This window comes from Eucyclogobius newberryi, unplaced genomic scaffold (assembly GCF_026437365.1).
Source record: "Eucyclogobius newberryi isolate DKJ021-1_F unplaced genomic scaffold, fEucNew1.0.hap1 SCAF_14, whole genome shotgun sequence".
Taxonomy (NCBI): domain Eukaryota; kingdom Metazoa; phylum Chordata; class Actinopteri; order Gobiiformes; family Gobiidae; genus Eucyclogobius; species Eucyclogobius newberryi.
Genome location: NW_027315768.1, coordinates 33,580,745 through 33,643,160, shown reverse-complemented (window position 1 = coordinate 33,643,160; position 62,416 = coordinate 33,580,745). Strand labels below are relative to the sequence as shown.

The window sequence follows — 62,416 nt, the reverse complement described above, 5'->3', positions numbered from 1 at the left end:
ACCTGCCAGTGTTTTATGTTCTGCAGAAATGAACCACTTCTTCCACTTTTACACTTTATTCTTCCACTTTTACACTTTATTTTTCCACTTCTGCACGTTATTATCATTCCGTTTTCTCATTCATCTCTTCCCTTTCTAGTCGACGTACCTGGAGTGAGGAATGTGGCTGACTTTATTTACTGTTTGTGGTGAATATTGCTAAAGTTGTGGTGATTTAGGCCATAAAACAGTCAAATATCCTCGTTTGTGACGTATGGAGTTTGTCCTTAGGTGATTTAGTGGTAATTTAATCAATGTTTAACTGTCGCCCAAATGTTTTATTTGTTTATTATTATTTAATTTGGATAATAAGAGTTTAAATGGAACATATAAGGACGGAGTAAAGCATGGAGTGAGTCACGTTTGGGGAGTGACAGGACAGTCCCTAGTTCTGTCCTGAGATGCAGTGAATTAAAGTCCACGTGACGATCTCATGTTTCACTGATTATGACGTCGTTCGGCGAGTTTGTCCCGCGCTAAATAATGATCAAAGTTTTACATCTGACAAGCTGCAGTTTGTGAAGAAAAAATGACAAATAAAAGTTGAAAAAACAGAATCTCTCTGTGAGAGATGCAGATAAACTTTGTGCGCAACTTACACCTTTTTTATGAGCATTCAAACAAATAATTTACAAAATAAATGTGTTTTCAGGTGTTATTATGTGACAAATCATAACTATTGTATGATTTCAATGGACTTTGGCCCTTGTTTACACTCTGGTTGCTAAGTAACAGTTGTGGAATGACCTCTATTTATTATGAATATCTCCAAAATTGCCAAATTGGAGAAAAAAGGTAAATATTTGGCAGAATCTTATATATAATCATATTCTCTTTGTTTTACTGAAAAGTGTTGTTTAATGTGTCACATCGACATTAACATTTCAGCGATTTTTAAAACGTAAACGGACCTTTTATTTAAAGTGAATCTTTATACGATACAAATGTAGGTTTATCATATAAAAGTGCATGAGATGTGAGACGATAGTTTTACAGTAACACTATTCTTATTCTTTTTCTATTACACACATTTGAACACGGTTTTGCTGTTGTTATAGTCGATATTCGGATCGGGCTTTACACATAACGTCAAAAGCAGAAGACAAACAAATGCAATACCAAATTTATTCCACCAGAGGGCACCAAACTCTGTCTTTCATAATCATATTCCAGTGTATTTCAAACTGTAAACAAACAAACTGGCAGTATTTTAAAAAGGAATCACATTTATTTATGCAGAATGGAGTTTTCAGAGCTTTTGCACAAGTTATAATTGTTTCCACTCAGAACCCTCAGAAGTTGTATTTAGTGATTCATGACGTTTGGGTCGACCCTAAAATCAGCACATTTGTTTATCATAAGTCGTTTTAGACATTTAAATATAGCAACGATCCAGCGGCAGAGATTAGAACTGTACAATATGTCTCTTATATTACATTATCCCTGATTCTCTCCTGTGATTGGCCGGTGTGATTCTCTCCTGTGATTGGCCGGTGTGATTCTCTCCCGTGATTGGCTGTTGTGATTCTCTCCCGTGATTGGCTGTTGTGATTCTCTCCCGTGATTGGCTGTTGTGATTCTCTCCCGTGATTGGCTGTTGTGATTCTCTCCCGTGATTGGCTGTTGTGATTCTCTCCCGTGATTGGCTGTTGTGATTCTCTCCCGTGATTGGCTGTTGTGATCCTCTCCCGCGATTAGCTGTTGTGATCCTCTCCCGCGATTGGCCGGTGTGATTCTCTCCCGTGATTGGCCGGTGTGATTCTCTCCTGTGATTGGCCGGTGTGATTCTCTCCTGTGATTGGTCAGCATGTGTCTGTCAGCAGAAAGCTCAGGTCACTGTCGGGTTCAAACTCCTCACACGGTTTTCCTCTGAAACAGAAAAGTTGAGTGAAATTCAGAAGAAAACATACCGTATTTTTTGGGCTAAAGACGCTCCTGAATAAAAGCCGCGCCAACCAAATTTACAAATCGTGTCGTGTGTTTTACCGGGCGAAGAGGCGGGCGTGTCGTGCGTTTTACCGGGTGAAGAGGCGGGCGTGTCGTGTGTTTTACAGGGCGAAGAGGCGGGCGTGTCGTGTGTTTTACCGGGCGAAGAGGCGGGCGTGTGTTTTACAGGGCGAAGAGGCGGGCGTGTCGTGCGTTTTATCGGGTGAAGAGGCGGGCGTGTCGTGCGTTTTACCGGGCGAAGAGGCGGGCGTGTCGTGTGTTTTACCGGGCGAAGAGGCGGGCGTGTCGTGTGTTTTACAGGGCGAAGAGGCGGGCGTGTCGTGCGTTTTATCGGGTGAAGAGGCGGGCGTGTCGTGCGTTTTACCGGGCGAAGAGGCGGGCGTGTCGTGTGTTTTACCGGGCGAAGAGGCGGGCGTGTCGTGCGTTTTACAGGGCGAAGAGGCGGGCGTGTCGTGCGTTTTATCGGGTGAAGAGGCGGGCGTGTCGTGCGTTTTACCGGGCGAAGAGGCGGGCGTGTCGTGTGTTTTACCGGGCGAAGAGGCGGGCGTGTCGTGCGTTTTACAGGGCGAAGAGGCGGGCGTGTCGTGCGTTTTATCGGGTGAAGAGGCGGGCGTGTCGTGCGTTTTACCGGGCGAAGAGGCGGGCGTGTCGTGTGTTTTACCGGGCGAAGAGGCGGGCGTGTCGTGTGTTTTACCGGGCGAAGAGGCGGGCGTGTCGTGCGTTTTACCGGGCGAAGAGGCGGGCGTGTCGTGCGTTTTACAGGGCGAAGAGGCGGGCGTGTCGTGCGTTTTATCGGGTGAAGAGGCGGGCGTGTCGTGCGTTTTACCGGGGCAAAGAGGCGGGCGTGTCGTGCGTTTTACAGGGCGAAGAGGCGGGCGTGTCGTGCGTTTTATCGGGTGAAGAGGCGGGCGTGTCGTGCGTTTTATCGGGCGAAGAGGCGGGCGTGTCGTGCGTTTTACCGGGCGAAGAGGCGGGCGTGTCGTGCGTTTTACCGGGTGAAGAGGCGGGCGTGTCGTGCGTTTTATCGGGCGAAGAGGCGGGCGTGTCGTGCGTTTTACCGGGCGAAGAGGCGGGCGTGTCGTGCGTTTTATCGGGCAAAGAGGCGGGCGTGTCGTGCGTTTTACCGGGCGAAGAGGTGGGCGTGTCGTGCGTTTTACCGGGTGAAGAGGCGGGCGTGTCGTGTGTTTTACCGGGCGAAGAGGCGGGCGTGTCGTGCGTTTTACCGGGCGAAGAGGCGGTCGTGTCGTGCGTTTTACCGGGGCAAAGAGGCGGGCGTGTCGTGCGTTGTGCGTTTTACCGGGTGAAGAGGCGGGCGTGTCGTGCGTTTTACCGGGTGAAGCGGCGGGCGTGTGGACCGTTTTACCGGGCGAAGAGGCGGGCGTGTCGTGCGTTTTACCGAGCGAAGAGGCGGGCGTGTCGTGCGTTTTACCGGGCGAAGAGGCGGGCGTGTCGTGCGTTTTACCGGGGCAAAGAGGCGGGCGTGTCGTGCGTTTTACCGGGCGAAGAGGCGGGCGTGTCGTGCGTTTTACCGGGCGAAGAGGCGGGCGTTGGTGGAGCCCAGCAGCGTGGCTCGGTTGCCCTCCACCAGCAGCATGCAGCCCTCTCTCAGACCCAGAACACAAGTGTGGACCTCCTCGTGGAACTGGGAGATCCTCTGCTCCCTCGTCTCCTGCAAAAAGACATAACTGAAGATATGACGACAATATTTACAGGAAAACGCTCTTTCAAGACCCTGAAATATTGACATTACTGAAGATCTAGATATTTTTTAACAATTGTCAGACGATTTTATGTCAATTTAACTTGAAACGTGTCGAAATGTGTCACAGTCGTCTTCATCAATCATTTGAAAAACTGAAAGGAACGTGATTATTTATGAAAGACTGATGTATTTTGTAGTTTCAGGACATGCAGTAATGCATGGAGAGGAAGAAGAAGAAGAAGCAAGAAGAAGAAGAAGGAAGAGGATGAAGAAGGAAGAGAAAGAGGAAGAAGAGGGAAGAGGAAGAAGAAGCAAAAAGAAGAAGAGGAAGAAGGAAGAGGAAGAAGAAGGAAGAGGGAAGATGGAAGAGGAAGAAGATTCAAGAAGAGGAAGAAGAAGGAACCACAAGGTAAATTCACTAAATAAATGAGTTTTAGGGACTTGTAATAAAGCAAAAATGTCAATAAAAATGGAATAACTGTGGTACGATCCCAAAGCGCGAGGGGCTATAACTGTGAGACCCGCTGTGATTGTGTCGGCCCCAAACCCACAGCATTTCTTCTCCGTCTTTAGTCTCCTCAGATTCATTTGTCGTTACAAAGAAGTTATACTCGTTAAAACGTTCTTTTCTGGAGAAATCTGAGACAAACAAAGGACTGAAGTGCAGAGCCTAAAAACACATCTGCCGTTTCCGATCAAACGCTCCAAACATCCACAGCGTTTGTATTCAGAGAGAGTGACACCCGAGGGCCCCTGGCGTCCGCTCACCCCCATGTGTCGGCTGCCGGGGTCCGGGTCCAGGTAGTGCGGGTTGATGTTGAAGGGCACGAGGCCGATGGCGGCGAAGGACGGCGGGTAAACGATGGGCATGTCGTTGGTGGTGCTGATGCTGACCGTGGCCACGTTGGTGCCGGCGCTGGAGCCCATGTACGGGACGCCATCCTGGAGGGACAAACACACCGCTTGACCTTTGAGCGCTTGACCTTAGAGCGCTTGACCTTTGAGCTTCTTTAATGGGCTCGCGCGCCTCACCTCCAGAACTCTCGTCCGGATCTCAGACACCACCCGAGTGTCGTAGAGGCTCTTCAGCAGACGAAATGTGTTTCCACCTCCTGCAGGAAACACAAGGTGCACAGGACTTCAGGAAGATATAAGAGATGGAGGAAGAAGAAGAGGGAGAAGAGGAAGAAGAGGAAGAAGAGGAGGAAGAAGAAGAAGAAGAAGAAGAAGAAGAAGAAGAAGAAGAAGAGGAGGAAGAAGAAGAGGAGGAGGAGGAGGAGGAGGAGGAGGAGGAGGAGGAGGAGGAAGAAGAAGAAGAAGAAGAAGAAGAAGAAGAAGAAGAGGAAGAAGAAGAAGAGGAAGAAGAAGAAGAAGAAGAAGAAGAAGAAGAAGAAGAAGAAGAAGAAGAAGAAGAAGAAGAAGAAGAAGAAGAAGAAGAAGAAGAAGAAGAAGAAGAAGAAGAAGAAGAAGAAGAAGAAGAAGAAGAAGAAGAAGAAGAAGAAGAAGAAGAAGAAGAAGAAGAAGAAGAAGAAGAAGAAGAAGAAGAAGAAGAAGAAGAAGAAGAAGAAGAAGAAGAAGAAGAAGAAGAAGAAGAAGAAGAAGAAGAAGAAGAAGAAGAAGAGGAAGAAGAGGAAGGAAGAGAAAGAGAAAGAGAAAGAGGAAGAAGGAGATCCTGGTTTTAAAATACTGCTGTTAAAATATATTTGGTTCTTAAAAGATAGTGAAGTATGGCAGAACATCATGTACAATGTGTATCTCGTATCCATGGTGACGGACCCCGTGATGACATGACTCTTACGGACAAGGGACGGTCAACAACACCTTTCATAACGCCATCAGAAAAGTGGCCAATAACCCTTCATTTTGTATAATCACGATAATCGCCAACAAAGTTCAACGCTAACAAAGATCAACGCCAACAAAGATCAACGCCAACAAAGATCATCGTCAACAAAGATCATCGCCAACAAAGATCATTGCCAACAAAGATCATCGCCAACAAAGATCATCGCCAACAAAGATCATCGCCAACAAAGATCATTGCCAACAAAGATCATCGCCAACAAAGATCATCGCCAACAAAGATCATCGCCAACAAAGATCAACGCCAACAAAGATCGTCGTCAACAGAGATCATCACCAATGGATTGTTGTCGTTTTCGCTTCTAATAAAGTTCTACAATAGTTGTTTGAACACGGAAGTACAAACCTGAGGGAAAACCACAGACGGCCATAATATTGTGGATACAGATATGAATATCCAGAACACGTCTAACCACTCTGCCACAGAAGTGTCTCACCAATGAAAATGGCTTCTGCTTTCCGGACGGCCTCCACCGGGTCGGCCGCCTCGTGGATGCTCTCCACCTCGTACCCTGAAGAGGAACAAGTAAACCCAGATATGAAAGGCAGATATGGATAGAAAACGACAAGTTACAATGAGAGAAATCGATGGACGAGGTGGATTCAATGAAATATATTTATAATGTCTGTGTTTCCAGGTGAAAATGTATATTCTGAAACCCAAATGACAAAGAAAGAAAAATAAATGAATAATAATGATAATAATAGTAATGAATTGAATAAATAAAAAAAATCTGAAAATAAATAAATATTGAATAATTATAATAAATTGAATAAATAAAAAATAAAGCATCATAAAAAATATATAATGATAATAAATAAAATAATGGATAAATAATAAATAACAATAATGAATAAATGAATAAAATACTAATAAAATGAATAAAATGAATAAAATGAATAAAATGAATAAAATGAATAAAATGAATAAAATAAAATAATGAATAAATGTTGCATTTAGTGTCTCCCCTTAACTGAATGTCTTGCTCAAAAACACAGACATGATGCAATATTAGCAGCAGTGATCGCACCCCAAAACAAACCAATCTTCTCTTTTAAATGCATTTCTTTATATTTTCATCTATGTACACTTTTATCCCATCTGAAGTCAATAGAGATAAACACACATCACATCGCATCAGCACCGACAAACCTTTCCACCGAACCCGTCAACAAACCTGTCACCGAACCTGTCACCGAACCCGTCACCGAACCCGTCACCGAACCCGTCACCGAACCTGTCACCGAACCCGTCAGCGAACCCGTCACCGAACCCGTCACCGAACCCGTCAGCGAACCCGTCAGCGAACCCGTCACCGAACCCGTCACCGAACCCGTCACCGAACCCGTCACAGAACCCGTCACCGAACCCGTCAGCGAACCCGTCACCGAACCCGTCACCGAACCCGTCAGCGAACCCGTCAGCGAACCCGTCACCGAACCCGTCACCGAACCCGTCACCGAACCCGTCAGCGAACCCGTCAGCGAACCCGTCAGCGAACCCGTCACCGAACCCGTCAGCGAACCCGTCACCGAACCCGTCAGCGAACCCGTCAGCGAACCCGTCACCGAACCCGTCACCGAACCCGTCACCGAACCCGTCACCGAACCCGTCAGCGAACCCGTCAGCGAACCCGTCACCGAACCCGTCACCGAACCCGTCACCGAACCCGTCAGCGAACCCGTCACCGAACCCGTCACCGAACCCGTCACCGAACCCGTCAGCGAACCCGTCAGCGAACCCGTCACCGAACCCGTCACCGAACCCGTCACCGAACCCGTCAGCGAACCCGTCAGCGAACCCGTCACCGAACCCGTCAGCGAACCCGTCACCGAACCCGTCAGCGAACCCGTCACCGAACCCGTCACCGAACCCGTCAGCGAACCCGTCAGCGAACCCGTCACCGAACCCGTCACCGAACCCGTCACCGAACCCGTCACCGAACCCGTCAGCGAACCCGTCAGCGAACCCGTCACCGAACCCGTCACCGAACCCGTCACCGAACCCGTCAGCGAACCCGTCACCGAACCCGTCACCGAACCCGTCACCGAACCCGTCACAGAACCCGTCACCGAACCCGTCAGCGAACCCGTCACCGAACCCGTCACCGAACCCGTCAGCGAACCCGTCAGCGAACCCGTCACCGAACCCGTCACCGAACCCGTCACCGAACCCGTCACCGAACCCGTCAGCGAACCCGTCACCGAACCCGTCACCGAACCCGTCACCGAACCCGTCACCGAACCCGTCAGCGAACCCGTCAGCGAACCCGTCACCGAACCCGTCAGCGAACCCGTCACCGAACCCGTCAGCGAACCCGTCACCGAACCCGTCAGCGAACCCGTCAGCGAACCCGTCAGCGAACCCGTCAGCGAACCCGTCACCGAACCCGTCACCGAACCCGTCACCGAACCCGTCACCGAACCCGTCAGCGAACCCGTCACCGAACCCGTCACCGAACCCGTCACCGAACCCGTCAGCGAACCCGTCAGCGAACCCGTCAGCGAACCCGTCACCGAACCCGTCAGCGAACCCGTCACCGAACCCGTCAGCGAACCCGTCACCGAACCCGTCAGCGAACCCGTCAGCGAACTCGTCACCGAACCCGTCACCGAACCCGTCACCGAACCCGTCACCGAACCCGTCACCGAACCCGTCACCGAACCCGTCAGCGAACCCGTCACCGAACCCGTCACCGAACCCGTCACCGAACCCGTCACCGAACCCGTCAGCGAACCCGTCAGCGAACCCGTCAGCGAACCCGTCAGCGAACCCGTCACCGAACCCGTCACCGAACCCGTCAGCGAACCCGTCAGCGAACTCGTCACCGAACCCGTCACCGAACCCGTCACCGAACCCGTCACCGAACCCGTCACCGAACCCGTCAGCGAACCCGTCACCGAACCCGTCAGCGAACCCGTCACCGAACCCGTCAGCGAACCCGTCACCGAACCCGTACCTAGAGTGCGAAACTTGTCTCGGGCCGTTTTAGTGTAGCCGTCTCTGTCGTGGAGCGCGTACGGGACGAACAGCACCTTTTTCACGTCCCTGGAAATGATGAGCGACAGTCAAAGGCCGATTATGATCACATGCAGTTTAATATTTGACCAGCTCACAGTTTTGAAAGGACATTTAAACAATGTCCACACTGCCTCTTCTGTCTTCCACCAATAACATCATGTCCTCCTTCACTCCTCCTGTTTAACCTCAGCTTCCTTCTTCCTTCTACTTATATTAGTGACTCTAGATCTAGAAAACGTTCTCTAAAAAAATCACCTGACATAAGCTGTTCCGCTGACATTTGAATCCTTACACAGTTTTACTTGATTTTTCTGGCCCGAAATGCTATATTTTTTCCCGTTTTGTCCGTGTTATCAACGCTTTCAAACAAAAACACTTATGAATAGCTATGTATTGTAAATGAATCGTGTAAATACGTGAACCGAAAGCGCAATAAAACAATAAAACGCTTACTTTCCAAAGAAGAGTGTGATTTGCCGCTGGCAGTGGTCCAGGTAACCGCTGCCGTGGAGCGTGGAGTTCGACACCAACAAAAGCCTCCTCATCGTGGACTAAAGGGAAACGACGGGGATCAGTCTATGCCGGATGCCCTTCCTGTCACGATCAAGCACATTTTGGTTGAACCCGGTTTAGACTTTTGCTCTGAAATATATCAAACTTTGCAAAAGGGACATTTTTCTGTTGTTGCTTATGAGTATTTATGTATTCAAAGTACTCATTTAGAGTGTGATTCATAATACATCTACTTTTCTAAACTCAGAGGAACATGCGTGGTATTTGATCGTGAAATTTAGGCTTCAAATTAAAAAAAAAAAAGTAAAGAAAACGCAGCTCTTACAGTGAGAACACGTGTGATTTTAATCATGATGATACAAAGCATCTCGATATGAAAGTATTCTCAGTATTTGCAATACAGTTCTTAAAAGAATATGTTACGAAATACATTCTAAAGCGGGTGTTGAGTATTCTGTGACTAAATAGGTCTTCAAACTGCTTATTCAAAATATTCATTTCAACAAAGCACTTAAATGACTAAAGCGTAAAATGCATATACAACATGAATATAGTTTTGCTTGAATGGTTCTAGGGACAAAACTGTCTTAAAAACAAGTGAATTATATATTTTTTTATGCTGAAATGTCCTTTTTGTCTTTCGCTTTATACAAATGAGTGTTCTCAAATCTACCCTGAAGACGACATACAATAATACACTTCATTATAAGTAAAGAAGTGCTACTCACCTCTGCAGTGGAGGAACCTGGACTTCACCCGAGTCAGAGTTGGGGTCAAAGTTCAGAGGATTCGCTGACACTGGCACTTTTGTGGATCTTATAGAGACTTGAGCTTGTCTTCTTGTGTCACAGCAGCAGTCACGTGTTCCTGTTCGCTCTCATGATCAAGCACGTTTATGTTGTAGAGCTGCATCCTGTTTCCCTTCAAAATAAAACTATATTTATATATACCCTAGTAAAAATCTGCCACAAGGCTAAAACACCATAGGCCCTTTTCCGTTTGCCTTAAAAATGCAGAGATCCACTTCCTGCTCCGTTCATTCTTAAGGAGAATTAGCCGAATCTCACTAAAAATAAATGAATAATTAACGAAGGTAAAGAGAGTTCCAGATTGATAATCACAGCAGCATGTTAAGAGCTTTAGTAGGCAAGGCAAGTTTCTTTGTAGAGCACATTTCATACACAATACAATTCAAAGTGCTTCACACAACAAAATGAAAAAATAAATAAAAAATGCATTCAAATCACGAAGAAATTAAGAAATAAAAGAGAAGAGTGCAAAGAAAAGTCCTTTCAGTCAAATGCACAGCTAAACAAAACTGATTTTAGCTCAGATTTGAACATTGTCAGAGTAGAACCTGTCTCACATCTTCAGGAAGAATGTTCCAGATTTTAGATAAATAAAACTGTAACGTAGATTCCCCATGTTTAGTCCTGACTCTGGCACCAGCAGGAGGCCGGTCCATGTTTAGTCCTGACTCTGGCACCAGCAGGAGGCCGGTCCATGTTTAGTCCTGACTCTGGCACCAGCAGGAGGCCGGTCCATGTTTAGTCCTGACTCTGGCACCAGCAGGAGGCCGGTCCATGTTTAGTCCTGACTCTGGCACCAGCAGGAGGCCGGTCCATGTTTAGTCCTGACTCTGGCACCAGCAGGAGGCCGGTCCATGTTTAGTCCTGACTCTGGTACCAGCAGGAGGCTGGTCCATGTTTAGTCCTGACTCTGGCACCAGCAGGAGGCTGGTCCATGTTTAGTCCTGACTCTGGCACCAGCAGGAGGCCGGCCCATGTTTAGTCCTGACTCTGGAACCAGCAGGAGGCCGGTCCATGTTTAGTCCTGACTCTGGCACCAGCAGGAGGCCGGTCCATGTTTAGTCCTGACTCTGGCACCAGCAGGAGGCCGGTCCATGTTTAGTCCTGACTCTGGCAGCAGGAGGCCGGTCCCTGTTTAGTCCTGACTCTGGAACCAGCAGGAGGCCGGTCCATGTTTAGTCCTGACTCTGGCACCAGCAAGAGGCCGGTCCATGTTTAGTCCTGACTCTGGCACCAGCAGGAGGCCTGTCCATGTTTAGTCCTGACTCTGGGCACCAGTAGGAGGCCGGTCCCTGAGGTCCTCAGAGTCCGAGATGGTTCATATGGCACTAACATGTCCAAGATGTACTTTGGTGCTAGGCCATGGAGAGACTTGTCCACAAGCAGAGCTGCTTTAAAGTCTCTTCTCTGAGCCACAGGTGGCAGTGCAGAGACCTGAGAACAGGACTAATGTGATCATACTTCCTGGTTCTAGTCAGGACTAATGTGATGGTACTTCCTGGTTCTAGTCAGGACTAATGTGATGATACTTCCTGGTTCTAGTCAGGACCCGAGCAGCAGTGTTCTGGATGTACTGCAGCTGTTTTACAGCTCGTTTGGAGAGACCAGTGAGCGGCCGTTACAGTCTAATCTACTGGAGACAAACGCATGGATAAGTCTCTCCAAATCTGGTTTAGAAACTATATTTTTGATTTCTATGTTTTTTAGATGATAAAAAGCTGTTGATGTTATTGATTTGTCCATTATTACTCCAGATTTCTAACTTGGTTTGTAGGTTTTAGAGCGAGACTCTGGAGGTGACCGCTAACACTTTCTCTTTGTTTCTGTGGAACAAAGACGATGATTTGAGTCTTGTCTGAGTTCAGCTGGAGAAAGTTGTTCTGCTCCACACACTGATCTGTTGGATGCAGTGACAGTGAATCCACTGGTCCATATTCACCTGCCGACAGGGAAACATAGATCTGACTCGTCTGCATCATTGTGATAGGACACTTTTTTTTTTTTTTTTTTTATCAGCTGACCTAACGGCAGCATGTAGAGGTTAAACAGAACACCCTTTGGGCAGCCCACAGGTCAGGGGCATGTGGTCTGAGACACAGTTACCAATTTCAACAAAGTACTTCCTGTCTTCCAGATTAGATCCAACAGAATTAAGAGTGAGGCTGTGCCCACATTATGCATGACGACCTGTGTTTTGAGCAACAGAAGAATGCTGTGCATTCGATTCCTTTGATCCCATGGGCTCTCTCTCTCTTTCTTTCTCTCGCTCCTTCTCTCTCTCATAAAGAATAAAGTCTAAAGATTAAAGTCTCAAGAATAAGATGTACAACTACAGTTGGTGGTGGTAATGTAGCACTTGGATACCAACTGCCATTAAACACCAAAGAAAAAGAAGAAAGAGAAAGCAGTCTGTGTGTGACGGTCGTGGACCCGCAGTGGTAAAAGTGATCCACAGTGACAGAAGTAAAGTACCGTGTTTACCGCAGTGAAGCGTATATTCTGTGTTGTTCCAGAGGCTGTGGGGGGCGTGAATAATTTTTTTAAATCTTGCCAGAATAAGTTTGAGCTCTGTTCTAAGTTCATGCTAATATACAATAAATGTAATCAATATTGTCAAAATAACACCACAAACTGAAATAACCTGTTTACAAAAGCACTCCACCTTGTACTTTAATCAAGTTTGTTTGTTTTATATTTAATGTATGTTTGCCTTTGAGACAAGAAGACCTACTTTTATAAACACGTAGGTTTCCTCTGGTGTCATAATAATAATAATCAAAAATCATAATCATACATTTTGACTGTGCTTTGTCAGTTTGAGCTCACTTGGTGTTACAGTATCATTATTAATATGAATACCAGATGCTGACTCTCACTCTCACTCACTATTAGGTTTCATTTGTGTCAAAGTCGCTCTGATCCAGGAGAGATGGCTCAGAAAGCACTCGACCAAGAAGCCTTTATTTGTCCCATGTGTTTGGATCTACTGAAGGATCCGGTGACTATTCCCTGTGGACACAGCTACTGCAGGAACTGTGTCCAACACCGCTGGGACCAAGAGGACGAGGAGCAGCGCTACAGCTGTCCTGAGTGTTGCCAGAACTTCTGGCCCAGGCTTGTTCTCATCAAAAGCTTCATGTTAGCAGGTTTAGTAGAACAGCTAAAGAAGACTGGGCTGACAGCGCTCCTTGCTGACCGCTGCTATGCCGGACCTCAGGATGTGTCCTGTGATGTGTGCACTGGGAGGAAGAGGAAAGCTGTCCAGTCCTGTCTGCAGTGTGTGGCTTCATACTGTGAGAGCCACCTCCAGCCTCATTATGATGCTGCAGCATTACGGAAACACCCACTGGTTGCGCCGTCCCACAAGCTCCAGGTAAACATCTGCTCTCAGAGACCAGGGCCAGCCAGGATTCAGACCGGGCCCCGGAGCGACTTGAGGAAGTGACCAGAGATGTACCAGCGCTCAGGGACAAACACCTGCTCACTCTGAGTCCAGTCCAGGTTTTACTGTCACCAGCTGATCCCAGCCCCAGAGAGGACTTCTTACAATATTATACAGAAATCACTCTGGACCCAAACACAGCTCACACAGAACTGTCTCTGTCTGATGGAAACAGAAGAGCAACAGTTATGACTGAAGATCAGAGTTATCCTGATCATCCAGACAGATTCAGTCACCGTAGACAAGTCCTGAGCAGAGAGAGTCTGACGGGCCGATGTTACTGGGAGGTGGAGTGGAGCGGGGAGTGGGATGTTTATATAGCAGTTTCATACAGAGATATTCAGAGAAAAGGAGGCTCTTATAAATGTGTATTTGGAGACAATGATAAATCCTGGGCCTTAAACTGTCACAAAACCCGTCCTTCATTTCAGTTTTACTCAGTCGAGTCCCAGGTCTCAGGTCTGGTCTCGTCCAGAATCGGGGGTTTACCTGGACCACAGTGCAGGGGTTTTGGCGTTTTACAGCGTCTCTGAAAGTACCATGAGCCTCCTCCACAGAGTCCAGACCACTTTCACTCAGACTCTCTACGCTGGAGTCACGGCACATTTCCCTAAACTCAAATAACAGCTTTGTCTTCCAAACTGAAATTTTACTTGTTGCAATTATCAAATCGCAGAGGCTTAAATTATATATCTTTATGGCCTTGTTGTACCTGTAGTTTAGACCTGTATGAACTTCATGGGATTCATAAATGTGTTAAAATCTGAACTGAATACTACTTTTTAAACATGAATTGCAAATCTATTATGTTTTGTATCATTGCATCAGTAATATAATAATTTAATATAATAATAAATATTGTCCATCATTTGTTTGGATTGATTTGAATTATAATTGCATCAAAATATATAACACAACACACACACACACACACACACAAATCGGCAATTTGAGAACTCAGGCGGAAGTGCGCACTCCCCCGTGCACATGCCACTCCCCCTTGCGGACTGATACAACACACACGTGCGTTTGTTTATTAGCGCAACGGATCGCATTTCTCATCTCCCATAGATTTCCGTCTCTTCATGAGCTCGAACTGTCTTTCTCCGTCCTAATTTTGTCCCGTACACTGAGGGAACTATATTATGATAGATTCATGCGCTTAGACACACGGAATCGTGCTTCTCGAGGGGGACGACCCGCACGCGGCTGCAGGTGAGCGGTAGGTGCGTTTTATGATTGATACGTGGCAGGACTAATCGGCAGTCCACGCCACGAGGAAATAAGACTCAGATTTGGGCCAAAAAAATGGTCCATTAAGCCTTTAATAATAGGTAAAGTGGGTGAAGTGTCTCGCATGAGGACACAATTTCAATTTCATATTAATAAAATATCATCCATGCTTAACCAAACAGCATAAAACACCATGGGGATGAGAGAGGGAAGAGACATCCAGAAAACTGTGCTCTGCATAAGTGCCATCCGCTCTGCCCCCCAAGTATCACTTAAGTAACACTTTCGATCGTCAACAGGTGGCAGCAGAGCACTGCAGTTCAAAACCAGATTTGACAACATGAATTAGGTTCAATGTCTAAGTTCAAGTACAGAACATGCAAAATGACAAGGAAAAGACAAAACATCACCTGTTCAAGTACGAGTGCTGTTTAGCCTAAAATATGACTTAAGAAGTGAAAGAGGCAATAAAACACAGAAGTAAACAAGTTTATTCTACAGAACAAAAAGTACGTTGGTCAATCCTGGTCTGAACCAAAGACATTTGAAATTGGGAGCCAGTCCGACTCGAGACTAAACCTAGTCTAAAATACCTAAACTGACTTCAACCTAAAAGATGTCTAAACCAGGATTTAAGTCCGAGTTGGTCTTCAATCCCAGGCTCATGTTCAATCTCAGGAGCGCTTGTGACTGTTGTGATGTAAGATTTGTTCTAAATGACTCAAACATATGTTAATCATGACTCAGTATAACCCAAGACTATAACAAAGCACCGCCGAAGCAAATGTTTAGTTTGTGAAATAACTTTATTCTGATACTGAATCCAAACCAACTTTAAAGCGTGTCTAAACTAAGACAAAACCCAAACTAAGTCAGAACTAAACCGATCTGAAAGTGAAAGCCTTCGATGACGCTTCGCCCGCTGATTTTCTTTTGTATTTATTATTTTTTGCAGAGGTTTGACACAAAGGCAGCTGTGATGGGGGGCGGGGCTTGTCCACATCTGGGCCCTTCCCCCTCCCCCTGCTCCGGCCCGTCTCCTCTGGCTCCGGGACACGGCGCCCCAACGAACTTAGACCATGGTTCGGTGCAAGACGTCCCGGGTTGGGATCCTGGTTTTGCTGAGTCTGTGTAAGTTACAGAGTTTTAACCCTCTTATTTCGTTTTCTGAAGGTCAAATCCAGGGCTAAAGCAAGACTTTCACACTGCTGTTGGCAGATGTTATGCTCTAAATGTAAAGTTAGTAGCAAACCAGGCTTTTATGAATGTGCTTTTTTTATTTATTTTTTTAGATGTGGTTATAGTTGATCGTTGAGACTAGGGTTTGGCAAAGTTTGGTGTGTTTTTTTGGGTCTAAATTTCAAAATCATAATCAAATCCAGACTGACCTCAGGAATGAACTCAGTAAACTCGGATTAAACGACCTCAATTTGTGCCAAAATGAGACGTATTAATTGCTGAGGAACATTGTGAGTTTGCACGCTCTGGTCGATGTGTTACGTCCGTGTTATTAGTGAACCAGGCTTTTCATTTGGCTGGATTTAAAGCCACAGCGTTTGATGCATTTAGGTGTTTAGGTCTTTTTTGTACCTGTAAACTGAACTAGAATTAAAGTTTTCGGCTTAGATTGACTCTTGAACTGTGTTTCAGGACTTTTTAGTTTTGAGTTCTAAAAACAACCTCAAAAAACAGGTTTATACACAAAAGCCATCAATTGTACTTGAACCATAGTATCTGTTGCACTACTTTCTTCACACAGATACAGGACCTTTAACTGTGGCAGATTTAACTCAGATCCGTCCTAGCGTTTACACTTTTTTAAGGCGATAAATGTATTTGCAATCTGTCCAAGCGTTTACTCTGGTTTAAGGTGATGAATGTATTTGCGATCTGTCCTAGCGTTTACTCTGGTTTAAGGTGATAAATGTATTTGCGATCCGTCCTAGCGTTTACTCTAGTTTAAGGTGATAAATGTATTTGCGATCCGTCCTAGCATTTACTCTGGTTTAAGGTGATAAATGTATTTGCGATCCGTCCTAGCATTTACTCTGGTTTAAGGTGATGAATGTATTTGCGATCTGTCCTAGCGTTTACTCTGGTTTAAGGTGATGAATGTATTTGCGATCTGTCCAAGCGTTTACTCTGGTTTAAGGTGATGAATGTATTTGCGATCTGTCCAAGCGTTTACTCTGGTTTAAGGTGATGAATGTATTTGCGATCTGTCCTAGCGTTTACTCTGGTTTAAGGTGATAAATGTATTTGCGATCCGTCCTAGCATTTACTCTAGTTTAAGGTGATGAATGTATTTGCGATCCGTCCTAGCATTTACTCTGGTTCCAAAGCGTTTATCGGGATCACAACGCAAACAAACAAAAATTTGTAAAAATTCATTTAAAAACAATATTCTTTAATGACTTAGACGATCAAGAGTTGAGGCGGAAATAGAATAATGTTGTAATTGTTGTTTTGGAGATACAGTACTATAAATTGAAAGACATAAATGAAAAGAATCAGCTGAAATGGACACAGATACACATCTTTGAGGATATGAAGTGATATTTCTGCATTTGTGTGGTTTGACATTCACGGACACATTTGAGCGCTTTCCTGACAAATATTGTTGCAAGTATCGAGATATTACGGTATTTTTTTTGCCCAGGTAAGATTTATTGATTCATTTATTTACTGTTCCGATGTTCTCAGTTCAAATGTGTTTAATATCGCTCTCTTCTGTGTGAGCGCTGATAACTGCAGTACTTGAACACTACACGTTCTTATGATGCCAAACGTAAATAAGATCAACGACAAAATGAAACGTTCATCCAAATTTGTTTATAAACACGATTTGCTCTCCTGAATTTCCGTATTTTCTTAACGATAAGCGGTTTGAAATCCCCTGATCTAAATGACCTTTCGGATGAGTTTTTTCTTTCTTTTTGACTTTTTGGTTTGCACCGCGATCTTCTTTCTTTCTCCACAAACTCTTTTCTCTTTTTTTTACTTTAACAAATGGAGTAAACTCAAAGCCAGTCGTATTTATCTTGAAATAACTCACTAAAGAAGTAGAATGACTCATTTACAACAATTTAAATCTCGTTACTTAGTCGTCTGAGCGGTTGTGTGTCGCAGTGTCGTGTGCACGGACGCGCACAAAGCCCTGACACATTGGCAGTGCCAGTGTCAGTGTTCTCCAGTGACCCACAGCTCACACTCTCCTCTCTGTTCGACACCACATAATGCTCACTTAACACACACTCACAGCATCACAAGTCACTCGCCCCGCACTTCCAAACACCTCATTTTATACATATGTTTCTTTAAATAAACTCATTTCTTTTTGCTTTTTTTTCACTTGCTGATTTCTAGTCACCTTAAATGTTTGTCTTTTTCCCCGTTTGTCAATCGTCACTAACCGTAAGCTTTTTTTGATTTATTTTTTTATGTTCTTTTTTTCTAGGTTTACAGTTGTGGCCATTTACTCTGGTTTAAGGCGATAAATGTATTTGCGATCTGTCCTAGCGTTTACTCTGGTTTAAGGTGATAAATGCATTTGCGATCTGCCCTAGCATTTACTCTTGTTTAAGGTAAAGAATGTATTTGCGATCTGTCCTAGCGTTTACTCTAGTTTAAGGTGATAAATGTATTTGCGATCTGCCCTGGCATTTACTCTTGTTTAAGGTAAAGAATGTATTTGCGATCTGTCCTAGCGTTTACTCTGGTTTAAGATGATAAATGTATTTGCGATCTGTCGTAGCATTTACTCTTGTTTAAGGTAAAGAATGTATTTGCGATCTGTCCTAGCGTTTACTCTGGTTTAAGATGATTAATGTATTTGCGATCCATCCTAGCGTTTACTTTGGTTTAAGGTAATGAATGTATTTGCGATCTGCCCTAGCATTTACTCTGGTTTAAGGTAATGAATGTATTTGCGATCTGCCCTAGCGTTTACTCTTGTTTAAGGTAATAAATGTATTTGCGATCCGTCCTAGCGTTTAGTCTGGTTTAAGATGATAAATGTATTTGCGATCTGTCGTAGCGTTTACTCTGGTTTCAGGTGATGAATGTATTTGCGATCTGCCCTAGCGTTTACTCTGGTTTAAGGTAATGAATGTATTTGCGATCCGTCCTAGCGTTTAGTCTGGTTTAAGATGATAAATGCATTTGCGATCTGTCGTAGCGTTTACTCTGGTTTAAGGTGATGAATGTATTTGCGATCTGCCCTAGCGTTTACTCTGGTTTAAGGTGATAAATGTATTTGCGATCTGCCCTAGCGTTTACTCTGGTTTAAGGTAATGAATGTATTTGCCATCCGTCCTAGCGTTTACTCTGGTTTAAGGTAATGAATGTATTTGCGATCTGTCGTAGCGTTTACTCTAGTTTAAGGTGATAAATGTATTTGCGATCCGTCCTAGCGTTTACTCTAGTTTAAGGTAATGAATGTATTTGCGATCTGTCCTAGCGTTTACTCTAGTTTAAGGTGATAAATGTATTTGCGATCCGTCCTAGCGTTTACTCTAGTTTAAGGTAATGAATGTATTTGCGATCCGTTCTAGCGTTTACTCTAGTTTAAGGTAATGAATGTATTTGCGATCCGTCCTAGCGTTTACTCTAGTTTAAGGTAATGAATGTATTTGCGATCTGCCCTAGCATTTACTCTGGTTTAAGGTAATGAATGTATTTGCGATCTGCCCTAGCGTTTACTCTTGTTTAAGGTAATAAATGTATTTGCGATCCGTCCTAGCGTTTAGTCTGGTTTAAGATGATAAATGCATTTGCGATCTGTCGTAGCGTTTACTCTGGTTTAAGGTGATGAATGTATTTGCAATCTGTCCTAGCGTTTACTCTCGTTTAAGGTGATAAATGTATTTGCGATCTGCCCTAGCGTTTACTCTGGTTTAAGGTAATGAATGTATTTGCGATCTGCCCTAGCGTTTACTCTGGTTTAAGGTGATAAATGTATTTGCGATCCGTCCTAGCGTTTACTCTGGTTTAAGGTAATGAATGTATTTGCGATTCGTCCTAGCGTTTACTCTGGTTTAAGGTAATGAATGTATTTGCCATCCGTCCTAGCGTTTACTCTGGTTTAAGGTAATGAATGTATTTGCGATCTGTCGTAGCGTTTACTCTAGTTTAAGGTGATAAATGTATTTGCGATCCGTCCTAGCATTTACTCTAGTTTAAGGTAATGAATGTATTTGCGATCCGTCCTAGCGTTTACTCTAGTTTAAGGTAATGAATGTATTTGCGATCTGTCCTAGCGTTTACTCTAGTTTAAGGTGATAAATGTATTTGCGATCCGTCCTAGCGTTTACTCTAGTTTAAGGTAATGAATGTATTTGCGATCCGTCCTAGCGTTTACTCTAGTTTAAGGTAATGAATGTTTTTGCGATCCGTCCTAGCGTTTACTCTAGTTTAAGGTAATGAATGTTTTTGCGATCCGTCCTAGCGTTTACTCTAGTTTAAGGTAATGAATGTATTTGCGATCCGTCCTTATTGATAGATGCAAATTCAAACATCGACAAAATATAGTCAGCAAATGAAGTATGTGACTACTACCACTTGTACAGGGAGACGCAGGCGGCGTTTTACTGCGTGGTACGGGCTGCGGCTCCAAGATTTCCCATAATCCTTTGAGGGCGTGGCTTTGGCTGCTCACTCGGCTCATATAGTGTAGCAAAGTTCTGGCTTTAATTTAATTCTGGAAGCAAACAAGTCGCATATGCGCTTCAGCTGCGCTTCGACTCGCGCTCAAACGCAGATGATTCGAAAGACACTGCAGGTCGAACGTGAACGTGAAGGACAAAAACAGACTAAAACAAAGATTTGGTCAAGTCTAGTCAAGGAAAAGATAGAAACTTGGATTTGTGATGGATTTACTGGAAGACAAACTGGACTAAACCGGGTCTGACATACGTGAGCTCATGATTTACTGAAGACAAAAACTGGACTAAATCAATAATCAACACAGTCTAGTCAAGAAAAACATAGAAATTAGGATTCATGATGTTTTTATTGGAACAAAAACTGGACTAAACCAAGATTTAGTCAAGTCTAGTCAAGAAATTCGGGCTCATGGTGTATTTAATGGAACAAAAACTGGACTTATCCAGAATTTAACAGGATAATCTGGACCAAAGGTCTAGCATCAGATCCGACGTGAACTCAGGAGACACAAACTGGACTAAACCAGGACCAAATCTAATCAAAACGAAAACACAAACCAGACTAAACCCGGTGTTGCCTTGGAAAAGATGACAAACTCAGGTCCCACTGAAATTTCCTCCTTATTTTAATGTCTCAATACTTTTTTTGATGATCTCAATAACAATATTCAGACGATATTTGAACAAAGCATCAGGAATGTGCTAAAACGTGTCTGAAAATGTCTTTTTTGAGGGTCAAGCATCGCAAAAAAATCACAAATAGAACATAAAACGGACAGAAATATCACTTTATACTCTTGTTTGGGACGTAACATGAGACAATTCTCACTTGTTTTCATTTTATTTATAGACAACACACTAGATATCTTTGCATATGTATCTTCCACAGTATGAACTCTGCTCTAAACCACACTTTTACTGACCGATGATTCAACGTTATTTCAAAGCGTTTAATCGATCCGTCCTCTGGTGTCTCTCAGGCCTGTCTGCGGCGGAAGGTTTCACTCACCTGAGCTTCAACGTCTGTCGCTGGTGCGAAGTGTCCAGTCCGGTTTGTAGAGACAGTGTCTGCGCCAGCAACTGCAGCCTGTCGTCCTTCTGCTCCAGCACCGAGGAGATCTGCATCGCAATATGGTGAGTCCAGACCCGGTCCAGACCATGTGGTGAGTCCAGACCCGGTCCAGAGCATGTGGTGAGTCCAGACCCGGTCCAGACCATGTGGTGAGTCCAGACCCGGTCCAGACCATGTGGTGAGTCCAGACCCGGTCCAGACCCGGTCCAGACCCGGTCCAGACCATATGGTGAGTCTAGACCTGGTTCAGACCTAGCTAAGACCTGCTTTTGTCCTGGTGTTAGTTCTGGTCATGGTTTAAAGGTTCTGTGTGAGCAACTGCAGAGAGAGAGAAAAAAGACACACACATCAAATTGGGCCTAAAACAGACCCCTGAGGAACTCCATTTAACCTTTATTCAACCAGAAAAACACACATGAAGGAAACAAAGTAACGCAGAGACAAGCAATGAAATCATGGCTCATTTTCCTAATGTCTGATACTCTGTCAGTCCAGTCTTTTTTGTTCAGTTCATCCATTTTTTGTGCCTTTCCCCTGCTGCCAGAAGTATGCTCTGAAGGTATCCATTTACTGTGGCCAAGCAGGAGTTCTGAGGCCCAGATACAACAATTAGCAGTGCTCCATTGATTAAAGACCAGCAGTCGGACAGTCCCTTAACACATAATAATAATTGCCACGTGGCAACCACAATTTCTCCAGCAACCACTGTTTCCCTGTCGACAATGAGGCAAGGCAAGTTTATTTGTAGAGCACATTTCATAAACAAGGCAATTCAAAGTGCTTCACACAACAGGAAAAGAATACATTCAAATCACACAAAAATGACAGAAATCACAAAACGAGCACTTTGACATTTTTTTAAAACATATTTTTTAAACTGAATTTTTTCCAAACATATGATTTTGTGGTCCACCATTGAGATGTATACTTTATATTTATACAATTCTTCATCTGTCAAAACAAAATTACCTTTTCTTTCCTACTTATTTTTTAATATATATTCTTGGTTGTAGTTATTCCTTATTCAGCTCTAAAAGTCCAGCTTCTCTGAGTCAAAGTATTATTTTCAAACGATCAAAGCTTTTCCGTGTCATGGCAAAAATAATATAAATCAACAATAATTTCACGATAATTATTAAAATTGCATTTTCTGGGTTCAAAATGGTAATTATCACAATTTTCCAAAACGTACCACGATTATTGCCTAAAAACGATGTCATTGTTTATTGTCCACTCTTTACTTTTGCCCTTTTATGGAGCTTCAGACCTTGTTTAGTCCGGATTGAGAGTGATGCAGGACCTGGGGTACGTTTGCGAGGTCCATTCCAAGAGACAAAGAAAGATACGCAGAAAACGTAGTCGCTCTTAGTCCTGATTTAGTTCTGATTTAGTCCTGATTTAGTCCTGATTTAGTCCTGATTTAGTCCTGATTTAGTCCTGACTAACCCTTGTTCTGTTTACGTCTCCCTTTATCTTGTGAGACGGTGTAAGGAGTTTCAGAGGATAACGTATCACTTTTTCGACCTCTTCTCCCTCCGCCTCTCTCACTTTCCTCTCTTTGTCTCGCTCGTATCTTTCCTCCCTCGAGTGTTGCGTTTTCTCTCGACTCACAGCTTTTTCTCGGCCGCGCATTTTTTTTTTTTCCACTGAGTTGAAACTAAGAAGGGGCCCACTTCAGGGACAACAACCGCAACTTGAACTTCAAACAAACCCCGAAGTATCCAATGGATTAAGTGTTGATGCTGCGTCAGTCAAGGAGCACGGGCCACAAGGCTAATCCAGGACTAAACCAGGACTAAACCAGGACTAAACCAGGACCAAACCAGGACAAGTCTGACCCAGAACTCAACCAGGACAAGTCTAAACCAGAACTAACTAAGAACTAAACCAGGACAAGTCTAAACCAGAACTAAACCAGAACAAGTCTGACCCAGAACTAAACCAGGACAAGTCTGACCCAAAACTAAACCAGTACAAGTCTAACCCAGAACTAAACCAGGACAAGTCTAAACCAGGACTAAACCAGGACCAAACCAGGAAAAGTCTGACCCAGAACTCAACCAGGACAAGTCTAAACCAGAACTAACTAAGAACTAAACCAGGACAAGTCTTAACCAGAACTAAACCAGGACAAGTCTAAACCAGAACTAAACCAGAACAAGTCTGACCCAGAACTAAACCAGGACAAGTCTAAACCAGAACTAAACCAGGACAAGTCTAAACCAGAACTAAACCAGGACAAGTCTAAACCAGAACTAAACCAGGACAAGTCTAACCCAGAACTAAACCAGGACAAGTCTGACCCAGAACTAAACCAGGACAAGTTTGTCCCAGAACTAAACCAGGACAAGTCTGACCCAGAACTAAACCAGTACAAGTCTAACCCAGAACTAAACCAGGACAAGTCTGACCCAGAACTAAACCAGGACAAGTCTAACCCAGAACTAAACCAGGACAAGTCTAACCCAGAACTAAACCAGGACAAGTCTGACCCAGAACTAAACCAGTACAAGTCTAAACCAGAACTAAACCAGGACAAGTCTAACCCAGAACTAAACCAGGACAAGTCTGACCCAGAACTAAACCAGGACAAGTTTGTCCCAGAACTAAACCAGGACAAGTCTGACCCAGAACTAAACCAGGACAAGTCTAACCCAGAACTAAACCAGGACAAGTCTAACCCAGAACTAAACCAGGACAAGTCTGACCCAGAACTAAACCAGTACAAGTCTAACCCAGAACTAAACCAGGACAAGTCTGACCCAGAACTAAACCAGGACAAGTCTGACCCAGAACTAAACCAGTACAAGTCTAACCCAGAACTAAACCAGGACAAGTCTGACCCAGAACTAAACCAGGACAAGTCTGACCCAGAACTAAACCAGTACAAGTCTAACCCAGAACTAAACCAGGACAAGTCTAACCCAGAACTAAACCAGGACAAGTCTAACCCAGAACTAAACCAGGACAAGTCTGACCCAGAACTAAACCAGGACAAGTCTAACCCAGACTCAGGACTAGACCATGACGGGAAGTATGACATTAAACCTATGGATCTAACATTTAATTAAGGCGCATTTAATCCTGCTTTAATTAGAACATTTAACAGATATACTTATCCAATTTAAATTAAATTTGATTCTTTTTTGTACAGCCCATTGTCATTAAAGACAAGCGGGGTCGCCTCTTCACAGATCTGAGCCGTAAATTGTCCTGGTGGCGTCGTCGGCCTGTCTCCATGGAAATAATAATCATTGAAAAGTTACATAGTGAACCTTTAAAGACAGAGGCTAATGTGGTTTAAAAAAATAAAAATAATCATATCTAATAATATTGTAAATACTTAGAATTAGTTACAATTAGATACAGACAGCACAGCCCTGTCTGCATCTAATTATTATTATTTTTTTATCGGCCCAGAACCAGGAAGTGCGCTGTTAGCATGGTTAGCATTGCTGTTAGTATTACCGTGACGGCAAACTCTCTGAAAGTTGTGAAAAGCTCTTATAAACTCTATAAAAAAGTGCGGTGAATAATTAGGACGCTAGGAATGTGTGAGGAAAGTGAGCAATAAGTCCTGCTCTAGTCCTGCTCTAGTCCTGGTCTAGTCCTGCTCTAGTCCTGCTCTAGTCCTGGTCTAGTCCTGCTCTAGTCCTGCTCTAGTCCTGGTCTAGTCCTGCTCTAGTCCTGCTCTAGTCCTGGTCTAGTCCTGCTCTAGTCCTGCTCTAGTCCTGCTCTAGTCCTGGTCTAGTCCTGCTCTAGTCCTGCTCTAGTCCTGGTCTAGTCCTGCTCTAGTCCTGCTCTAGTCCTGGTCTAGTCCTGCTCTAGTCCTGCTCTAGTCCTGGTCTAGTCCTGGTCCAGTCCTGGTCTAGTCCTGGTCCAGTCCTGGTCCAGTCCTGGTCTAGTCCTGGTCTAGTCCTGGTCTAGTCCTGATCTAGTCCTGGTCTAGTCCTGATCTAGTCCTGGTCCAGTCCTGGTCCAGTCCTGGTCCAGTCCTGGTCTAGTCCTGGTCTAGTCCTGGTCCAGTCCTGGTCTAGTCCTGGTCTAGTCCTGGTCTAGTCCTGCTCCAGTCCTGGTCTAGTCCTGGTCTAGTCCTGGTCTAGTCCTGGTCTAGTCCTGCTCCAGTCCTGGTCTAGTCCTGCTCCAGTCCTGGTCTAGTCCTGGTCTAGTCCTGGTCTAGTCCTGGTCTAGTCCCGGTCTAGTCCTGGTCTAGTCCTGGTCTAGTCCCGGTCTAGTCCTGGTCTAGTCCCGGTCTAGTCCTGGTCCAGTCCTGCTCCAGTCCTGGTCTAGTCCTGGTCCAGTCCTGGTCTAGTCCTGGTCTAGTCCTGGTCTAGTCCTGCTCCAGTCCTGGTCTAGTCCCGGTCTAGTCCTGGTCTAGTCCTGGTCTAGTCCTGGTCTAGTCCTGGTCTAGTCCTGATCTAGTCCTGGTCTAGTCCTGATCTAGTCCTGGTCCAGTCCTGGTCCAGTCCTGGTCCAGTCCTGGTCTAGTCCTGGTCTAGTCCTGGTCCAGTCCTGGTCTAGTCCTGGTCTAGTCCTGGTCTAGTCCTGCTCCAGTCCTGGTCTAGTCCTGGTCTAGTCCTGGTCTAGTCCTGGTCTAGTCCTGCTCCAGTCCTGGTCTAGTCCTGCTCCAGTCCTGGTCTAGTCCTGGTCTAGTCCTGGTCTAGTCCTGGTCTAGTCCCGGTCTAGTCCTGGTCTAGTCCCGGTCTAGTCCTGGTCCAGTCCTGGTCTAGTCCTGGTCTAGTCCTGGTCTAGTCCTGCTCCAGTCCTGGTCTAGTCCTGGTCTAGTCCTGGTCTAGTCCTGGTCTAGTCCCGGTCTAGTCCTGGTCTAGTCCTGGTCTAGTCCCGGTCTAGTCCCGGTCTAGTCCTGGTCTAGTCCTGGTCCAGTCCTGGTCTAGTCCTGGTCTAGTCCTGGTCTAGTCCTGCTCCAGTCCTGGTCTAGTCCCGGTCTAGTCCTGGTCTAGTCCTGGTCTAGTCCTGGTCTAGTCCTGGTCTAGTCCTGGTCTAGTCCCGGTCTAGTCCCGGTCTAGTCCTGGTCTAGTCCTGGTCCAGTCCTGGTCTAGTCCTGGTCTAGTCCTGGTCTAGTCCTGCTCCAGTCCTGGTCTAGTCCCGGTCTAGTCCTGGTCTAGTCCTGGTCTAGTCCTGGTCTAGTCCTGGTCTAGTCCCGGTCTAGTCCTGGTCTAGTCCCGGTCTAGTCCTGGTCTAGTCCCGGTCTAGTCCTGGTCTAGTCCTGGTCTAGTCCTGGTCTAGTCCTGGTCTAGTCCTGGTCTAGTCCTGGTCTAGTCCCGGTCTAGTCCTGGTCTAGTCCCGGTCTAGTCCTGGTCTAGTCCTGCAAAGAGGTTAAAATGAGCTTGTAACATTGTTCGCTTTAGAGTGACTTTATTTTGAAGCTTGTTTTGAAGGATGACTAATCACGCTGAAGTGATTCCTCTCAAACCGGCTTCGCTTGCAAAAACACACATATGTTTTCCATTATGTTCCTGTCCTTTCTGGCTCGCTCGCCGCTCGCTCGTCGCTCGCCGCTGGGTGGGTTCGGGGGAGTCCCCATCTCATTTCCTGTGGATCAGACCCTCCCAGGCCTCAGTGATAAGAGACAGCTGAACCGGAGCAGAACCAGAGCAACAAACCGCCCGAGTTTGATTGTTTATAGGCCAAAGTTCAACGGATTTACCAAAGAACCACAATCGCAGTGGAACCGTCCAGTAAAATGCTCTGAAAATACTGTCAACATGTATTTCACAACACAACGTATGAAGAAATGTATGTTCATTATTTCTTATTCATGTGCAGAAAACACTTTTTTCTCAGCAGACATGGAAACTGTGTCACTTTATGACATAAAAAAAAAAAAGACTGTATTTTCCGGACTATACGTCGCAATTTTTTTCATAGTTTTGGCCGGGGTGCGACTTATACTTATATTTATACTTATATACTTAGACGACTTATATGTGATATTATTTGTTATTTTCACACTTGCAACTGCATTTCATACTCCAGTGCGACTTATATATGTTTTTTCTTCTCTATTATGCATTTTTTGGCTGGTGCGACTTATACTCCGGAAAATACGGTAATATTATATTTCCTTTTTAACAGATTTTGCTCCTTTTTACCTAAAATACAATGGCACTCTATTCACTCTATCACTATGTGCTTCATATATGTACCCAGAGTGTTTTTTTGATTGTTTCCCGCAGTGTTTAGCTATAGTACAGACTATCTCCTTTCCTCCAATCTCCAAACTGACGGGCGGTGGGTGCAAGACCGCGTCATAAAGGCAAGCACGTGTCATCATCCCCCCTCACGTTTTTTTTCGGTTAAATAAACGTTCAATGTTAAAGGTTTTCCAGAGGTTTCCGATGGAGTACCCCAGGGCTCTGTTTTAGGCCCAATTCAATTCTCCGTTTATTTTAATGTTTAATGTTTAATGTGCCGTACATATAAAAATGTACTTTATTGTAGTTCATCTTCACTTTCTCTGGTCATCGAGTCATTGCAGCTCCTGAAGTTAGAGTTCAATTCAGAAAAAAAACTCTTATAGACGTGATTTACTGATCCTAACCCGGTAAAGTTTGTTTCTAATTTGAAGTACCTTGGCTTTGCACTAGAACTAGACTCAAGAGCTATCTTTTAAAACTCACTTGAGGACCGACAGATCTCGAAGCCACCTGAAGTATTAGTATTAGTATACTGTGTACGTGGTGATGTTTTCCGAGCTCGTTCTTGGTGTGAAGTGAGTTTCTATCTTTGCTCAGGAGGAAATCCAACGAGACCATGACCGTGCAGACCCTGTGTCACCACCCGGGTCTGCCACTAGAGGGCGTGGACCCCGCGGTGCTCCTGAACGTCAGCTCCAGAGAGTGCCACATGGTTCCCCAGCCCACGCCGGAGGGCTCCGTGATGGTCTGTGGCTGCAAAGGAGAGCACGAATGCAACGACAAGCTCATCTTTGACAAGGGAGCCAACGGTGAACAAACGCAACGAAATCCAAGATTTAACTGAAACTAAACAAAATTATTACTTTCACTGTAAAACGACATGTCCCTGTGTCTCCACGTAGTCTTATTATCTAATCTGCTCACCTTGAGGTTCTTGTTTCTAAATATTCTAATATTCATTCTAAATATTTATACATTTTGGCTATTTGTTCTGACTTATTAACTGTCTAACTTACAATTTAAAGGACACATATTACACAAATTGACTTTATTGAGCTTTTAACCTTGTTCCAACCGTGATCCGGCTTAAGAATTCTTTTAAATTTAAATTTGCCAGATTTGTGACATCAAAGGTACAATTAGGGAGCTTTCCTGTGCTGTTCTTAAGTCCTTAAATCATCACCAAACTACCAAACAAGCATTTTTGCCTCAAATCACGTTTATTACAACTGCGTGCATTAGCATACCGAAGCAAGCTAGCTTTTGACTCCCCCTCCCATGGTAACTCCCTCTGCTGCCAGTAGATGGAGTGCAAACACCAATCGCGAGGAGTGAAAGTTAGAAAGTAATGTGTGCTTTTCAATATATAAAGTAGTTGAAGTTCTAAAACATGAGATGCTAAAGTAAAGAGCAGGTTTGATGGCCAATAACGACACAATAATGTAAAACTGAACTCCTGAACTAGAAGAAATAAAGGTCTGGTACAGGCTCTTTAATTTATGTTTATCTGTGATGTTCCAGGTTTCTCCAAGCTGCAGAGTAAGGAGGTGATACCCGTGGTCCTGGTCAGCCTGGTGCCTCCTGTTTTAGTGGCTTTGGTCGCTTCTGTTGCCTTTTACCTCTACCGAACCCGTCGCTTTGGCAAACCCGGGCCTCCAGCGCGCCCCGACTGGCCTGGCAAACCCTCCCAAGAGCTGTACCGAGCCCTCGACCCCGCCTGCGGCCGCCAAGTAGGATGCGGAGAAAGTGTCACCACGTCTCTACCGCAAATCGAAGACTCCAATGCGAAATTACCAGTTATTCACAACGGCATCAGTGACGTGAGAGAATGGCAAGGGAAACTGACGATTAAACTCGAAACGTTAGTGGGGAAAGGCCGATTTGCAGAGGTCTGGAAAGGTCGTCTGGTTCAAAGCGACAAATCGAATTCCCACGAAACGGTCGCAGTCAAAGTCTTCCCCCCGATGGAGTACGCGTCGTGGAGAAACGAGTGTTCGATTTACTCGGACCCGAAACTCCAGCATGAAAACATCGTGACTTTTTTGGCCGCAGAGGAAAGGAGCGGGCCGGGACACGCCCACAGGAAGTACTGGCTGGTTTTGGCCTATCACAGTCTTGGAAACCTGCAGGAGTTTTTGACAGAGAGTGCACTGAGCTGGGAGGAGCTGATCGCCATGGCTGGCAGCGTCGCGAAGGGGTTGGCGCATCTTCACAGTGATACGACGCCAATGGGAGTCCCCAAGGTAAACAGACGGGTTTGTAGTTTAGAAATTAGGTTCGGCGCGTGGTCCATAACTCTCTCCTGTGCAACCTTTTCTCTCACACCAACTCTTTCACTGCATCCGTAAATCTCATCAGTCTTTGTTTAGTCCTGCAGCTCTAACCGCTGCATCTTTTTACAGATAGAGTCACTATTCTTCCATAAACTTAAGACTATACCAAAGCTGAAGTGTACGAGTAGTTATAAAAGTCATAAATATGCATTATGAGTCAGCGTAATCCCTCAATTCTCCAGGGTTTTGAAGTTAGTCATCTGGACACCGTTAATGCCGAGTTTTAACCTGAAACTACCCAGTGTTTGTTTGGCTGCCCAACTCGCCTTCAGCGCTGTTAAGTACCCGATTAGCACCTTGAACTCTCACTTGACTGATGTGTGAGAATACCGTTGTGAACAGCGGGTTGATTATACCCAAACCCAACATTTCCGTTCTGATTTTCACAAAAAATACCGTCCTGCAACCTTTACATTTAAACCAACCCTTCTCCTTGCTTTAAACTGCATCTCACAGTCTCGGTTTGTGGCTTTGAGATGACGCTGGACAGCCGACTGCAAACCCAGACTCGAGTGCCTTCTGTCACGCATCACATCGTACCGTTTAATTGCGGCTTTCGCGTTTGTGATTTTTTTTCAGGTGCCCATCGCCCATCGGGACCTGAAGAGCAGTAACATCGTGGTCAAGAGCCGACGGGACTGCGCCCTGTGCGACTTTGGTTTGGCTTTGAGGCTCGACATGTCCCTCACTGTGGACGACTACGCCAACAGTGGACAGGTAAAGCGTCAGAGAGAAGAACGCAAATCACGATACAAACAAATGCAAACATAAGGGAAAAGTGCAGATACAAATCGAACAATTTGAGTCATTTGCTTAACAGAACTGTCTTGAGCCTGGATTTGCCTTATTGTGGTTAATTTGGTCATGAAATAATGTATACATGAAAACGTACAGTTTCTGTTTTGTAAATAGACACAAAATAGGGTAAAGACCGTCCTTGTGAACCTAAACCCACAAACCTTTCAGGGTCTACACAAGCAACGCTGAGCTGCTGAAACAACAACCCCTTGTTTAACCTCTTTTCCAACCCTCTAACTAATATCTATGTACCCTTCTTTTACCTGCAACCAAACTCTGAACAGAGTTCAATACAGTCAGCAAACAAACAATTCTCATTTGCTCATAATACTTGTGATTTACTGTAAACTCAACCACATTAGTTGCCAGGACTGAAGTACAATTCTGAGGCAAGAATATCATAAATCTTGAGAAAAATACCATCTGTCTGGGATGATTTTTGACCCGTGCATGTGCAGGTCGGTACGGCGCGCTACATGGCCCCTGAGGTTCTGGAGTCGCGGGTGAATCTGGAGGACCTGGAGGCCTTTAAACAGATCGACGTTTACTCCATGGCTCTGGTTCTGTGGGAGATGAGCTCGCGCTGTCAGGCCATCGGAGGTATCGCCCTGTTCTCTGCACCTCACGGACATCGTTTTGCCTAAAGTGTGCCTACATTCCTAGCTTTCTTTATTGTGGTTTCAATTCTGGGAAATCAGATATTCAGACTCTGTATTGTATTATATAGATGCTCCTCTTAAAAAGAAAATATCAAAGATGCAACACAAATACATTAAACCTCGAATGGCGCCGTTATGTTCTTTTATTTTTTCTGATTTATGTACAGGAAATACATATATTTAAGTAGATTCATCTGAGCCTAAACACACTTTTTTATCATTTGTTTGCTTTTGAGTAATGGCCATAGCTTTTCTCATTTAATATACCGTATTTTCCAGCCTATAAGTCGCACTGGAATATAAGTCACATTTTTGGGGGAAATTAATTCAATAAATTAGAAGAACAGACATTTGATCTGTAAATGCAGTTTAAAATAATAACAGATGAGAGAACATGGTGAATAGGTGTAAGTATGCTAATGCTAACACCTTCAGCTACATGACGTATGCTAACGCTAACACCTTCAGCTACATGACGTATGCTAACGCTAACACCTTCAGCTACATGACGTATGCTAATGCTAACACCTTCAGCTACATGACGTATGCTAACGCTAACACCTTCAGCTACATGACGTATGCTAACGCTAACACCTTCAGCTACATGACGTATGCTAACGCTAACACCTTCAGCTACATGAGGCACAGACAGAACTGTGGTAAGTGTCTGGTATGTTAACGTAACATATGAACAGTTATTCAGATAACTATAGCATAAAGAACATGCTAACAAGTTTACCAAAGCATCAGTTTTACCCCAAATCATTAAATCCATTGAATACTTCTTCCAAGTGTCACTTGCAGATTCTTCTTCTGCGTCGCTTAGAGCCTAGAGCGCCCTCTTGTGGTTGTGAAATGTGGTTGCCAGTGTGAAAATAACGAATAAAATCACATATAAGTCGCATCCCGGCCCAAACTTTGAAAAAAAGGTGCGAGTTATAATCCGGAAAATATGGGATTTGCTTTTTATCGACTATTATTTCATGAAAAAGGCCAAATGTATTCTCCCAGTATTTATTTTGATAGCACGGGCAGATTTTCTGGCCACATATACGTGTGCATTAGAGCTGCCGTTGTAAGTGAGCTTGATGAACGTGTTTTGCAGAGGTGAAGAGCTACGAGCCGGCGTTTGGCTCCCAAGTGTGCGACCAGCCGTGTGTGGACAGCATGAGAGACCTGGTCCTCAGAGACAGAGGACGGCCAGAAATCCCCTCCGCCTGGACTCAGCACCAGGTCAGAGCAGAGTCCAGGCACAGAAAGCACTGCGAATGACCCAAAGCAGACCTCAGGGTTTGAATGAAGTGTCGCATTACGGCGCGACACATGCAAATATATACAACATATTCTAAACTCTGATTATTCGTTAAGGGAAATGCAGTGAATCCAAAATTAGTAATATTGTAGTTGTTATTTTGGAGCTGTGCAAAATATAATGAATGTGAATGAAAATGAATTAACAATTGATTAATAACAGAAACTCGCAGTGTAAAGGTCATAAAGTGATGCTTGAACCTCAGCCATGACATTTACACTCACGTTTTGGAACATTTCTGTGTTGCCGTAGTATCTCGATATCAGAATTGTCCAAAAATGATTGAGATATTAATGTTTGTCTGTATCCTTTATCCCAAGTTGACGGTAATATGTAAAAGGTCAACGTGTGCCACATACGTTATAACCCCAGGCAGTGGACTTGACTATTGAGGTGGTCAGTGAATAAACACATTCACTAAAGTACTGTACTTTTTTTTTAGGTTTTTGAGGATCTGTACTTTACTTGAGACATGTTTTAGCTGAGTACTTAACAATTTGACTCCACTACATTTGAAAGACATACTACTTTCTACTCCACTACATGTTTAAAAAGGCTCCGAGTACAGAGTAGTTTTGTGTGTGCGTTTTGCGTGTACCTCACATGACGCTCCTTCCTGAGACTGGATTTGTGCAGATGCTTTTACAGAAGGTTTTTCCCTGCGACGTCACAGTTGTAACTTGGCTTAATACATTTTGCAGATTGTTAACAATATCAACAGTTCTATCAAGCTTTGAGTTGGCTTATTCTTGCTTTTATCTTGAAAATGGGAAACAAACAAACAAAATCGGCTTATTTACTTCCTTTATCAAATGTACGTATAATCGTTTCACAGCTGGACTGAACTGGATTTTATAGCAAATCTCGTCTTTAGAAGGATCCACCCTTTTTTAAATATACTTTTTTTTATTTGTACTTTCAATACTTAAGTAGATTCTACAGCAAATACTGCACTGCTTTAACTGAAGTAATAATTTCATTGAGCTACTTTTACTTAGCATACATAGTTTTACTTCTGTTGACTTGAGGTTTGTGGAGAAATTTTGAAAAACAAAAGTTCAAAAATGACAGGAAGTAGAGCTGAATCCCTCTGTGATGTCATCAACGTGCGACACAGAGACAGTTTACACTGACACACTTTTCTGACAGTTTAAACCATCGTTGGACTAAATAAAGATGTTTTATGGTATTATTGTGTCAGATCAGAACCGTCCTGTGAATTTCGTGGATTGGTCTGGTTGCTAGGTAACAACTGTGGAATTACCTCTACCTGTGTCATATTTGCGCTCACGTCCAACCAGGAAGTACAATTATAAACTTTACAAAAATGGTCAAACTGGGGACAAACAGGCAAAATGTCTCGGTAAATGAGCCAGCATGGCACAGGGTAAACTGCGCCCTCTACTGGCCACAATAAATACATCATAAAAATCATATTTTTTTTATAAAACGTTAGGTTAAAATTGGTATTACAGAAAAAACACCTACGTTTCCTCTATTTAGTCCAATGCTGGCTGCAGAGCGACTGTTTGTGCTATTTTGTATTGTGCAGCGCTCTCCACGTGGTCTTTCTTGTATCGTCGTTGTCGTCGTCGTCGTCGTCGTCACACCTTGTATTTTCCTTTTCAGGGCATGAGCGTGTTCTGCTCCACCATCACCGAGTGCTGGGACCACGACCCCGAGGCGCGGCTCACGGCTCACTGCGTGGTCGAGCGGTTCACTGCCATTGAAAACGAGGAGGAAACGGAGCGGCGGGCCCCGGATCCAAACCCCGAGCTTCCCGGACTCGCCACCGACACGGACCGGGACCGGGACCAGGACCAGGACCAGGACCAGGACCAGGACCAGGACCAGGACCAGGAAGACTCTCGAGACAAGGAGTCGGACGAGCGAGTGGACGGCCTTCCCTCCGTCGGCCGCACGGAGACGCAGACGGGTTGCGCAGAGTCGTTGCGTCTCGTCACGTCGATCGTCTGAGAATTCAAAGGACGGACAAAAGGAAAAGGACTTAAGTAATGTTAACTGTTAATGTTGGTGTACGTGTGCGGAGAACAGGTTACAGAGGATTCATTTGGCCTTGCAAGACGTTTCACCATCAGGAATATCCAAAAAGAAGATTCAGAAAGGTTGGACTTGATTATAATACACCTATTTAATCGACAAAGGTCCAGTTTTCTGCAATATTCATCAAACCACACAACAAAATATGTAGGTTAACAATAAACTTTACCCCAATCACTTTTTATATAGAGCTTTACAACAGTGTGCAGCGCTAGAACACTGTACTTTATCTTTTCTTTGATGGAAAACAGTGGCAACAGCTCAAATTCCACGTCGATTAAATCAAATTAAACCTGATTCCAAATGTTTTGTCACGTGGAATTATTATTGTTGTGGCTCATTATATCTCGTAAATCATCAGCACATTTGTTCTCTGTAATGACTTTTTACGTTTACCAGCCTGAAACGCATGGAAACTCTGCACGAGAAGATCTATGAAGTCCAAATCTCTATTCCAAACACTAATGAAAAGCACAATTAAAGACTGCAAGAAAAATGGACAAACTTTGAGCGTTGACGACTGAACTGGAACAGCACTGACCTCTCCGACTCCTTCTGCTGGCAGAAACAGACAGTGCCTTTATAAATAAATATACTTTTATTTCTTGGAGCTGGTCTCTGGTATTTTATTGTGTTTCTGTTTAATCTACTGTGATTATTATTGCTTTCATTATTGTGTATTGTTCAGAATGACCTATATTTTGTCCCGTGGAGCATTTTGTATTTATGATTTTGTACTTTTGTTTTGTATGTGAAAATAAATGCCATTCAAAAAGGAGAAGTGATGGACAATTATTCAAAGTTTATTATTCTACAGTTTTTATGTATGGATTAGTTATTACAAAAAACACACACATTTTGTTGGAAACTTTGGGCTTTAGGTTAAATCTGTTGAGTCACCGCCCGCCACACATAAAGTCAAAGATATAAAACCATAAAAACGCTCTTTAAACTAATACTAATGATAATATAATGATTTTAAACTAATACTGATAATATAATAGATTTTAAACTAATACTAATGATAATATAATGATTTTAAACTAATACTGATAATATAATAGATTTTAAACTAATACTAATGATAATATAATGATTTTAAACTAATACTGATAATATAATAGATTTTAAACTAATACTAATGATAATATAATGATTTTAAACTAATACTAATGATAATATAATAGATTTTAAACTAATACTAATGATAATATAATGATTTTAAACTAATACTAATAATATAATAGATTTTAAACTAATACTAATGCTAATATAATGATTTTAAACTAATACTAATGATAATATAATGATTTTAAACTAATGCTAATGATAATATAATGATTTTAAACTAATACTAAAGATAATATAATGATTTTAAACTAATACTAATGATAATATGATTTTTAAACTCATACTAATGATAATATAATGATTTTAAACTCATACTAATGATAATATAAGATTTTAAACTCATACTAATAATATAATAGATTTTAAACTAACACTTATGGTAATATGATTTTAAACTAATACTAATGATAATATAATGATTTTAAACTCATACTAATGATAATATAATGATTTTAAACTAATACTAATGATAATAATGATTTTAAACTCATTCTAATGATAATATAATGATTTTAAACTAATACTAATGATAATATAATGATTTTAAACTCATTCTAATGATAATATAATGATTTTAAACTCATACTAATGATAATATAATGATTTTAAACTCATACTAATGATAATATAATGATTTTAAACTAATACTAATGATAATATAATGATTTTAAACTAATACTAATGATAATATAATGATTTTAAACTAATACTAATGACACAGTGAACCCTCGTTTATCGCGGAGGTTACGTTCCAAGAAGAACCCGCAATAGGCAAAATCCGTGAAGTAGAAACATTTATTTTTTTAGTTATTATACAATGAAATACTCCATAAAACATTGAAAGCAAGGAACAAAACCTTTTTACAGGCCCAAGCATTTGTTTAACAAATAAAAGTACTGTATAAACGTTTGTTGTTGTTTGTGACGGATTGGAACGAGAGAAAATTAAAAATGATTATGAAATAAATACAAAGTACAGTAGGACAAATAGAGTATTTCACTGCTCTTATGACTGAGCCGCTGCATCCTGACTCCGCTCTGTGGCGTTTGTGTTAGTCTAAAGCGGTGCAGCCGTGTTTTTTGGAAAGAAGAACATTGTTATCGGTCGTTGTTGTCGCTCTTTTTTCTTCTGGGCTAAAAGATCCTTATAAACCGACATGCCACCATCGATTATGTTTGAGAACTGTAATGAACGGCTCATCAAAGGGTCCCATTCTTGAGCTGCTCGCTGAAGTTCAGTGGACATTCTCAGCATTGTTGCTAAGCGACCAAGTGTTAGTCCATCCTCCTCATCTTTATCCACACTTTTGTCCTCTTCTTCCTCTTCTATTTCATCATCGCTTAATGGCTTTATCATTTCTGCCAAGTCTGCATCGGTCAGCGGAGGTGCGTCTGGATCAAACAGGGCAGTGATGTCATCCGGAGTCATGTCACTAAAGCCGTCTCCTCCAAGCTGTTTAGCGAGATTCACAGCTGTATCTACGGCAGAGTGATGGATCTCGTCAAGCGAGCCTCCGGTTGGGTTTTGCACTGCCTCTGGCCACAGGTTTTTCCAGCAGGCATTCAAAGTTTCAGTTTTCATCTCCTGAATGGCCCTCTGAATATTTTGGAGACATGATGCGATGGTGTATCCACGCCAGTAGTTCGTTGATGAGAAATCTTGATCCGAGTCCATAGCCTCAACGAGATGTTGCAGGGTGTAGCGCGTAAAGAGAGCCTTGAAAGCGCGGATGATGCCTTGGTCCATGGGCTGAATCAGGGATGTAGTGTTCGGCGGCAGAAATTGGCTTTGCACACCATCATACGCTAAATCATCAGCGTGACCTCCGGCGTTGTCAACGAGCAGAAGCACTTTAAAGTCCAGTCCTTTTCCTCTCAAATAACACGTGACCTCCGGGATGAAACAGTGTTTGAACCAATCCAGATGGAGCGCTTTTGTCATCCAGGCCTTGGCGTTGTGCATCCAGTAAACGGGCAAATCATCCTTATTTTTGTTTTTCAGTGCTCTGGGATTTTTAGACTTATAAATAAGTCCTGGTTTAATCATAAAACCTGCAGCATTTCCGCACATAACCAGAGTCAAACGATCTTTTTGGGCTTTAAATCCTGGGGCTTTGGCCTCTTCCTGCATAATGGAGGTGCGGGAGGGCATTTGTTTCCAAAATAAGCCAGTCTCATCCATATTAAAAACTTGTTCAGGCTTGTATCCCCCTTCCTCAATGATGGCTTTAAATGTATTGTTCACGAACGCTTCTGCTGCAGCGGTATCCGCAGAGGCGATCTCTCCGTGCAGAGAAACATTTTTAAGTCCAAAGCGTTTCTTAAATTTTTCAAACCAGCCCTTGCTTGCATTAAATGCGCTTGGTACTGTGTGAACAGCACTTGATGATGGCCCGAGATCTGCATCCTCCTCCTCTTCCCTGTCGCTGTCAGCAAAGGTTTGATACAGTGTTCTGGCTTTTGTGCAGATAACGTTCGTATCCAGTGTGATGTTTTTTTTCCTGCAGTCATTAATCCACAAAGCTAATGCAGACTCCATCCTCACCGCGGTCTTGTTGCGGACAGTTGCAACCCTTTTTGCATCCTTATTAAAACTTATTGCTGCGGTCGTCCTTATGTTCTTTTCCTCCTTCTTTATGGAACGAACGGAAGATTCATTAATTCCGTAATGGCGACCTACAGCCGCATAGCTTCCACCTTCCATTAGCATGTCCAGAAGTTTAACCTTTTCTGCGATAGTTAGCATCTTCCTTTGCCTTTTGGGCCCGGCCGCACGTGCCTTTGTCGGTGCAGAACGTTTTGTCGACATTGTGCGTGTCACACAGGTAGAGAAGACGCGGAGAGACTGTTTAGCCAATCAGAATGCAGAACACAATGCACGATGCAAATCCGTGAAGCAGCGAGACCGTGAAAAGTGAACCGCGTTATAGCGTTCCAATAAATCCATGTCTTTAAACGCTTCATATCCCGGAAGTGGGCGGGACGGTGGCGCGCGCACTGATCTTCTTCGTGGAGCATCTCTGGTCTCAGGTCGTGACACACAGCGACACCCAGCGGCAGCTCGGGGACCCGCCTCCGCCCCGCCACCGCGGCTTTAGCCCCCGGCGTCTCCGCGGCGCGTTTTAACCCCGGTGTCATTGCGGTGATGCGGACACGTCTCGACCCGTCCCGCAAGCGATGTATGGGCCGCGCACGCAGGGCACCGGGCCGGCGGAGAGGGAGCTGCTGACGGGGAGAGACCACGCCGGGACTGGAGCATGGATCCGCGGCTCACCGGCGACGGGAAGCCGGTGACAGCGTCCCGGATCCTCGGTTGTGCCGTGGTTATTTCGTCCCTGGCTCTTTTGGTGTGCTGTCACGGCCCGTGCAGCCACAGGGTGCCGGCTCCTGACGAGGTAAAGCCGCTGTCAGCACTTTGAGCTCCGTCATTAAGAAGATAATGCGATATTTAATTCTCCAATGGCCCCGGACTGTTAGCATGCTAAGCTAACTAGCGTGCTAACTTAGCTACTTCTTAATAAACGCTTAGTAACAATTAAAGTCTGCATTTTTATCAGTGCAAATGACTCCCATGAAATCAAATTACTCTCTGTCGTTTGTCACTGATGAATAATATTGTTTTTGCCTTATTGTTTAACTGTATTTGGTTAATATTATATTGTCTTGTCTTGCATAGAAGCTAAGACAACATTAGTATTTAATATTGTAAACTCAGCAATAATGTCATGACAACTGCCTGGATTTGACTGTTAGGCATGGACTTTATTAGTGTTATTATGTATTATTTATTATCTATCTCTGTTATCTGTCAATATCCTGTGTATTACAACAAAATCAAATATAAAAATAACATGTTTAATAATTTGAGAGATTACACAAGACTTTTCTTTCTCTTTTTGCTGCAATTTGAAAAGTTGATTTTGTATTCAGAAATAATAATGGTCTCCAACATCTCACACGTCTTATAATAATATAATAATAATAAAATAAATAAATATAAAAATAATAAAAGTATTGACTAATTATATATTTGATTCATTTGGCAATTACTATGTTGTTTAATTGATCAGTTGTTTAAATTGCAAAAATAGGCTAAAAATACAAGATTTTTACTGAATTAGATCGAGATGCGGCTAAAGTTTTGCCTCCATCAAGAGATATTTACAACATTATTTGTTTACCCGCCTTAAAACACACATTTTCCATGTTTCTGTTGTCATTTTTATCTTATCTTATTTTTAAGAGTCTTAAACCCTTTCTCTGCCCGTTTGGAGTCTGCTTATGGTTCAGAAAACAAACTGTCGACAATTTAAGCGTTTAAATGTCTCCAGTGGTGTTTTTTTGTGCACGTTTTTCTCCAGGTGATCCACGTTTTCCTGCAGCGCGAGCGTTTGACAAAGAGAAGCTCCGAGGACGATCTTCAGCTCAGAATAAAAACCCTGTACGACCAAAGCGTCGACCAGTGAGTTTTGACCTTTTAACCTACTTGCTTTTCAGCGCAAGTTGAGTTTATTGTTTATTTGACGGGAACATTTGCAGTATTGTCGTATTTGTTTGATTTAATTGCGTCTAATTGTTGTCTTTATTGTTTTGTGTCAAGGCTCTCCGCAGACAAGAGGAGACTGATCAAAGTGAGTGACTTTTTGGCAGTGCAAGTGGCGTATTATCTGGAGTTTAAGTCGCACCAGCCAAAAAATGCATAATGGAGAACAAAAAAACATATATAAGTCGCACTGGAGTATGAAATGCAGTTGCAAGTGTGAAAATAACAAATAATATCACATATAAGTCGCTCCGGAGTATAAGTATATAAGTATAAATATAAGTATAAGTCGCCCTCCGGCCAAAACTATGAAAAAAGGTGCCACTTATTGTCCAGAAAATACGGTAATAAGTGTGTATATTTTGTTTCAGGATAAGCTGTTTCCGCAGGCCATCGATTACCTGCAGCGAGCCTTCAGCGTCCGGCACAGAGTGGGCCCGGTGCTCCTCGGCAGGTAAAAGACACATATTCCAAAACGTATCACATTTTAACACAACTTGAGATGTTAAACGTTGCGATAATAAGCCCCGCCCTCCACCCCTGCGCACGTTTGACACATTTGAGACGATGTTGGTCACCGTTTCCTCCTTTCCCCGCAGACAATGCTCCACAAACCAGTACTTGAGGAAGAGAGATGACCCTCACCGCTACTGTCAAGGCGCCTGCGCAGAGGTCACCAGATGTGGGCCCGTCGTGGTCCCACAGCACCACCTGCAGGTCAGTGATGGGACGTGGGACACGGGCGGTAATACCCACGTTTGTCAAGCAATAACCACTATTCATGTTGAAGTTATTGTTCACAAATTCACTTTTTTAATAGAATAATAACAACAGAACATCAGTTACTTATCTGGGATATGAAGTATTTGTTGCATGCTTCATACGTCATATTATTAGCCTAATTGCTCTTTTTCATCCCCATTTCACTCATTGGTCGAGAGTAGTACCGCAGTTCGAGCTCCTGATCTCTTCTTTTGAGGTCACAAATTGGGGGAATTTGAAACCGAGTGTTTTTGTGAGGCTCAGAGAAGCAGCGGAGAAGACGAGCTTGTAAACTACCATATTTTCCGGACTATAAGTTGCACCTTTTTTCATAGTTTTGGCCGGGGTGCGACTTATACTTATATTTATACTTATACTCCAGAGCGACTTATATGTGATATTATTTGTTATTTTCACACTTGCAACCGCATTTCATACTCCAGTGCGACTTATATTTGTTTTTTTCTTCTCTATTATGCATTTTTTGGCTGGTGCGACTTATACTCCAATGCGACATATACTCCAGAAAATATGGTATACAAGTTGCACTGGGGTATGAAATGCGGTTCCAAGTGTGAAAAGAACAAATAATATCACATATAAGTCACTCCGGAGTATAACTATAAATATAAATGTAAGTATAAGTCAAAACTATGAAACTTATAGTCCGGAAAATACGGTAAACACGACTGCGGATATGTGTTTTGATGAGGGAACGATGTTAAAACACAGTTAAAAGCTCAAAGTGTGTGTCGCGTGTCGTCCTCGCAGCAGTGTAAGGTGTGCAGCGAGTCCGGGAAGTCCTGTGGTCCGGCGGGTCCTGCCGACGGCCCCGGAGTGGACGACTCAGACTTTGTGCTGTACGTGAGCGGCGTCACCACCGAGCGCTGCGGGCAGGAGAACATCGTCGCCTACGCCGCCTACTGCCAACTCGAAGCACAGCTCGACCGGTGAGACCAGGAACGCTCTTCTCGGGGTTCAGGGTTGTTTCGAGTGCACTTTGTCAATTCAACGTTTGATTTCCATTCGATTGTGAGATATTGCAGCCGTCTTCAGTCCGACTTTCAGAACGGTGTCTCGGGTGCGTGAGAGTGAAAAGGCCCGTGGGACGATGAGCATGGACATAGGGGCCTTTTCACTCACGCACACCCGGGGTAAATCCTGAAAAAGTCGGGCTGAAGATGGCACTGTCGTCACGGTAGGTCTCGTTCTATTCTAGTTTTAGTATAGATTTTCTCTGTGTATTTATTTATTTTTTGACAACTCTAACCACCATTTACAGTAGGCTGACGCTAATCTGACGCTAATCTGAAACTAATCTAATGCTAACGCTGACGCTAATGCTAACTCTGACTCAAATTCCGTACGCTGACTCAAATTCCGTACGCTAATGCTGACGCTAACGCTGTGTCTTTTCCGCTTGTCTCCAGACCCATCGCAGGCTACGCAAACCTGTGTCCAGCCATGATCTCGTCTCAGCCGCAGGAGTTTGAAGGAATGCTGTCCACGGTCAAGCACGAGATCATCCACGCTCTGGTCAGTGCGACAGACATACGACGCGACACGATGCAACACGACGCTACACAACAGCAGACAAACATTTAAACGAAGCGTGCGTCTGCCCTTACAGGGTTTTTCGGCGGGACTTTTTGCCTTTTTCCACGACGACGAGGGCAAACCGCTGACGCCGCGCTTCGCCAGTGGACTCCCGCCCTTCAACGAGACGTGAGTTTGAGCCTCCGGGTTTAGACGCAGTAACTTTGGAAGGAAACGTGGATTAATTCAATTGTTAAATGTGTTGGTTGAGATTCGATTATCGCACAAAGATATGAATAGTAAAAAGTGCAGAAATATCACTTTTTACTCTCGTCTGAGAGTAAAACGGGACGTCTCTGTTGCACTTTCAGGTCTTTCTTTAATAGTTTAGTTTATGGAACAAGAAAATCCGCTCAATATTCTAGTTTTACACGTTTACAAAGCAAAACAACTGCGGTACGTTCCCCACCTTGAGGCTTTATTCACAATCCTAACATTCTCAACGGGTCGAGGATAAAATATCAAATGGATCAATACAAAGGGCTGTATATGTATTGAAAAGGGGATCTCTGCACGCGCTACCTGCCCCCGGACAACTACGGTCATACAAACATCAAATGAGTACAGTGTTGACCGCCGTGTTGACCGCCGTGTTGACCGCCGTGTTGACCGCCGTGTTGACCGCCGTGTTGACCGCCGTGTTGACCGCCGTGTTGACCGCCGTGTTGACCGCAGTGTTGACCGCAGTTGTGTGTCCTTCAGTCTGGGCCTGTACCAGTGGAGCGACGCCGTGATCCGCAGAGTGAACCGACTGTGGAACATCAGAGGAGGACGAATGCTGCAGCACCAGGTCCACGTGCTCTCCACGCCCAGAGTCCGGGTGAGAAAACGGAAACGACATGTGTTATGCATTATTTGTGCCGTTAATGTCCTTTAAACATGCTCTTGAGTCACTTTACTTTGCATCATGTTTTAGAACTTAGAATAATGGATGTATTGAAAAACTACGCATGACTTTCTATCAGTCAGGTGTTCCCGTATCAGGATTTGTGTTGGCACTCCATCTCTGTAAAAGGCCCGGGCGCTAAAGCCGGACGCTAAAGCCAGCCAGCCAGCCAGCCGGGCGCTAAAGCCAGCCGGGCGCTAAAGCCAGCCGGGCGCTAAAGCCAGCCGGACGCTAAAGCCAGCCGGACGCTAAAGCCAGCCGGACGCTAAAGCCGGACGCTAAAGCCGGACGCTAAAGCCGGACGCTAAAGCTGGGCGCTAAAGCCAGCCGGACGCTAAAGCCAGCCGGACGCTAAAGCCAGCCGGACGCTAAAGCCAGCCGGACGCTAAAGCCAGCCGGACGCTAAAGCCAGCCGGACGCTAAAGCCAGCCGGGCGCTAAAGCCGGACGCTAAAGCCGTGTTATGGTTAGGGGTTAAGGTTAGGATTAGCCTTTGACTTTAGCGCTCGACGGCCCAAGGACACGGGAAATGTTACTGTCTTAAAGGTTGAATGGCCCAAATCTGAGTTTTATTTCCTCGTGGCGTGGACTGCCGATTATTCCTGCCATGTATCAATCATAAAACGCACCTACCGCTCGCTCACCTGCAGCCTCGTGTGGCCCGAGAGCAGCACGTTTCCCTGTGTCTAAGTGCATTGATCTATCATAATATAGTTCCCTCAGTGTACGGGACAAAATTAAGACGGAGAAAGACAGTTCGAGCTGACTCTGAAGAGACGGAAATCTACGGGAGACGAGAGATGTGATGCGATCTGTCGCGCTAATAAACAAACGCACGTGTGTGTTGTATCAGTCCACACGTGTGTGTTGTATCAGTCCACACGGGGGTGTTGTATCAGTCCACACGGGGGTGTTGTATCAGTCCACACGGGGGTGTTGTATCAGTCCACACGGGGGTGTTGTATCAGTCCACACGGGGGTGTTGTATCAGTCCACACGGGGGTGTTGTATCAGTCCACACGGGGGTGTTGTATCAGTCCACACGTGTGTGTTGTATCAGTCCACACGGGGGTGTTGTATCAGTCCACACGGGGGTGTTGTATCAGTCCACACGGGGGTGTTGTATCAGTCCACACGGGGGTGTTGTATCAGTCCACACGGGGGTGTTGTATCAGTCCACACGGGGGTGTTGTATCAGTCCACACGGGGGTGTTGTATCAGTCCACACGTGTGTGTTGTATCAGTCCACACGGGGGTGTTGTATCAGTCCACACGGGGGTGTTGTATCAGTCCACACGGGGGTGTTGTATCAGTCCACACGGGGGTGTTGTATCAGTCCACACGGGGGTGTTGTATCAGTCCACACGGGGGTGTTGTATCAGTCCACACGGGGGTGTTGTATCAGTCCACACGGGGGTGTTGTATCAGTCCACACGGGGGAGTGGCATGACCACTTACGCCTGCGTTCTCAAATCGCCGAAAAATCGTCCACTGTGCCTTTAAATGTGGCCTCAGTTCTGTCCACTTTTACATAAACTACAGTACTAATAAATAAATACGCTGTCTTACAACAGAAATGCTCAGAACAGGTCTGCTGAGGATTTATGAACTTAAAAACAGCCGTTGATGTCTGGGAAAGTTGAAACTTGAGTGTTTTTGAGTCTCAGGAAAGCGCGAATGAAACTAAGCACAACTGCGGCTGTGTTTTTCATGTCAGAGCATGGTTAAAATAGAATACGTGGAGGATGAAGAGTTTTTATCCATGTTTACATTGTTGTGATGTGGTTGTAGGAGGAGGCGAGGAGGCACTTTAACTGTCCCATTCTGGAGGGGATGGAGCTGGAGAATCAGGGAGGAACTGGCACCGAACTCAACCACTGGGAGAAGAGGCTGCTGGAGGTGGGCCGCTTTCTATTGCTACTGCTTTTAGCTCGATTTAAACTGCTCCGGGCGGTCCTGTGCGCTCTGCTGGCGTTTGAGTAGTAATGCGATTTGAATGACTTTCACTAGTTTTACATAAACGTATCGACCCGTTTGAAAAAGGAGGACAAATTAAGTAGGCCGTAATACTGATAATACATTCTAATAATTCAATTCAATGATTAACTATAACTAAAAATCAGTTAAGAATGAGGGGGAATGTCAGTTAGTTTGCATCTGGGTAAAAATTAGAGGAAAAGGACATTTCTAGCTTCAAATTTGTGTCTGAGCTTCACAAAAAGTGTTAATAAATCTTTACATACAATTATAAAATATTCTAGGGTCAACATTTCTAAAAGCTATTGTCCAGTAAAACCCCCCAAAAAAGAAGATTTAGCCTTATTATAAACAAATAAATACGGAAAAATACATCATATTTTCTGCTTTTCCTTTGCCAAATCCCCCTTGACTTTTCCGTGTTGAGACGATGATAGTTTGTAGTGGTGGAAATGCCGTAAGACGTGTGTGATTTGTGCAGAACGAGGCGATGACCGGCTCGCACACTCAGAACCGCGTGTTCTCTCGCCTGACGCTGGCGCTCATGGAGGACAGCGGCTGGTACCGGGCCAACTACAGCCTGGCCCAGAGGCTGGACTGGGGGCGCGGCCTCGGCTGCGACTTTGTGATGAAGAGCTGCAAGTTCTGGATGGACAATCAGCGGGACAGGTGATTGCCCTCTGAAGGATACCGTTAGCTAGAATCGGAAGACGCGCAAATGTTTGTCGAACTGTTCTTGCGCTGAGAGGTTCTGGTCCAAATGCTCCGCCTCTCCGGCCCGAGGGGGAGCGGCTCAAATGGTCCGTGTCCAGGCTTTTCCTTTCCTGACGCAGATTCGGGGCGGTGCCGTCTTTGAATATCGCAAATCTCTCCGCACTTACTGCCGTTGCGAAACCAAAGTGTGAGAGTTCACCGAGTGGCCTTGCGGTCAGCCCAGCTTTTAGATCGAGACCAGTATTCCTGTATTTTGGACAGGAATACTGGTCAGGGACGGCCGTTTTATTAATAAATCTTAGAAAAAAAGGAAATATTATCATTAAATCGGACCGGGAAGCATTTGACAATAGTCCGCCATTGCAGTTTACTATTTACAAGTGAACATTTGCATGCTGCGCACTGATTGGTCGACGAAATTTGTGTGCTTGGCTCTGATTGGCTGCCGAGCCGTGGTCTGGAGAATGCCGAAGCTACTGTTTTTTTCGCCTAGTCAGCCCCCGTACCCCAGGACAAAATTATTTGGACGGGGTGTTTTCAAATTCTATCTAAAAGCCTGTACTATCCTAGACGTTTTGTGTATTTGTGAACTTCTCTCTTGACTTCTTTGTTCAGTTTCAGCTTCAAATATTTGTCTTGGCTTCTCCCTTTTTTGTAAACGTTTGTCTAGTAACGGTTGCGTACGCGCTCTCTGTTCCCCCGGTGACCTTTATTCCCCACTCGTCCGTTGCAGGAGACATTCGGTCACTCCGTTCTGTGACACGGTGCGGGCGTCGCCTCTGCAGCTCACCTGTCGACAGGACCAGCTCGCCGTGGCGGTGTGCAACCTGCAGAAGTACCCCCAGGAACTGCCCCCGGAATACCAGGTGTCAGATGTCTTTACCGCACACACATTTGTCAGATTAAACTTACTTAGGTGTATTAAAAAGTCTCAAAAGTTTTCATTTTACTCTTTTTATTATTTTTATTCATTTTACTCTTTTTATTCTTTTTACTAATTTTATTCTTTTTACTCTTTTTATTCTTTTTACTAATTTTATTCTTTTTACTCATTTGACTAATTTGACTGATTTTATTCATTTTATTCATTTTATTCATTTTATTCATTTTATTCATTTTACTCATTTTACTCATTTTACTCATTTTATTAATTTTACTCATTTGACTCATTTGTTAACGTCCCTCAGTAAAGCTCTACTAAAGCTCTACTAAAGCTCCACTAAAGTTCCACTAAAGTTCCACTAAAGTTCCACTAAAGCTCCACTAAAGCTCCACTAAAGCTCCACTGAAGCTCCACTAAAGTTCCACTAAAGTTCCACTAAAGTTCCACTAAAGTTCCACTAAAGCTCCACTAAAGCTCCACTAAAGCTCTACTAAAGCTCCACTAAAGCTCCACTAAAGCTCCACTAAAGCTCTACTAAAGCTCCACTAAAGCTCCACTAAAGCTCCACTAAAGCTCTACTAGCTCCACTAAAGCTCCACTAAAGCTCCACTAAACTACAGCTTCTTTAGAGCGGTTCCTGTCCGTTAACGTCCAGCCTTTCGCCCTCAGTATTTCGACCAGATCCCGGACGTGGGCGCGGGCGACTTGGTGTATTTCGGTGGAGCGGTGGAGATTGCAGACTACTGTCCCTTCAGCCAGGAGTTCAGCTGGCACCTGAGCGGGGAGTACCAGAGGAACTCCTACTGCCGCGTGACGGGGAACCAGCCGGACTGGTGGAGGAACTACGGGGCGGAGCAGTACGGCCCCGACTCCGTGTGCCTGTACCAGAAGTCCGCGTTCGTCATGGAGCAGTGCACCAGGAAGATGAGCTACCCGGACTGGGGCTCCGGCTGCTACAAGGTACGGCTCACGCTCGCAACAAGGTCTCATGGTCACAGACATGCAGCCGACCAGCAGGAGAAACGCTGCGTAAAGTGTCACAGTAAGAATAAAATACCGTATTATCCGGACTATAAGCCGCACGTTTTTTCATAGTTTTGGCCGGGGTGCGACTTCTACTTATACTCCGGAGCGACTTATAAGATAAGATAAGATAAGATAAGATATTCCTTTATTGTCCCACATGGGGAAATTTCATTGGTGCAACGCAGGTAGATACAGAGGTAGATCCAGAAGAACAGATCACTTATAGGAAGTCTGAAAAACACTTTCAGTAGAAGATCTCCTATAAATAAATAAAAACTCCCATAGACAAATAAATAAATAAATACCATTGCATTTGATCCCGACAGTAATTGCACATGAATATGTGTCACGACAGCACATAGATTGCACATGAATTTCACAGTAATTGCACATATGACAGAATTGCACATCAGTATTAGGTTAGGTCAGACGGGATAACGTGACGCTCTCCGGGTAAGACGACTGTTCTCCGCAGTTTCATGAGTTCCTCCTTTGTGGAAACGCGGTACGGCGCCGGCCGGGGGGCGGGGCCGGAGCCGGGGGGCGGGGCCGGAGCCGGGGGGCGGGGCCGGAGCCGGGGGGCGGGGCCGGAGCCGGGGGGCGGGGCCGGAGCCGGGGGGCGGGGCCGGGGGACTCCGAGCCAAAACACATCGCAACGACACGACGAAAACACTCAATCCAGCCGAATAAAGTCAAAACAAGTTAATTTAAAGCGATTCCAGTGCGTGTCCCGATCGTTGGTGAAGTTCCTCTTTCATATAAACGTGTATATAAACGTGTACCGACGACACGCCGTACTTTAGCGCGGCCGGAGGGCGTGGGGGAGGGGCTGGTGGGCTCGCTCGGAGCTAGCTCACGTCACAACAACACAACGAACGCAACGAAAAACGCTCAAATCCAGCCGAAAAAAGTCAAAAACAGTTGAATTAAAAAACTATTCCAGCGCGTGTCCCTATCGTACAGTAAAATAGAAAAAATATACTAACTATATTTACAAAATATAGGAGATAAAGCACAATAAGTAAGAAAGAAGAGAGAGCGTTTACACCGGGCTGCCAGCTGTACCAGCGCCTTATGACGCACTGGAGTATAAGTCGCACTGGAGTATAAGTCGCACTGGAGTATAAGTCGCACTGGAGTATAAGTCGCACTGGAGTATGAAATGCAGTTGCAAGTGTGAAAATAACAAATAATATCACATATAAGTCGCTCCGAAGTATAAGTATATAAGTATAAATATAAGTATAAGTCGCACCTCGGCCAAAACTATGAAAAAAGGTGCAACTTATAGTCCGGAAAATACGGTAATCATGTCTGAGTTACTTATATTACTTTTGCAGACGTGGATAATGGCACAGACTGTCTAATAAACCATGTCCTAAATAATTGTGTCCGTGTGTGTGTGCCCGTGTGTGTGTCCGTGTGTGTGTCCGTGTGTGTCAGGTGTCGTGCTCGCCTCAGGGCCTGGCGGTGCACGTCCACGGCCGCTCCTTCCTCTGCCTCAGGAAATCGCAGCCCCTCAGCGTGAGCGTCCGGGCCAACGACTGGGTCTACAATGGCGTCCTGCTCTGCCCCGACTGCCCCGACTTCTGCGACCGCTGCCCGCCGCCCCACCAAGCCCCGCCCGCCAACGCCTCCAGGAGCATCCCCATCGGTCAGTCCGCCCGCTCGCCGTAAAGTAGTCGACCGAGTTGTGCGTTTGTCGAGTGGATTTGACCGTTTTGACCGAGATTTGACCGAGAATTATTGGTTTATTCTTTCTTTTTACGTCTACAGTTATGCTCATACGTTTACACACCCAAAAGTGAACACAAAAACTTTTCTTTTACTCATGGTTATCAAACAAATGTGTTTTCTCTGTTTTTTTAAATAATAATGAAACTATTATTATTACAGTAACACAACAAAGCGTCCACACAACACACTATGATTAACCGTAACACAACAAAACAACAACACACACTACAATTAACCGTAACACAACAAAACAACACACACTACAATTAACCGTAACACAACAAAACAACAACACACACTACAATTAACCGAAACACAACAAAACAACACACACTATAATTAACCGAAACACAACAAAACAACAACACACACTACAATTAACCGTAACACAACAAAACAACACACACTACAATTAACCGTAACACAACAAAACAACAACACACACTACAATTAACCGAAACACAACAAAACAACAACAAGGCATTTGCGTGTGCTTAAAGTGTCTGTGTGTGTGTGTGTGTCTGTGTGTGTCTGTGTCTGTATGTGTGCGTGTGTGTGTCTGTGTGCGTGTGTGTGCGTGTGTGTGTGTGTGTGTGTGCGTGTGTGTGCGTGTGTGTGTGTGTGTGTGTGTGTTCGTGTGTGTGTTCCAGACCCGTGCTCCGGCTCTCCAGGTCCGGCCGTCACCCTCTGGCTCCTGACCCTGAACCTGCTCCCTCTAGTGGCCGGAGTGCTGCTCTGCCACTGCAGCTGATGGGCGTGCACAGGTAGCAGAGGACACGCCTCCCGTTTTGTGCTCTTAAACTTTTAAACTCTCAAACTTTTAAACTCTCTCTCGTTGCTACGGCGACTCAGAACCCTTCTCTCTCAGGACTCCTGCTACAGCTACACTTTCTTCAACTTCTGAAATGACTGTTGCATTACACCGTTTGAAGGACCGTTTTTGCTGAAGCTCCTATATTGACTTTTTCAAATGTATTTATCTATTTGGACCGAGATGAAGAGCTCTCGTCTCTTTTGAAGACTTTGAAGAATCTTTTAACGTTCAGTTTTGGGCAAATACAAATAAGAAAACTGTTTATTTCGTCATTATTAGATATTCTTAACGAGTAGATGACCGGTAAGTGGCAGAATTGTGTAGAGATTATTGTAATTAAAGATCAGATTTGTAGCATTTTATTGTTGTCAGACTGCCGACCGACGAGGCCGCTGTAGTTTAATGGTGCTCTTGATTTTTAAAGAAAACTCTTATTTATTTAGAAGTTGTGGATGAAAACCGTATTTTTGTCCAAGTTTTCATTGCATTAAAGAACAGTATTTATTTATTTTCTAAGCGTAATTTCTCTCCTTTGCTGTTTTTGCTTTATTGCCTCAGTGTAAACACTTCAAAGTCTTTATTTAAGAAAAGAAACAGATTTGTGATCAACTGTGACGCGTTCATAAATGGCGCCCCGCTTTAGGCCCCGCTTTAGGCCCCGCTCTAGCCCCTGCTTTACCCCCGCAAAACCCCCGTTAGCCTCAGATTAGCCCCCAATTTAGCGTCAGTTTAGCCCCGGTTTAGCCTCGGTTTATCCCCTGCTTTGGCCCCGATTTAGCCCTGCTTTAGCCCCAGTGTAGAGCCGGTTTTGACCCGGTTTAGACCCGGTTTAGACCCTGTAGAGGCTGTTTAATGAAGGAAATATTCATAACTTTACAATGCCAATCAAAGCAAAAAATGTACCACAGTTTTTTTATTTTCTATCATGACTCAATAAATGTGCTGACTTTTTTGTTGTGTGAAATGTTTCTGTAACAAATGTGCTTAATTTATTTGACAAATGCAGTTTTTGTCCTTGATTCCTCGTGTGCTGTACTCTTCATAGAAACGTGACTGTTCTTCATGTTAAAACCACATAAATACAAACCGTTAAAAACAATGTTCTTTTCTCAAACCCGTCGTGGCCAACTTTGCACTGAAAGTCCAGGATTACTATGTACAGTCATTTATTTATTTATTGTATTGTTTTATTTAGAAATTCTTAAGTCGACTCAGAAATTTGTCTATTAAATACTATTTGAAACCTTTTTTTGTCACCTTTGCTTTGATAATTAGCTAACATTAACTACAGATTCTTTATTATGGTGTATTTATTCATATTAGAGTTTATCACAATAACATGAGAGCTTTTTTATGTTCAAAAATCATGCCTCAACTTTATGAATCAAACTTTCAGAATGAAAATAAATTGTAATGTAGCTTGAACGTTATAATAATATTGCACCCTGAATAATCACGATTATCGATGAACCAAATAATCCTGTTTATTTTCCTTTTTGTCCATTTTTCTTCAGATTTATTAGAATTATTCTGTTCATTTTTTAGTTTTGTTTTTTTGTGTTTCTTTGTGTGTGTGAATATGAGGTGGAGGGTGGTCTATATTTTTGTTTTGTTTTTGTGACTGTATTATGTTCATTTTTGTCATATTTAATTGTCGTTAATCATTTTTTTAAATAAAAAAAAATAAAAATAATGGTGACGTTCCGACCAATAATACGGCAGTGGAGTCTTGTTTGGTGCGTGCAAAACGGCGCCCTCAAGTGTTGAAATAAAGCTTTATCTGCGTTTTATTCTGTGTTAAAAACCGGTACAGTACAAACCATCATTTTTACCAGTAATATTCTTACTCTGGGATTATGAAGCGAACCCTTTTTATTTTCACCCGGGAACAATAAAAACAGTCATCATTTCCCACATTTTCCCATGAACGTCCTCATCGACCTTCGCCCTCGGTCTTTGCTCACATAAAACTGTGTGAAACGGAACGCGACACGGTCAAGACGGACACAAAGACTTGGTAAGTAGCACTTTTTTGTGTTTAAATCCACCAAATTCTTTCTTATTCGCTGTTTATAGCTTCATGAAGGTGTTGAAACATGAACCTGCAACTGAAAGAAATGGTAAAGACGGATAAAGGTCATTTCAGGCGAGGCACGACGGGCAAAACCATTAAAATACAAACTGAACATCGTTTAACCTGCACTTTAAGGTTTTGTTTATGTTTTATTAGTTAATTTAATCCTCTGTCGACACAAAATCAAGCAAGAAATTCAAACTTTACTCCATTTTTCAGATGTAAATGTTCCAAATAAGTGATTTTACTGGTTTGTTTGCGCATAAAATATGAAAATGCCTCGTAATGACAAACTTGTAATGCGTGTGTTCTTCATTTATGGTTTTATTTTCTAATTAATGTCATATTAAGTAATTAGATATGTTTTATTGCACTGGCAGCTCGATAAGGAAACTCCTGAACAAGTGTCAAATCTCTAAATGTAAGAGTTCTTTCTCCTGCAGTGTCTCGCCTTTACACAGCATAAATTTAAAAAGCTAAACTAATTTTTAAAGTTTTTTTATATTTAAATGTGGAATGGTGCTTCTGAGCCTGTAATTGCTGGTTTTATTGTTTTATTTCTGGGGTGTGATTTATAGTGTTGGGCAAAGTACTACAGTTATAAAGTGAACGGATTATATTATATCCAGGATGGAGTGCTGCTCTCACAGTTTGAAGTATCACTGAGTATCTTGAACTGCTGTGATGTTGTACTACTGTTGAGCCAGGCTATAATATTGTTTTCTTTTCCAAAACTGACCAAAAAGACCTTGCATAATGTACTAGCTCCCGATGAAAATGGAGGATTCTGGGCCTCGCTGTGAGTCTCTCAAGAGCGACTGGTCAATGGACTTTCCTAGAGAATTCCGGGATAAATGTTCAGAAATGTGAGTACCTTTTTATCTTGTTTTAATGGTTTTTTGTAAGTTTCAAGACATCGCAAAACACAGACACAAACAGATGTCACGAAAATGAGGATGCAATAGTATAACACAATAGTTTAACACCAGCCGACGGACAACGAGCCTAAACCAGACCCTCGGGATTCACTTCAGAATGGACTCGATTCAGGCCGGAACCAGTAAAAGACCCCACTCTAATACTCTGGAGACCACGAACATTCTGCGTCGAACATTTCACATTCATTGTCCAACAAAAGCACTGAGACTTGGCTCTTTCACAGCGTGAAATTCAGGACCGCGGCACCACACAACACTCTGCATACTCTTCCTTTACACTTGAAGTAAAAGGAACAAAATGATAGTACTGTACATGTACGTCAGCTCAGGGGTCTTGTTAATCCATCCAGTTAATTTATTGGTTGTTTAATTTATCGGTTTAAAAGCCCATAGAAATTTCCTTATTCCATTCCAAGAGGCTAGTGGTGACCAGTTTTTCACAAAAGATCCCTCAGACCCTTTTAGGACCCTAGAATCTAGACCCTAGAGTCCCTAACCCTCTGATAGCATTAAGGACATGAAAAGTGAGTTCCTTAAACCTGTGAAAATGTTTCCTGTATGGCATTACTAACTTGTACCATTGAGGGGGAAAAGACCGAGAGCAGAAGACAAAGGTCCAGCATTTTACAGCATTTACACAAATAATCCTGCTATAACCGTATTCTGAATATCTTTACATGTGCTCAGAGAAAGGATGCTCGTGTCCCTGTTCACTTGTGGGCTGAGAGTATCCTGGACATTTAGTGAGGGGACACCAGAGGGACAAGATGCATTCAAATAAGAACATGAGACTGTAGAGCGCAGTCACGATTTCAGTGAAAGGCGTTTTGAACCATGGAAAACTACGTCTGAGTCCCAGAGTTTTAGTTCAGTTCGAGAGCAACACAGACGCTCACAGAAATGAATTTGATGTTCAGTTTGCTCTATTGTACAGTAGATGACGGAACTTTATTGTGATGATACAATAATACAACTAAAAAGCCCAGGCAGGAGTTTGAATCCTTTTGGGAAATGAGCTGCTCCTGTGTCTATACTTCGCACATGTTCAGTACAGCAGCAGTGTGAGACGTCAGGAAACTGCGTTTATGTAGCAGTGTTCTGGAGAATGTTCCGGTTCCGATACTTGTTTGAGCAAGTGTCGATACAAAAAATAAAATCACAAAAACTGGACAAAACGTGACCTTTCATGAACAGTTTTAAAATGATCAGAACTAGTACAAGACCACAATGTTTAATAAAGAAAGAACTATTATTTTGTTTTTAAATTATTATTGTGGTGTCAAAATTGGTATTGAGAATCGAGTATAATTCTTAATATTGGAATCAAGTTCTCTCCTTGAACCGACACCTTAACGTGGTGGAGGGGTTTGAGTGCCCGAATGATCCCGGGAGCTATGTTGTTGGGGGCTTCCCTGGTAGGGTCTCCTAAGGTAAACAGGTCCTAGGTGACGGGTCAGACAAAGATCTGTTCAGAAGCCCATTATGATGACATCGGCGTCACCGGGGCCCCATCCTGGAGCCAGGCCTGGGATGGGTGCTCGATGGCGAGCGCCTGGTGGCCGGGTCTTACCCCACGGGGCCCGGCCGGGCACAGCCCGAAAGAGCGACGTGGGGCCGCCCTCCCGTGAGCCCACCACCAGCAGGAGGATCCATAAGGGGCCGGTGCAGAGAGATCTGGGCGGCAGTCGACCGCAGGGGCCTCGGCGACCAGATCTCCAGACACAGAGACTAACTCTGGGGACATGGAATGTCACCTCGCTGGGGGGGAAAGAGCCTGAGCTTGTGCGGGAGGTTGAGCGATACCGACTAGATATAGTCGGCCTCACCTCCACGCACAGTTTGGGCTCTGGAACCCATCTCCTCGAGAGGGGCTGGACGCTCCACTTCTCTGGTTTTGCCCGCGGGGAGAAGCGGCGGGCTGGTGTGGGCTTGGCCGCCACGTGTTGGAGTTTACCCCAGTGAACGAGAGGGTCGCGTCCCTCCGCCTTAGGGTGGGGGACAGGTCTCTCACTGTTGTGGCGGCCTACGGGCCGAACAGCAGTGCAGAGTACCCGGCCTTCTTGGAGTCCTTGGGAGGGGTACTGGACAGTGCACCGACCGGGGACTCCGTTGTTCTACTGGGGGACTTCAACGCCCACGTGGGCAATGACAGTGATACCTGGGGAGGGCTGATCGGGAAGAACGGCTTCCCCGATCTGAACCCGAGCGGTGTTCAGTTATTAGACTTCTGTGCTAGCCACGGATTGTCCATAACGAACACCATGTTCAAGCACAAGGGTGTCCATCAGTGCACATGGCATCAGGACACCCTAGGCCGGAGGTCAATGATCGACTTTGTTGTCGTGTCTTGGACACTCGGGTGAAGAGAGGGGCAGAGTTGTCAACCGATCACCACCTGGTGGTGAGTTGGATCCGCTGGCGGAGGAGGAAGCCGGACAGACTTGGCAGACCCAAGCGCATTGTGAGGGTCTGTTGGGAACGTCTAGTGGAGCCCTGTCAGTAGGGTATTCAACTCGCACCTCCGGGAGAGCTTCTCCCATGTCCCGGGGGAGGTTGGGGACATTGAGTCCGAATGGACCATGTTCTCCGCCTCCATTGTTGATGCGGCTGCTCGGAGCTGTGGTCGCAAGGTCTCCGGTGCCTGTCATGGCGGCAACCCCCGAACCCGGTGGTGGACACCGGAAGTAAGGGATGCCGTCAGACTGAAGAAGGAGGCCTATCAGGCCACTCTGGCTTGTAGGTCTCCGGAGGTCATCGACGGGTATCGGCAGGCCAAGCGAGCCGCAGCTCGTGCTGTCGCAGAGGCAAAAACCCGGGCCTGGGAGGAGTTCGGGGAGGCCATGGAGGAGAACTATCGGTCGGCACCAAAGAAATTCTGGCAAACCGTTCGGCGCCTCAGGAGGGGGAAGCAGTGTCTCACCAACACCGGTTACGGTGCGGGTGGAGGCCTGCTGACCTCGACTGGGGATGTCGTCGGACGGTGGAAGGAATACTTTGAGGATCTCCTTAATCCCTCAGTGACGTCTTCCGAAGAGGAAGTAGAGACCGGGGACTCGGGGGCTGGATCATCCATCACCCAAGCCGAAGTCACTGAGGTTGTTCGCAAACTCCTCGGTGGCAGGGCTCCGGGGGTGGATGAGATCCGCCCTGAGTACCTAAAGTATCTGGATGCTGTAGGACTGTCTTGGTTGACACGTCTCTGCAACATCGCGTGGCGTTCGGGGACCGTGCCTCTGGACTGGCAGACCGGTGTGGTGGTCCCTCTGTTCAAGAAGGGGGACTGGAGGGTGTGTTCCAACTACAGAGGGATCACACTCCTCAGCCTCCCGGGTAAGGTCTATTCCAAGGTACTGGAGAGGAGAATCCGACCGATAGTCGAACCTCGGATTCAGGAGGAGCAGAGTGGTTTTCGTCCCGGTCGTGGAACACTGGACCAGCTCTATACCCTCCATCGGGTGCTCGAGGGTTCATGGGAGTTTGCCCAACCAGTCCACATGTGCTTTGTGGATCTGGAGAAGGCTTTTGACCGTGTCCCTCGGGGTGTCCTTTGGGGGGTGCTCCGGGAGTACGGGGTCCGGGGCCCTTTGCTCAGGGCTGTCCGGTCCCTGTATGACCGGAGCAGGAGCTGTGTTCGCATCGCCGGCAGTAAGTCAGACCTGTTCCCAGTGCATGTTGGACTCCACCAGGGCTGCCCTTTGTCACTGGTTCTTTTCATAATTTTTATGGACAGAATTTCTAGGCGCAGTCAGGGGTCGGAGGGTCTCCGGTTTGGGGACCACAGGATTCCATCTCTGCTGTTTGCAGACGATGTTGTCCTGATGGCTCCATCAAACCCGGACCTGCAACATGCACTGGGACGGTTTGCAGCCGAGTGTGAAGTAGCTGGGATGAGAATCAGCACCTCCAAATCCGAGGCCATGGTTCTCGACCGGAAAAAGGTGGCTTGCCCTCTCCGGGTGGGTGGGGAGTCCTTGCCCCAAGTGGAGGAGTTCAAGTGTCTCGGGGTCTTGTTCACGAGTGAGGGAAGGATGGAGCGTGAGATCGACAGGCGGATCGGTGCAGCGGCTGCAGTGATGCAGTCGCTGCATCGGACCGTTGTGGTAAAGAGGGAGCTGAGTCGAAAGGCAAAGCTCTCAATTTACCGGTCGGTCTACCCTCACCTATGGTCATGAGCTTTGGGTAATGACCGAAAGAACAAGATCGCGGATAAAAGCGGTCGAAATGAGTTTCCTCCGCTGGGTGGCTGGGCGCTCCCTTAGAGATAAGGTGAGGAGCTCGGCCACACGGGGGGAGGTCGGAGTAGAGCCGCTGCTCCTCCACGTCAAGAGGAGCCAGCTGAGGTGGCTCGGGCATCTGTTCCGGATGCCTCCTGGGCGCCTCCCTCGGGAGGTGTTTCAGGCATGTCCCACCGGGAAGAGGCCCCGGGGAAGACCCAGGACACGCTGGAGAGACTGTCTCTCGGCTGGCCTGGGAACGCCTCGGGATCCCCCCGGAGGAGTTGGAGGAAGTGTCTCAGGAGAAGGAAGTCTGGGAGTCCCTGCTCAGACTGCTGCCCCCGCGACCCGGCCCCGGATAAAGCAGAAGAAGATGGATGGATGGATGGAATCAAGTTTGAAATGTTAGTATTTGTGACACTAGTTTGTCATCACCATCACCAACCGTCATAACTGGGATTCTGAAATTGTGATACTGTGTTTACATGGACACACAAAACTAGGAGACTTAAAGAACCTGATCATAACCGGTTATTCATGCGCACGTAAACACACTCATTGTCTTTCACCAGCGAGCCAGACTTTCCAGATCAACAGTGGTCACAGACTCAGCTGGACGCCATATTTAAGGTCTGTTCTCTTTCCTTTCTTGGGTCACAAGTTTCAGTTCGATTTGATGTCTCTTCATGTTGTTTTACTGTGTTTCAGCCACTAGAGGCACACATTGTGACCTTTGTCAGACACGAGCTGAAGCGGCTCCACAAGATTCTCTGCTTAGATTACCCAGAGTTTTTGGAAGGTGAGGAAGAGGAGACAGAGCAGAGTATCAGAAAGGCTTTTCTAAACATAACCGTGGACTTTCTGAAAAGGATGAAGCAGAAGCCACTGGCTGAGCATCTGCACAACAGTAAGTCCAGAGTCAGACTCTGCAGCTGCTTCTGTCTTCTCTCATTATGTGTTTGTTTCAGAATGTCTTCAAGAAACTTGTCAGAGCAAACTTAAGTGTCACCTGAAGCAAAGGTTCAGCCATGTGTCTGAAGGCATCAATATGGATGGAAACCGCACCCTCTTGAACCAGATCTACACAGAGCTCTACATCACCGAGGGAGGGGCAGCAGGGTTCAACGAGAAACACGAGGTCAATTACATTGAGGCTGCCTCCAGGAAAACATCCACATCTGAAACTATCATCAAATGTGAAGACATCTTTAAAGGCCCCACCCACAGACGGGGCAAAGCAGAGCAGACAGAAACCCAGTCACACGTCAAGATAAAAAAGAAACCATTATCAATAAAAGGCCTGTTGAAAAAGAGCCCGTCTGCACTGGAAAAACAGGGACTGAACAAAGATCAGCAACAAATCAAAGCAGGTCTGATTAAGGGACGGGGGCCAATCAGAACAGTGCTGATGAAGGGTGTAGCTGGCATTGGGAAAACTGTGCTGACTCAGAAGTTTAGTCTGGACTGGGCTGAAGGCAGCGCCAACCAGGACATCCAACTGCTGTTCCCTTTCACGTTCAGAGAGCTCAATGTGCTCAGAAACACACCGTTCAGCCTGGTGGAGCTGATGCAACACTTCTTCAGTGAAGCCAAAGGTCTCTGCAGCTTCCAACAGTTCAAGGTGCTCTTCATCCTTGACGGTCTGGACGAGTGCAGACTTCCTCTGGACTTCAATGGAACCCGGGTCCTGAGCGACCCCACAGAGTCCACCTCAGTGGACGTGTTGCTGGTGAACCTCATCAGGGGGCGCCTACTTCCTTCTGCCCTACTCTGGATAACCACACGCCCCGCAGCGGCCAATCAGATCCCTGCTGAGTACATCTCCATGGTGACAGAGGTCAGAGGGTTCGACGACCCACAGAAGGAGGAGTATTTCAGGAAGAGATTTAAAGATGAAAAGGAGGCCATCATTTCGCACATAAAAAAATCACAAAGTCTTTATACTATGTGCCACGTCCCAGTCTTCTGCTGGATCCTCTCCAGAGTCCTGCGGTATGTGTTGAAAACTACTGAAGGAGGATGGCTGCCCCAAACCCTCACACAGATGTACGTCCATTTCCTGGTCGTCCAGGCCAAAGTCAAGAGTCGTAAGTACGACGGCCGCTCTGAGACAGACCCTCCCTGGACTCCAAAGAACAGGGAGATGGTGCGGTCTTTGGGGAAACTTGCCTTTGAGCAACTACAGAAAGGAAAACTGATCTTCTACGAGTTTGACCTGAGCGACAGTGGTATAAACCTCACAGAGGCCTCAGTGTACTCTGGAGTGTTCAATCAGGTCTTTAAAGAAGAGTCAGGCCTGTATCAGGACAAGGTCTACTGCTTCCTCCATCTGAGTGTGCAGGAGTTTCTGGCTGCTCTTTACGTCCATCAGACCTTCTTTAGCTCTGGGGTGAACCTTCTGTCCACATCACTCTCTTCTTTGAGTCCTGGGTCTGAGTCTGAGGCAGCCTTCTACCACTCTGCTGTGGACCAGGCCTTGGAGAGTCCAAATGGACACCTGAACATGTTTCTGCGCTTCCTCCTGGGACTGTCTTTGAATACCAATCAGCACTTGCTTACAGGTCTCCTAACAACCACAGAAAATAGTTCACAGGTAAATCAGAAAACAATTGAATACATAAAGAAAAGGATTGATGACGATATGTCCACTGATGGAAGCATAGACCTTTTCCACTGCCTGAATGAACTGAATGACCACACACTGGTGGAACAGATAGAGCAGACCATATCAAAGGGGAGATTATCTAACTTAAGTCCTGCCCAGTGGTCTGCTCTGGTCTTCTTCTTGCTCTCCTCAGACTCGGCGATGGAGGTGTTTGATCTGAAGAAATACTCTGCTTCAACAAATGCTTTCTTGAAGCTGCTTCCAGTCATCAAAGCAAGCAACAAAGCAATGTGAGTGCCTATTTAATGGAAATCTACATATTTGTGTAATTCTGCACGCATCTGAGGCCCTTCAGCCTAGGTCTGGGCGCCTAGGCTTTTCCTTTGGCCTCCTATATGAGACATGATGATCATCCCACGGAGACATCAGTTAGTAAGGCCATCCCTGCCAATGTCCAGTATCCATCGACAGGCAATGCAAACAAACCTGCTCTGCAGACCCCTCACCCCTATTCAGTAATGATTCCTGTGGCTCAAATGTCACCCAACAAAATATTTTGCATTGACTGTAGTTAGGGCTGGGCAATGTGGTAATTGAATTGGGAATTATTTCATGTGACAATATGCTATTTTGGTAATTCACACATGTTTTCTTAAATGCAGCTTTATGCTCAAATCAAGACACTTTTCCCTAGCCACTTCCTCCTCCTTTTGGTCCATATCTGAATGCATATCTTATGAGTGAATTATAGACACATTTCCCTCTCATTCCAGCCTGAGTAGCTGTTTTCTGTCCTCGAGCTGCTGTGACCATCTCTCTTCAGCGATCTGCTCAGAGTCCTCCAATCTGAGACACTTGGATCTCAGTGACAACGACATCCAGGACTCAGGAGTGGAGCAGCTGTGTTCTGGGCTAAAGAGCGCCCCCTGCAGACTGGAAGACCTCATGTAAGCGCAAGCCACAAAGGACGGAAGCATGAAATGGATATACTGTAGCTGCATCTAATATCTAAGAAATAATGTTATTGGAAAATAGAATAATAGATATGCGTTTACATTAAGGTTGTATGATTAAAAATCTCTTGGTATTTCAGTTTGCGTAGCTGTTCCCTGTCCTCGAGCTGCAGTGGTCCTCTGACTTCAGTGCTCTGCTCAGAGTCCTCCAGTCTGACACATCTGGATATCAGTGCAAATGATCTTAAGGACTCTGGAGTGGAGCAGCTGTCTTGTGGACTAAAGAGCACACACTGCAGGTTAAAGACGCTCAGGTGAGAACAAGACAAGGATGGGGCTGTATTCATACAGGAAATCACTTTTCTATTATGAAGCCATTTTGGATCAATATTGTAATTTGCAAAGAACAATTTAAATAAGAACACACGCCGTACATCCACATTTTGTTACAGCCTTATTTCAAAATTTGCCTCAAAATTCTAAAAACAATACTGCATAATGACAACATGAAAGACGGTTGTGTTAATTCTTTGCAAATTTGTCAATAACAAAAACAAAAATAGCACATGTACATACATTTTCACAGCTTTTGTCATGACACACAAATTTGAGTTCAGGTACATCGTTTTTCCACTGATCATCCTGGAGATGTTTCAACATCTTGATTGGAGTCCAACAGTGGTAAATTCAGTTGATTGAACATGATTTGTAAAAGCTCACACCCGTCTATAGAAGGTCCTACAGTTAACGGTTAAGTCCAAGAAATTGTCTGAGACGGTAGTGTGTCAAGACACAGATCTGGGGACAGTGGCCTCCATCATCCGTAAATGGAAAAAGTTTGAAACCACCAAGTCTCTTCCGGCCAAACAGAGAAATCGGGGGTGAAGGGCCTTGGTCAGGGAGGTGACCAGGAACCCGATGGTCACTCTGAAAGATCT

The 62,416-nt window shown here is 44.8% G+C and overlaps 6 protein-coding genes and 1 pseudogene across 7 annotated transcripts in view; 5 read left to right on the top strand and 2 right to left on the bottom strand.

Annotated features, from left to right (window-relative positions):
* Positions 1-1,748: 1,748 nt before the first annotated feature.
* On the bottom strand, positions 1,749-9,919 carry LOC140360022 (alpha-aspartyl dipeptidase). Its single transcript, XM_072445321.1, has 8 exons — positions 9,815-9,919; positions 9,027-9,167; positions 8,512-8,600; positions 5,989-6,063; positions 4,721-4,800; positions 4,457-4,630; positions 3,516-3,655; positions 1,749-1,908 (listed from the first exon to the last, which is right to left on the bottom strand). The coding sequence occupies exons 2-8, from the start codon at positions 9,116-9,118 to the stop codon at positions 1,842-1,844; spliced, it is 717 nt and encodes a 238-aa protein (XP_072301422.1). The 5' UTR covers positions 9,119-9,167; positions 9,815-9,919; the 3' UTR covers positions 1,749-1,841.
* On the top strand, positions 4,850-5,479 carry LOC140359275 (uncharacterized; the record flags this gene model as incomplete). Its single annotated transcript, XM_072444135.1, has 1 exon — positions 4,850-5,479. A coding segment is annotated over one exon (630 nt), but the record flags the coding sequence as incomplete, so codon positions are not given.
* A 2,905-nt stretch (positions 9,920-12,824) lies between the features above and the next one.
* On the top strand, positions 12,825-13,961 carry LOC140359108 (nuclear factor 7, brain-like; annotated as a pseudogene).
* A 1,646-nt stretch (positions 13,962-15,607) lies between these two features.
* tgfbr2l (transforming growth factor beta receptor-like) lies at positions 15,608-34,557 on the top strand. The gene is made up of 8 exons (XM_072445310.1): positions 15,608-15,701; positions 21,214-21,367; positions 28,061-28,272; positions 28,985-29,706; positions 30,376-30,513; positions 31,053-31,194; positions 32,359-32,486; positions 34,195-34,557. Exons 1-8 carry the CDS (start codon positions 15,650-15,652, stop codon positions 34,540-34,542), a joined length of 1,896 nt encoding a protein of 631 aa, XP_072301411.1. The 5' UTR covers positions 15,608-15,649; the 3' UTR covers positions 34,543-34,557.
* Positions 34,558-36,677: 2,120 nt separating this feature from the next.
* On the bottom strand, positions 36,678-38,552 carry LOC140360016 (tigger transposable element-derived protein 1-like). The gene has a single exon (XM_072445312.1). It carries the CDS (start codon positions 38,501-38,503, stop codon positions 36,815-36,817), a length of 1,689 nt encoding a protein of 562 aa, XP_072301413.1. The 5' UTR covers positions 38,504-38,552; the 3' UTR covers positions 36,678-36,814.
* A 326-nt stretch (positions 38,553-38,878) lies between these two features.
* On the top strand, positions 38,879-50,650 carry lmln (leishmanolysin-like (metallopeptidase M8 family)). Its single transcript, XM_072445309.1, has 15 exons — positions 38,879-39,152; positions 40,119-40,219; positions 40,358-40,388; positions 40,672-40,754; positions 40,900-41,017; positions 41,834-42,012; positions 42,493-42,598; positions 42,693-42,787; positions 43,361-43,478; positions 45,335-45,442; positions 46,002-46,189; positions 46,968-47,100; positions 47,787-48,077; positions 49,587-49,797; positions 50,531-50,650. The coding sequence occupies exons 1-15, from the start codon at positions 39,015-39,017 to the stop codon at positions 50,629-50,631; spliced, it is 2,001 nt and encodes a 666-aa protein (XP_072301410.1). The 5' UTR covers positions 38,879-39,014; the 3' UTR covers positions 50,632-50,650.
* Positions 50,651-58,653: 8,003 nt separating this feature from the next.
* Positions 58,654-62,416, top strand: part of LOC140360011 (NACHT, LRR and PYD domains-containing protein 12-like) — an 11,365-nt gene continuing 7,602 nt past the window's right edge. For both annotated transcript variants that reach the window (XM_072445308.1, XM_072445307.1), the window contains exons 1-4: positions 58,654-58,827; positions 58,889-60,815; positions 61,299-61,472; positions 61,619-61,792. In XM_072445308.1, coding sequence (XP_072301409.1) covers positions 58,791-58,827; positions 58,889-60,815; positions 61,299-61,472; positions 61,619-61,792 — 2,312 coding nt within the window. In that variant the 5' untranslated portion in view covers positions 58,654-58,790. The remainder of the gene's footprint in view (positions 58,828-58,888; positions 60,816-61,298; positions 61,473-61,618; positions 61,793-62,416) is intronic.

Bases quoted from the DNA above. Each gene is read 5' to 3' on its own strand.
- LOC140360022 (XM_072445321.1), bottom strand. From the start codon at position 9,118: ATGAGGAGGCTTTTGTTGGTGTCGAACTCCACGCTCCACGGCAGCGGT. The intron at 4,631-4,720 runs GTGAGGCGCGCG...TTGTCCCTCCAG, and splicing joins TCCGGACGAGAGTTCTGGAG to GATGGCGTCCCGTACATGGG. The intron at 1,909-3,515 runs GTAAAACGCACG...TTTCTGTTTCAG, and splicing joins AACGCCCGCCTCTTCGCCCG to AGGAAAACCGTGTGAGGAGT.
- tgfbr2l (XM_072445310.1), top strand. From the start codon at position 15,650: ATGGTTCGGTGCAAGACGTCCCGGGTTGGGATCCTGGTTTTGCTGAGT. The intron at 28,273-28,984 runs GTGAACAAACGC...GTGATGTTCCAG, and splicing joins CTTTGACAAGGGAGCCAACG to GTTTCTCCAAGCTGCAGAGT. The intron at 29,707-30,375 runs GTAAACAGACGG...ATTTTTTTTCAG, and splicing joins CGCCAATGGGAGTCCCCAAG to GTGCCCATCGCCCATCGGGA.
- LOC140360016 (XM_072445312.1), bottom strand. From the start codon at position 38,503: ATGCTAACTATCGCAGAAAAGGTTAAACTTCTGGACATGCTAATGGAA.
- lmln (XM_072445309.1), top strand. From the start codon at position 39,015: ATGGATCCGCGGCTCACCGGCGACGGGAAGCCGGTGACAGCGTCCCGG. The intron at 39,153-40,118 runs GTAAAGCCGCTG...GTTTTTCTCCAG, and splicing joins GGGTGCCGGCTCCTGACGAG to GTGATCCACGTTTTCCTGCA. The intron at 40,389-40,671 runs GTGAGTGACTTT...ATTTTGTTTCAG, and splicing joins ACAAGAGGAGACTGATCAAA to GATAAGCTGTTTCCGCAGGC.